At 37.2% G+C, this 72,089-nt stretch overlaps 2 protein-coding genes across 2 annotated transcripts; both read right to left on the bottom strand.

Moving 5' to 3' along the window:
• Positions 1-34,553: 34,553 nt before the first annotated feature.
• Positions 34,554-59,587, bottom strand: LOC132551968 (outer dense fiber protein 3-like). Its single transcript, XM_060216113.1, has 4 exons — positions 59,524-59,587; positions 37,170-37,274; positions 35,187-35,297; positions 34,554-35,038 (listed from the first exon to the last, which is right to left on the bottom strand). Exons 1-4 carry the CDS (start codon positions 59,585-59,587, stop codon positions 34,554-34,556), a joined length of 765 nt encoding a protein of 254 aa, XP_060072096.1.
• A 5,595-nt stretch (positions 59,588-65,182) lies between these two features.
• On the bottom strand, positions 65,183-69,783 carry LOC132551960 (uncharacterized). The gene is made up of 3 exons (XM_060216104.1): positions 69,711-69,783; positions 67,360-67,545; positions 65,183-65,190 (listed from the first exon to the last, which is right to left on the bottom strand). Exons 1-3 carry the CDS (start codon positions 69,781-69,783, stop codon positions 65,183-65,185), a joined length of 267 nt encoding a protein of 88 aa, XP_060072087.1.
• Positions 69,784-72,089: the final 2,306 nt, after the last annotated feature.

Below are 72,089 nucleotides of genomic sequence, written 5' to 3'. Positions count from 1 at the left end.
AGAGGACGAGGATGTGGCGGGGACGAGATATCGACATTCTGGGGATTTAATTCCTTTCGTATCGTCAAATTAGCCAGACTGGATTATACACCTCTATCAAAACAGCGGATTATATATAGCTCGTAATGTAAGTACGTGTAATACAGCCTAGAACGTAACTATGATCACTTCTAAACTACTCAATAGAAAATCTAATTGGACTAGCATATCTCCTTTCAATCCACAAGGCATTAAGGAGATTCAACTGAACAGACAATTTAATTTGATTTTCAATAAATTATCGCCTCCTGATTCCCTGTGAGAGAGCGGATTTGTTACCAGCTGGACACGTGAGGGTTCCTATGAAGACATGGCGATGTCGATGATGGCTAGCAGGTCTGGTCCTGGTCTTAGTAGAATAGACTCTAAGCGGCAGGAAATGTTTGGAAAATCTCAGAAAGGAGGCCAGGAGGATACACAGAAAGACCCGTTACCGATCGTAGAACTCAAGCCTTTTGTTAAGAAGGTATGGCGACGCGAGAATAGCCTTCCGATATTCTACGATCGGTATGAACAGCAAATGGCGCTCCGACAAGGGAAGGTACGTGACCCATCTCCAGTCCCTCCCTCGCCATCTCCCGACAAACTGGAAATGTTCTTAGGGGATCTGAAAGAAAATAAGAGGCGACAGGAAGGTCCACAATCACCAAAATCAAAAACGAAGTTACATCCATGTGCCGAGAGCAATGCGCCGAAAAAAGTAGTGGAACACACACAAAGCTTCGTGCCTGGTTTCATCACCAGAGGAGAGCGTGCTAAATCTACAATGATGGAAATTCAAAGTGATGACGTACCGACAAAAATAAAAACAGGACTTCAGCAATCACAGGAACGCCAGGCTGTTGATTGGCCATCGATGGTCAACCTAAATGGCGATCGTTTATTACAAAACAGTAGCCGAAGGTCACTGCAATACCTCAACCCTTTCAAAAATATGTACCACAAGGGACATGCGTGGAGTCCGTACTCCGACGGGGCGACAAATCAGTATCCACCCGAACATTTCGCATATATGGATAAAGATCCAGACCCTAGACCTTCTACGCCTTTCTATGACACTTTCGACAGGAAGGGTACACTCCCTTCTATACATATAGGCGGTAAGGCGCTTAGGAAGAAGGTTGTGACTAGGTTAGGTTATGATGAAATGAGTTTTACGGACCCTGGAGGATCTGCCATGCATAAAATAGGGGGTATATCAAACTCATTACACCTCCTTAGTAAGGTAGGCAATCCTACTAAAGTCGAGCGACAACTAAAGACTCAACTAGAAATCGATTTGAAAAAGTATAGGAAATCGAGGAATGCATATTTTCCATTCGAAATGTCGCCTTATGAGTTAGCAAAGTACTACCCACCATCCTCAGGGAGTTTAACGCAAGGTGAAATTCAACTTAGAAAAGGTTTAGAATCAAACGCATCTAACCGTAAGAGACGGTTCCGTGAGAAATCTCTGAAATCGGTAAAGTCCGCACCAGACAAGTTAGAACACGTTGGAAATCCTGATAGTCCACGAGATGGTAAAGTTGGTGATGATTTCGACGAGGAGGATGAACTACGGAACATAACCGGCGTTCCGGACGGATCGGAGCAAGATCGTGAGGAGCTGTTGAGGACTTATCAGAACATGGTGGATAATCAACGCGACCCAACACAAAATACGCAAGCTGAAGGAGATCTAGAAGAACGCATTCGATCAGGAGGCCAGCACAATATACGGACGCACATTTCTAGTGCCACTCCGCCGAGCAGGCAAGCGACGGAGATTGTGGCCTCCATCCCCATAGGTATGACAATAGAGGAATCTCCAGGCAGTTCCGAGATCATTCAGGTTGTCCACAACGTTCCAGAAAATTCTATGGAAGATAATGAGGAAAGTAACAGGGACGTCGAGGACAATCATGTTGAGGAGGGAGAGGAGGAGGAGGAGGAGGAGGATGAAGAGGAGGCTGAGGACTTGGATGATCCTTCAAGGACTTTCTTGACCTCGGGTCACGCCAAGGTCCGTCCAACTCAAGTACTCTCTGTAGAAGTGTGACATACCTTATAGAACACACCTAGAACCTCGTGTCTTTCATAACTCAGCTATTCAATACAAGTGCTGATACCAAAAAAGCTAACTTTGCAATACAGTGTTGGAGTATCCCTCCTGGAGGGTTGGCGTCATGTGTCAAGTTTAAGAAAAGGTGCATAGTGTTTCTAATAGTCGGACATGTGTGTTTTAAAACAAGTGTTAGATCCACTGATCAGGACGGATCTATAAGCACAGTCTGTGATGTTATCTCCACATGCCAAATCGGAATAATAGCGGTACAACCCCGAACATGTGTTAACTAACAAAAGGCAATCTGTCTTTGTTGATATTTATGTTGGTTCGCTGGAATACACCATTTTAACCGTGTGAGAAAGAGCTTAGTTTGTACTTTATGTATTAAATTATTAATCTGTTTCAAATGGCAATATTGACATTTGATTCTTTACAACCCTGTTCGTGTGGGATCACATTGTAACAATAAAACAAACAGTGACAAGGCGACAGTTTGATCATACCTCTCTACCTTCAGTATACCCAGCCGTGCCAGTCATTCCACCGTAATCCTCTTTCTTATCAGGCTAAACCTCCACACTCACCTAACATAGCTTTAGATGTACACACTGGGAATATTTTGTACCAAGTGAAAATCAACTGTTTTGTTTAATTTTCGTATTAAAAGTTTTCGAAGTTTACAATATAAGTACGTCTGTGTAAAGTGAAAAGTATTGTATTGGTGTTAGCTGCTAATGTAGGGGGTGTTACTGTTACAACACATATCACTATTGAAATGTACGTTTGACATGTGAATGTGATATTTATCTATATTTAAATTATTACGTTACTACTGAAATGAAATACTTGATTTGATGTTTTTGTATTTGTTCTGTGTATATATTCCGTGCCTCCCTCATACCTCTGACTGTTTATTCTGTATTGAAGATCTTATTTAGTAAGGATAGCAAAAGATAAAGAAAAAATAGGTTATTTCTGAAATACATGTTGATCAAGGCTAAAGTTCATGACAGGACTAAATTAGATAAATTCTACCGATATCAAACTATTCCAACTTATTAACGGGACATCTAAGAGAGAAAATGATTGAGACTCAATATTTTATAAACGTGTCCTGTATTTTCTATTCTTTATTTCTTTGAGTCCTATATTGATATTTGCAATCTGACTTGAGTTATATGAAAGGTGTATGAAACTCGATAATCAGATTGTATCCTGGCCATAATAATATGTATCTAAACCGTCAGCTAGTAACTGTCCAATGTACAGGTAAATTTATGACATAGTGTCATGTACTGATCACTTATTCTTCTCTACTACACTGAAAAAAGTTTAAATACGTATGACAATAATGATTTAAGACCTACATATCATGTATTTCTGTAACCAAGTGACAGAAATATCTGTCTTCTCTTGTATTGATTTATAGATTGTTTATAACAACCATTCCTTAAGGCTATTTTGTGAACGTTTCCACAAAATGGTCTTTCATATGGCCCTATGGACTCTGGGACAGGCAATGTTTTTCTGACTGTTTTATTTAAACCCGGGCTAAGGTTACGAGAAAAAACAACACAAAAAGGAAATAAATTATTTTATTGGAAGATATAATTATATTCTCTAGTGATAATAGTGATGTTTATTATGAGATTTATATAGTAAAACATAATCGACGTAATATATCATTTAAAATATGGAAACATTAGAGCCAGGTTCTACGACAAACAGGTGCCACCATACATCGTTTACTTCCCTCCTCCCCCCTCTCTCTCTCTCTCTCTCTCTCTCTCTCTCTCTCTCTCTCTCTCTCTCTCTCTCTCTCTCTTATTGTCTACATACAGTTAACATCCAATTTACCCGAGGGGTAGAGAGTAGATACAATTCTATCAGTAACCGTTCCGTGTATCTCTCCTGTGTTACTATTACAAAGTTATATGGTGCTAGGCTCATTATGGGCGAACCACTATGAGCAGTAAACTATCTGTAAACACAGACAAGGTAGTTTAACACAGCTCTAATATAACATACCAACCGTTAATCAATCTGGAATTGTTAGGGATGGTTTAAATTGATCCGCTGAGTGGCCTGTCAATAGTAAATGAGAAATGTAGAGAACACACTAGGATAAGACCGATGATTATACAAATATACTGGTATGATAACCCTGACACCATGATTTATTAGTGTTAAGGTCACAAGGTTTACAGCTAATGTTGTTGGTAGTTTTATCCTTGGCTAGCGTAACCACTGTTTATTTGGTGTGTCGAACATAACATCATTTAAACTTCTGGTAATTTATGTCTTGTTCTTCTTAAGTATTTTTGCGTATTCAAGTAGGCATTTTTTATTCAGATTCATGAAATTCCTATTAAAGACGTTGATATTACTTTGAAAATAACGTAATTGATATTCATTATTGATCGATCAGTTAGCAGTAACTGATCAATATCAACAGCATTATCAATCCTTTTGATGAATTCTATGATACTTTGTGTTTATAATTATAATTTTTTACTGAAGGTTCGGAATGTTATTTGCATTAAGGGCAAACACAAGCTTTTGAAATCTAAGATATTGAAACTTTTTAAAGCTACTTTCGGTTTTAAGTATAATGTGGTCATGTATATTAACATGTAGCTATCGATGATTGAAATCCACGATCTTTGTAATCAATAGAAAATGTAGATATCGGGAAAAACAAGTGATCACGTGGTATTTCCCATTATGTAGATTATTCTGAACTAAATACAAATATCTAATAGCATGCATTCGATCCAAGGATAAAAAATCCAGGTTTTGAATAGAAGTCATGAGGTCATTTAACATTGATAACACATTTTCAAACATGCATCATAAATCTCATTAAATTTTCAATATGCATCACACGATTATAAAGCCACATTTTTTCTATTGATTGTGAATAACAAGGTTTGACTATTAGTAACATTATGTTTTTTACTACAGATCACAATATTTTACAATACATTTGTACATCACATGATATCAAATATCATAATGTGCACTACACCACAGTGTTCTGTTCTGAAGCGTTCGACAAACATAGAAGGCGGTAGTTGATTAACTAGTGCTCACGTATCTGACATGTTAGGATCGCTTTAGTTTGTTTTCTTCAGGTAAGGATCTAATGATTTTTCTTCTTCACGGAGTATGTGTAAATATACTTTTTAGTCAGGATATTTTTTAATGAACCAGCTACCTTACATACACACGATAACAGCCCAGAGACACGTGTTCATGAAATACATTTCGTTTTGTTTAGAGTCCCAACATATTCACTTGTAAGTTTTGTTTTGTGTAACCTTTATAACGTTTAATGGGCTGATCTTTATCTTCAGTAAGGAAAATTTCATTTACAGTGGCGATCTTTGTCTTGTGCTTTTACTAAAATTTATAAGAACGTATTTTAATAGTGTTGATCTTTGTCTTGTGTCTTGTATAAGGATTCATTTGGTGGTATTGATGTTGTTTCCAGATCTATTTGTACGTTGGTATTTTCGTTTATCAAGACATATTCATTTCCTGGTCTTTTAGATATCATTCTTCCAGTGATTTGATTCTCCCCTGACCTATGTTAGGACATCAGTAATTGTTGGTTCTATATTGTATGAGATGGTATAACAGACAGTGAAGTAATTCGTCCCTGATCTATGTTAGGACATCAGTAATTGTTGGTTCTATATTATATGAAGGTGGTATAAAAGGCAGTGATGTAATTTGTCCCTGGTAAATGTTAGGTGTTGTTTCTATATTATAAGAAGGTGGTATAAAAGGCAGTGAAGACAGCAGTTATGGAACTTTTCATCTCTGATAACGTTGATGACTGGCAACTTGTGATACGGTCAATGCCTTAAAGTTAGTGTAATCTATGTTCACTCAGCTTAACGCTAAGGTGTAATGGCTATGTTACCTATGTAACCTTCGCTGATGACAGGAATCATTCTTGTAAGGCAAGACAATGTCTAGCGAAAGGAAGAGTCACGGAGATGAAAAAAATTACCAACCAACCAATCAACTTAATTACACTAGTACTACATACTGAGAAATGTGGACTTGCTCACATTTATGAAACGAAAATCATACTTAATATTGCTGGTGATATGTGGGGCACCTTGCTTTAAACTCGCTCATTCTGTGATGAAACAGTTGCGGTACAGTACATTTTGGCTCCTATAGTTAAATGACGATGAATGAGAGATACGTAATTATACCTATACACACGATAACACCTGACATTAGTTACAAATCACTCACTGACTAATTAAATAAACAACAGCAGTATATACAGAACAGATATATAATATGAAAGCACCTGCTTGTCCTCAAAACCTTTTGATTCAATACAATTTAAATATTTTTCTAAAGATATAAATATAAACAATATGATTTAAGATACAAACTAACTTATAGATGGGTTACTATATCTCTGGTCATAGGTTCGAGTTCCCAGTAGGTATTGAGTGATTCCGACATTAGTGACGATCTCTGATTAATACATTCACGATAATAAAACATTTGATATAATAACGATTATATTATTTACTATAGGGTATTTCGAAACAAGGTATATTTACTCAGATTACATAGGTATATGTTTGAGAGACATCACCTTAGACTTGTACCAGACTCGGTCGTCTTGTCATTAGTTAATCTGTCATGTTACCATACATTGCATTTATATTTAACAGTATTTACACTGGGGTATCACAACATTATTGTAATGAGGTGTCCTTAAGTGCTTCCCTCTTTAGGAAAACGTACTCATACATAATGTAACATGTACTTAGTCGTGGAAACATCGAAATGAAAATCGGACTTGATCAAGATTGGGAGCACTTTTAATCAAACAAGGTCCTTCTAACTTAAGTATATGGTATATAATATGAGTGGCTCACAGAAACTACCGATAAGTGCTTCTCTCGGTAGTGAAGTTTGACAATATTCGTCTAAACAGCGTCAGAGGAACGACATAGAGTAGAACTGATCAGGGCAACATATGGAGTAGTAGTACTGTTTCACAACGATATCGTAGTACAGTTATGATATATAGCTGATACAAACTAATGACAGGATAAATGATTGTACACAAAAATGATATATAATGACACAAATTAATGACATGATGAATAATTGTACCACTAATAACGTGTAGTGGTACAAATTAATGACATGATGAATAATTGTACCACTAATAACGTGTAGTGGTACAAATTAATGACATGATGAATAATTGTACCACTAATAACGTGTAGTGGTACAAATTAATGACATGATGGATAGTGTTATCACTAATAACGTATAGTGACACAAATTAATGACATGATGAATAGTGTTACCACTAATAACGTGTAGTGGTATAAATTGATGACATGATGAATAGTGTTACCACTAATAACGTGTAGTGGTACAAATTAAACAAATTAATGACATGATGAAAAGTGTTACCACTAATACCTTGTAGTGGTACAAATTGATGACAAGATGAATACTGTTACCACTTATAACGTGTAGTGGTATAAATTCATGACATGATGGATAGTGTTATCACTAATAACGTATAGTGACACAAATTAATGACATGATGAATAGTGTTACCACTAATAACGTGTAGTGGTATAAATTGATGACACGATGAATAGTGTTACCACTAATAACGTGTAGTGGTACAAATTAAACAAATTAATGACATGATGAAAAGTGTTACCACTAATACCTTGTAGTGGTACAAATTGATGACATGATGAATACTGTTACCACTTATAACGTGTAGTGGTATAAATTCATTACATGATGGATAGTGTTATCACTAATAACGTATAGTGACACAAATTAATGACATGATGAATAGTGTTACCACTAATAACGTGTAGTGGTATAAATTGATGACATGATGAATAGTGTTACCACTAATAACGTGTAGTGGTACAAATTAAACAAATTAATGACATGATGAAAAGTGTTACCACTAATACCTTGTAGTGGTACAAATTGATGACATGATGAATACTGTTACCACTTATAACGTGTAGTGGTATAAATTCATGACATGATGAAAAGTGTTACAACTAATAACCTGTAGTGCGGGTACAAATTAATGACATGATGAAAAGTGTTACCACTAATAACGTGTAGTGGTGAAAACTTATGCCATAATTATTAGATGTAACACGACTTTTTACACAATGTTATGTTCATACAGAATATGGTTAAACTTCACAGTCTGATAACCACAAAAGAGGAAGACTTTATACCTAGAGAGATATAGGTGAACGGAATGTGCTTGATTTGTCCACAACACTTCCTCATTCGTCAGGTACAACACTAATCATTTGTTATATGTCATCAATCTCTGCCAGACACTTTAATTCGTCAGTCGGTCGCAGAAAAAGGGATTGATTAGCTGAATGGAAAATAAAAATACATACAATACCCAAATAACATGTTTTCAATCTATAAATACAAATAGTATATCCCCCAAAAGAATTAAGATTAAACACCTGATTATTAGTGATATTGTCGCTGACTGACAAAGACAGGGTATGTAGACGTTAAATAACGATGCCACGGTTCCATGAAGCAGGCATGCGTGTCTGCTGACGTTCCGTGTATTTTCCTTTCTAGGGTTTAAATGTGATCTTTAATAGGTTATTTCGTTCTTTATCTAAACTATTCACCGATAATTACAACCAATTTAAACTTTACAGTACTTTAAATCGCTTATTGGTTTGGTGTACTGTTGGAGTTGATCTACTCCAGGGGGACGTATCAAATTGCTTTTCAGTCCCGATAGCGATCTGACACGATACACACACAACAGCGAGTGGTCATATATGTTTCCATTTTAAAGTTAATTAAATGGAAGATTCCACTTAATGTTTATACACTTCGATAGATAAAAATCAACAGATACCAGTACATCAGTTAATTGGTATAATCATATAATTTTACTATTATTTCTGTTCGCGTTTAATTTCGTCAAATACATTAAAGATGATACCAAGTAGATAGACGGATACATTAAAACATGTGTTTATTATGATATTATGTTCTACACTGTGATAGCCTTGACACAAGCTATAGGTGAGTGTGATTAAATCCAACAGTTATACGCCTGCATTTCAAAAATCAGGTTCCAAGGACGTGGGTATGTATCGAGCCCACAATGCCTGAACGTTCCTTCAAAGAACAAGTTATATTTAAGATTTTTATACTAAGTTATAATACAGATTGATCCTGGGAATGAGTTTCTTCAATACAGAGTTACAATACAGAATATATACTGACGAGCTCTACCTTGACTTCTTTTTTCAAGTCTGTATTGAAGTTCAATCCTCGTAACTCGTCTATAGTTTGTTGTCTTTAGTTCTCAGCAACGCAGTCCTGTCACTATTGTCCTAATGTTCCCATGTCAGACTTTTTGACAAAGTAGCCATACCGTCAACTGCGAAAGACCTTACACTTAGTACCCACACCGTTAAAGTTTGCATTAGGTAATAATATCACTACCTTTCTCTCTGTTTTGGTTTGTTTGCTTGATTTCATTATTTATTGAATTCGTGCGAAATGAAAATTTATTAGGGACCTTATTTGTGTGAGATAAAGTAAGACCATTCAAGGTACGGTTAACCCTAAACTACAGCAGAGCTACAAGGGTCTTTTGCTATGGACATGTAACAAATGTTTATGACAATGCTACAATTTCAAGTTCTGTTTCGTAAATTCCACTTTCTAAATAGCAACATTCTTGCTTTCCAGTCCTACGGTTGTGAAAACTCCATTTTTTATTTAATATATATTCATTTCACTCGTTGTTATTTTATTTGAGTTATTATTTTATCATTTTTCATCACTGATTTGACTAAAAACAGTTTTCAATAATGTCAAGGAAATCGCACTTTCGATAGTTATGGTTTTCACTGAATTTGTCGTTGTATAAGTCTCGCTAAGGTGTTCAACGCTATCGAAGTAGTTTGTCCAACAATATATTAATTAGCACTGCGTTACCTGTCCACTGCTGTATCTCGGAGTAGAGTTGTCAGTAAGGACCCAACATAGTGTGCAATCAATAGGCTCCAAATTCATTGTATATTATTATAAGTAGTCAAATACTGTATTATTTGCTTACGATAATTTAGTTTGATACCTGAATTAATTGTCAGGGGGGCTATAAAGTATGTGTTTTTGTCTGGCCGAGCCTTATTATACGACCAACTCTTTGGAAGTACCGAATATATATGATATTGTTGATTTAGGATACATAGACGTAATTCTAGGTTCGTTGAAGTATACAAACATATCCAATTAAAGGTTTCAGTAATAAATATTTAATTTTAAACATAACACATTGTTTACAAAGCAGTAACTTTTGTGGTGTCAGCATGTTATTGTGTACAATTGATCGGTATGCGATATCATGACACCAAACTGACAAAGTTTATAAGACGTAGTTAAGGAATTATATCCACCGCGGCGTTCTATATCAGTAATAGTTACTGTTTTATGTCCCTTGTATATGACCAATGCTGTTGCGTAATTACGGTATGATGTTTATAAAGCTCTATGTCTTGTTTATCGTCATGGTGATTAGTCTTGCACAGGAATATGTGGTCTTGCCGTCACTTATTTTATTTAGTGTAAATGTTCGATGTAGGGTTTTAAATGTGAAAACATCCACGATATCTTCATGCCTTGTTTAATCATACAATATACACTAATTACTATGATGAAATAATGATGATATATATCAGACTCATTAACTACAATCAGCGTCACATTATATATAGTCGAATCTGAGACCTCTGTAAATCTGGTGACCCTCTGTAAACGTGAGACCCTCTGTAAATCTGGTGACCCTCTGTAAACGTGAGACCCTCTGTAAATCTGAGACCTCTGTAAATCTGGTGACCCTCTGTAAATCTGGTGACCCTCTGTAAACGTGAGACCCTCTGTAAATCTGGTGACCCTCTGTAAATCTGAGACCTCTGTAAATCTGGTGACTCTCTGTAAATCTGGTGACCCTCTGTGAACGTGAGACCCTCTGTAAATCTGGTGACCCTCTGTAAATCTGAGACCCTCTGTAAACGTGAGACCCTCTGTAAATCTGGTGACTCTCTATAAACGTGAGACCCTCTGTAAATCTGGTGACCCTCTGTAAACGTGAGACCCTCTGTAAATCTGGTGACCCTCTGTAAATCTGGTGACCCTCTGTAAACGTGAGACCCTCTGTAAATCTGGTGACCCTCTGTAAACGTGAGACCATCTGTAAATCTGAGACCCTCTGTAAATCCGAGACCCTCTGTAAATCTGGTCACCCTCTGTAAACGTGAGACCCTCTGTAAATCTGGTGACCCTCTGTAAATCTGAGACCCTCTGTAAACGTGAGACCCTCTGTAAATCTGGTGACTCTCTATAAACGTGAGACCCTCTGTAAATCTGGTGACCCTCTGTAAACGTGAGACCCTCTGTAAATCTGGTGACCTCTGTAAACGTGAGACCCTCTGTAAATCTGAGACCTCTGTAAATCTGGTGACCCTCTGTAAACGTGAGACCCTCTGTAAATCTGGTCACCCTCTGTAAACGTGAGACCCTCTGTAAATCTGGTGACCCTCTGTAAACGTGAGACCCTCTGTAAATCTGAGACCTCTGTAAATCAAGAGGGTTGCCAGATTTACAGAAGGTCACCAGATTTACAGAGGGTTACCAGATTTACAGAAGGTTACCAGATTTATAGAGGGTCACCAGATTTACAGAAGGTCACCAGATTTTCAGAGGGTCACCAGATTTATAGATTGTCTCACATTCTGTAAATCTGGTGACCCTCTGTAAACGTGAGACCCTCTGTAAATCTGGTGACCCTCTGTAAACGTGAGACCCTCTGTAAATCTGTTGACCCTCTGTAAACGTGAGACCCTCTGTAAATCTGGTGACCCTCTGTAAATATGGTGACTCTCTGTAGACGTGAGACCCTCTGTAAATCTGGTGACCCTCTGTAAACGTGAGACCCTCTGTAAACGTGAGACAATCTGTAAATCTGGTGACCCTCTGTAAACGTGAGACAATCTGTAAATCTGGTGACCCTCTGTAAATCTGGTGACCTTCTGTAAATCTGGTGACCCTCTGTAAATCTGGTAACCCTCTGTAAATCTGGTGACCCTCTGTAAATCTGGCAACCCTCTGTAAATCTGGTGACTCTCTGTTAATCTGGTAACCTTCTGTAAATCTGGTGACCCTCTGTAAATCTGGCAACCCTCTGTAAATCTGGTGACCCTCTATAGTTGCTTTATTCTCATCGGTGACTAACCAAGTAATTATTTCATTTAATAGAAGGATTTCCAAACACCATGGAAATATGTAAAATACAACCATTAAACTATTTATGTTGTAACTTATTCTCGATGGAAGTATCATTTTAGATACATCCATAAAAGTAGTAATCCAGTGAATACAGATAAGGTCCTATCGATTGTGGTTTTGTGTTTTTTACGTGAATGACAAAGCCAGAAATGTTCTAAAGTAGAGAAGAATTATGATTTATTTAGTGGTAATAAATTGTCGTTAGTCAACCTGTTATATAGGTAAATCGTTAACTAATGCTGGGTAAGTAGACTTGGAGGTGTCACGTGTGGCTGTGATCAGTACGAGAACCTGGTAGTACCCAATGCTCCATTTATTGTCTTCCTAGTTCACGTATTTAATTTGGCAACCTTTATGATAAAACAACTGAACAGTAATCACGAGGAGAAGGTTTGACAACAAAAAGAATCATACATAAAGAAAGACAGTTTAATCATGATTGTTGTTTCAACAATGTTACATATGTAATGACGACACTCTAGACAAACAAAGAACAAGTAGTATGTATCCGTCGACCCCTTGTGGGGGGTGCGGGGGGGGGGGGGGGGGTTACCATGTCCAACAACCAACGTCTTCGTCCGACAATACCCACTTCAAAGTATCACAGATAATTGTTACTTCCAGTATCGGGGTTACACGGTTTGTCTCCTGGACTGCACTGTCTGGTGTGTTCATGTCACACAAGTATTTAAATATAGGTTTAAATATCAAACTTACATACAGGAGTGACGTTATACTAGTTCGTTCTATCTATATTTTGATTGACTAATATGTAGTATTTCTAACTTTGTTTTCTACTTCAGCTGTAATTCGCCCTAAAGAACATGGAGATTTGTTCATGTGTTGCTTGTAGTTATATTTATCTGTGATTATATCAATATTTTACAAAAATAAACCTTGTCACGTGGGAACGGGCAGTATTGGAGGAGTTCTCTGATATTATTGGTGTTTTACAGAGAAAGTATTTCTCCTAACTCTTGGTACGAAAGTAAATTATTACCCTCTCCTGACGTCGAGACTAGTCGCAATTTTGTCATTCTCGGTTAAAAATAAAGCTCTCTCGGATCCACAAGATAGCAAAAGAATTAGGCTTTGTATATATATATATTTGAAAATCTACCCTGTACATGTATGCACTGGATAACTAGCTGTGATTGTTGGTACGAACAAAACACCAAGGTTTGAGGACGAGCCCAGCAGTGTAATTACCAATAAAAGTAAATATAACCATCCCATCTCTTGTATAAATATCAGTGTAGGTATGTTGTTGCTGACATTTATTCAGGGAAATGATTTACCTCTATAATTGAAATACATCAGAATTTTTATCTTCCGACCATGTACATACATAATAAAATCTAATTAATGATACAACCAGCCCATGTCATGTTATAGAGAGGCTTTGGTTACCTTATGTACTTACTGTCACAAAAACTACACAGGAATTATTCGTCTAACGTCACCACTGTTCTATCTTAATGACTGACTATCTGTCTGACAGGTACCACAAACACAATGTCACCGCTGTTCTATCTTAATGACTGACTATCTGTCTGACAGGTACCACAAACACAATGTCACCGCTGTTCTATCTTAATGACTGACTATCTGTCTGACAGGTCCTACACACACAATGTCACCGCTGTTCTATCTTAATGACTGACTATCTGTCTGACAGGTACCACAAACACAATGTCACCGCTGTTCTATCTTAATGACTGACTATCTGTCTGACAGGTACTACACACACAATGTCACCGCTGTTCTGTCTTAATGGCTATCTGTCTAATAGGTACCACAAAAACAATGTCACCGCTGTTCTATATTAATGACTGTGACACCATTGTTATATCTTTACGACGGACGCTATGTTATCACTGTTCTGTCTTGATGACTGGGCTATTTGTGTGACAGGTACGACGGACGGACACTGTGACACCACTGTTATATCTTTACGACGGACGCTATGTTATCACTGTTCTGTCTTGATGACTGGGCTATTAGTGTGACAGGTACGACGGACGGACACTGTGACACCACTGTTATATCTTTACGACGGACGCTATGCTATCACTGTTCTGTCTTGATGACCGGGCTATTAGTGTGATAGGTACGACGGACGGACACTGTGACACCACTGTTATATCTTTACGACGGACGCTATGTTATCACTGTTCTGTCTTGATGACCGGGCTATTAGTGTGACAGGTACGAAGGGCGGACACTGTGACACCACTGTTATATCTTTACGACGTACGCTATGTTATCACTGTTCTGTCTTGATGACCGGGCTATTAGTGTGACAGGTACGACGGACGGACACTGTGACACCACTGTTATATCTTTACGACGGACGCTATGCTATCATTGTTTTATCATGATGACTGAACTATTCGTCTGACAGGTACGACGGGCGTTAAAATGACTTCTATAAACTTGTTAGATCAGTCTAACAGACACGTGTGTGTTCGTTTTAATCATTCTTTGCATAAACTTGATGGCTAGGAGTCAGCGAGTCAAGCTGTATGTATTGTTGTATACTGTTGTGTCCAATAGAGACACATTTGACTTGGACAAGTCCCAGAGGTGGTAATCATTTAGTTTCTGTTCCCGATGACTCTGCCAGCAAGATTGCCGGGGTGCAATATATACATACATATATATATATATATATATATACAAAGTGAGTGGGAGGGTCTGGAAGAGAAAAATTGCATTGAACTTGGATCTAAAAGTGAATATTTACTTACACACTGGAAATTTCAATTGAATGTTTATCCTATATCGACTGATAATAAAATCAAGGCAAAGTTTAAAACTATGTTTCAAAGTCTCGTTTTTAACGAAACCAGTTTATGGATTCCCCCGTAATTATAAGAGCGAGGCTGGGTGACGACATTCCGGGATGTAGGACTGTTTTTCTATAGCCTCGTAATGAGCGGTATAATTACGCCTCGTAGATTTCCGACCTCTGGAGTCAGATACAGCGGTCGACTACTTTGTACCGGAAACAAGCATCTTGTCGGGCGCTTTTTGTAGGAAATATGTTTATTAATTAACACCTGCAGGAAACAGATACGAAGATTGACGTCATACCTGGAATCACATCAAATTCATTGGAAGAGAACAATGTGTTAGGTGTTTGGCTAAAACTGAGGAAGTCACCGACCCTGATTGTGAGATGTCATCTGACTTTTCTGTTCACCCGACCGCCGACATTAATCAGACACGGCTATTACATGTTCATAAAGGTTTTGTCACATATTCTTTGTTGTCAATAAGAGGTTGAGACAATAGTTGACCCCAGAAAGGTTACCCCTCTGTCATACCTACAAGTCAGGTCATACGCCTGTCCGACATAGCCTCCCACAAATATGATCAGATCGATTATAGATATTAGAGACCCCAGATAAAGAAATTATCAATAATAACAGCTATTCTGTAGGACACAATGGCGATAATTTTTATGTATAACGTAAAACATTTATCAAATGGCGTAAAAGTTTAGGAAGAATTCAAACTTAAGTTACATGCAGAAATACTTTACCACGCGATTGCCTTGTTATTCGGTGAAATATATCCATCATATTTTTGCATATCCCACATATTTATATATTTTCTTGTGATGCCACTTTAGATAATGAAATGACGTCATGCATTAATAGATGGCATTGTGACGTAACAGTGGAGATCATAGAGTTAGTGATGTCATGACGTCAAATATCCGTTTTCTACCATATTTGTTTGAAAAATCGATCGTGTGATAGAAGGATATGGAATTCGTTTTCATTTGATGTGTAACTGTTGAAACTTTCCACGAAGGCTTGCTAAAATGAAAATAAATAAACAAATAAATTCATAAACTCACAAATCTAATGGAAATTAATGTAAGATTCTATTTTTATTTTGTATTTATATTGTCAACAACTATTTAGGGAACAATAAGTTGGTTAGACCAAAAATCCAGTAATGGGAAGAGAGAATCATGGAACGACTGGCAATAGTATTGTGATGTCACAATACAACGGGCCAGTTTCATTATACTGAGCCTTTAGCACTGATGGGACGGCGGCTCAAAAATTGAAAAAAAAAACCCATAAAAATCATTGCTTATATTCAAATTATAACTTACTTTCATTTCACAATTCCCACAATTTTAGTAACAAATGCATTTTCCGACGTTTTTATATTGGAGTACCCTCGGAGAATATCGTGTTTACTGTCCTGGTCGTAACACCTGTATTGTTAACAATGGCAACAAACTGTAGTTCCGTCAACAACAATGAATAGTGTGCTATTTATACTAAATTGTTAAACTTATGTTGTATAGTATAATTCAAACTTTGTCAGTGAAGTGTAACACACGAATGAGAAAGATTTTACGGCAGACGGGACAAGAGCTAATACTCAATAGTAGATAAAAATATATTTCCAGATAAATTTTATGAAAGACCAAACACGTTTTAAATTCATACAACATTCAATTATGTATCACAACATGTATTGATACCATTGACTAAATGTATTACCGATTTTAATGGGATAATTAATTCACAATAAAAATGTCCATCCTGTTCCTCAATGCATTATTGATACCCATTTATTTGAGTATATATTCTCGACACTTCGTTGTTGATGAGAAGAGAATAAATGGTGACTGTCACTATCGAAGATTCACAGTAACGGGAACAGCGACATTTTGTTTGAGCGAAGCGCGTCGGCAGGTTGACATCAGTCCAGCGCAGTTGAAATGACTTTTGTTGAGGACAGACATAAGATATGTTACAATTACTTGTCAGAGATAATTCGCTGTAAGTGTAAAGTGTTTTCATTCATCAAAACTGATTACATTTCAACAATGATTGTTGCTTGCTATTATCGGCCACAACTGATTTAAAGTTTTACATTTTGTTTTTATTTGTCGAGAACTACCTGAAGTAAGTTCGTAATGATGACTTACGTCGATATACAGTGATTCAGTGTATAAGTAGAGCTTTAGAACTGTCTAGATTTATTTCGTCCGTCTTAGCGTTCGTAACTCTGGAGGATTCCGTCAGTTCGTCCGTCTCAACGTCCATTACATTGATGGGTTAAGTCATTTCGTCAGTCTCAGCGTCCGTAACATTGATGAGTTTAGTCATTTTGCCCGTCTCAGGGTTAGTTACATTGATGAGTTAAGTTATTTCGCCCGTTTCAGCGTCCGTTACATTGATAGATTCAGTCATTTCGTCCGTCTCAGTGTCCGTTACTTTGATAAATTCAGTATTTTCGTCCGCCTCAGCGTCCGTTACATCGATGGGTTCAAACAGCTTTCAGTATTGTGGTGGTTTTAAGACAATACGATTTTTACGGCATATTTTTTCTCGGCTATCACCCTCTTATTACCTAGTACAGATAGACTTGAGCAAGGCATAGTGTTTGCTTTTCCACAGTGATAAAGTTGATGTTGTTATGCAATAATGGCTATTTTTTATAGCCGAATGTAATTACTGACGTATTCACTCATATGATAAAGGAGATTTTATCATGACGTCACAATGAAGGGTTACAGAGCCAAGATTATTCTGAAAAAATAACACAGAGAACAGTGTTTTAAAATAATGGTAAAAACGGGTTATCATGTCATATATGCTGATCTTATTGAATTTATTTTTTTTCGGAAGAATGAAAATTATGAAACTTGTTACATTGTGTTTTTTCTTTTTGTTTTAGCTCGCCAGAGGCTGGTTGGGATTGCGGTATCAATTGTGCTTGAAAGGACAACTACTAAAGATTCACAATTGATAGCGGATTGATGTTTTCGGATAATTAGGTACTACACCAAAGTGTTCAAACTACAGGACCCGAATGTAAAATTCTAAACATGTCCCATATGACTTGAGAAATATCTAGACGCCCACATAAGGACGTGCTGTATTGTGACCCATTAAAGCTAGTTGTTATGTTGAACCGGCTTTGCAAAGCAGGTTCTCCACCACAGAGAATGTTTAGAAGAAAACGTTTTTATCATAGACATGACGCACGATAGTACTTAAGTCAAGTTGCTGCCTTTCTTTTCTTATTTACTCACCCAAAACACCGATGTAGTACTGGTGTAACGTTATTTATAAACTAAAGATTATGATAAAAAAAAACAAAAACAAAACAACAAAGATTAAAAAAAATACTGACAACTACATCATACTGTATGGTCTCTACTGACAACTACACAATACTATATGGTCTCTACTGACAACCACATCATACTGTATGGTCTTTACTGACAATTACATCACACTGCATGGTCTCTAATGACAACTACATCGTACTGTATGGTCTCTACTGACAACTACATCATACTGTATGGTCTCTACTGACAACTACATAATACTGTATGGTCTCTACTGACAACTACATCATACTGTATGGTCTCTACTGACAATTACATCATACTGTATGGTCTCTACTGACAATTACATCACACTGCACGGTCTCTACTGATAATTACATCATACTGTATGGTCTCTACTAACAATTACATCATACTGTATGGTCTCTACTGATAATTACATTATACTGTATGGTCTCTACTGACAATTACATAATACTGTATGGTCTCTACTGACAACTACATAATACTGTATGGTCTCTAATGACAACTACATCATACTGTATGGTATCTACTGACAATTACATCATACTGTATGGTATCTACTGACAACTACATCATACTGTATGGTCTCTACTGACAATTACATCACACTGCATGGTCTCTAATGACAACTACATCGTACTGTATGGTCTCTACTGACAACCACATCATACTGTATGGTCTCTACTGACAATTACGTCACACTGCATGGTCTCTACTGATAATTACATCATACTGTATGGTCTCTACTGACAACTACACAATACTGTATGGTCTCTACTGATAATTACATCATACTGTATGGTCTCTACTGACAACTACTACATCATACTGTATGGTCTCTACTGACAACTACTACATCATACTGTATGGTCTCTACTGACAACTACATCACACTGTATGGTCTCCACTGACAATTACATCATACTGTATGGTCTCTACTGACAACTACTACATCATACTGTATGGTCTCTACTGACAACTACATCACACTGCATGATCTCTACTGATAAATACATCGTACTGTATGTTTTTAAAAACATTTGTATCTGTGATGTTGTGACATCAGAGTAGGACTGCAGCTTTCCATGTGACTATATACACCACTACCATGTGTTCCCAGACAGAAACATTCGCATACGATAAATGCTATACTTAAGTGTTTATATTGCGTGAACATGAATATAAAGATATGATAATTTATTCCATTAGGGTAGATTTGTGTTTACCGTCCCTATTTAATTGAAAGTAAGGATGTGTACGATAGGACTATCACGCTGGGGGAGAAAAGTGACACATTAGGGTATGTTTGTGTTTACCGTCCCTATTTAATTGAAAGTAAGGATGTGTACGATAGGACTATCACGCTGGGGGAGAAAAGTGACACATTAGGGTAGATTTGTGTTTACCGTCCCTATTTAATTGAAAGTAAGGATGTGTACGATAGGACTATCACGCTGGGGGAGAAAAGTGACACATTAGGGTATGTTTGCATGGTATTTCTCTCCGTGAATAACCAGGGTCAGCTTGACATCTGGTAGTAGCTGGTGACTGATTCCCTGAACAACATACCGGTGGCCCATCACGTAATAAAATACCTTATGCCTAAGGACGGAAGTATGTTATCACAGACAGGTCGTTTTTCAGTTTCCAGACAAGCGGAATGGGTAGTTCGAACTAAGCTTAATATACAAATCACATGTATATTGAAATCAAATCCTTTTCAACTCGTTATAAAATATAAACATATCGTTTAATACATCAGTGCTAATCTCACGTTTTGTCATCTGACTGTCAAAAAGATGTCTTATATGTTGTATATTTTCATTATTTTCCGATATTTAGTTTGGACTCGTAGTGGAATGCCATTCTGTATAGCAAGATGGCTTACACAGGTGCTATAATGAGTTTAAACTGACTTTTAGCCTGAGATAGGATTTTTTCCACGATCAACATCACTGCCAGCACTCTACCACCAATCTGTAATACACACATTAATACTGTATCGCTCCATACAATACACATTAATTCTACGTAAAGCTGATTTTAAACAATCCAATTCACCGAATGCTTCAATTATAGAGTTATTTTAATGGATTACGCTGCTTTGAATGGCGACGTGAGAAATACAGCCAGTCGTTGGCGCGATAAGACGTTATCAATAGGGGCGGCTAAATCACTATAATTACACAAACCTACATGTGTGTGTGCATATTCAAATCAATTAAATTGTATATTGCTAACCGCATTGCAGCGACTAACTTATCCAACCCTTTGATATCGGATCACGTATGTCATAAGCACAAGCAAGTTATACACTCTGGTACGCCATCATCATCATCATCATCATCATCATCATCATCATCATCATCGTAAACACGTGCTTTTTACATAAGCTTTCAACAAGACTTCTTCTAGATCTAGTGAATTCAGTCAATTCTAAAGTACAGTAACATTTATCTTATGCCTTTACTAAGTTTTACCTTCCACTACGTGTGTGGCGTTGGGAGAGTATTTAGATGTCATTTTCAGAGATTTGAGAAAAAATCACCCACGATCTGTTATGACAGCTGTTCACTATGTTTTATTTCTTGATTAGCTAATCTTTCAGAAAATGCGTTGCGTTCAAGATGTGTTATTTCATTATCCAATTATCATTTCATCCACGTGTAATTATGTACAAAGAAGCATGTTGACCTTTATAAATCTACGCAAAACAGCATGATAAAGTCGTAATGTTGTCAGAGCTACAGCGTCACACCGGTTCAGACTGAGTGATTCTAGTCTGTTGATCCTGTTAAAGTGATCCTAACCCCGTTATATTGACCCAATGATTCTAACCCCATTATCTTGACGCAGTGATTCTAACCCTGTTATCTTGACGCAGTGATCCTAACCCAGTTATCTTGACGCAGTTATTCTAACCCCGTTATCTTGTCCGAGTGATTCTAATCCCGTTATCTTGACAGGGTTATCCTAACCGCGTTATCTTGACCCAGTGATTCTAACCCCGTTATCTTGACGCAGTGATTCTAACCCAGTTATCTTGACGCAGTTATTCTAACCCCGTTATGTTGACGCAGTGATAGTAACCCAGTTATCTTGACGCAGTGATCCTAACCCAGTTATCTTGACGCAGTTATTCTAACCCCGTTATGTTGACGCAGTGATAGTAACCCAGTTATCTTGACGCAGTGATCCTAACCCGTTATCATGACAAGGTGATTCTAACCCTGTTATCTTGTCCGAGTGATTCTAACCCCGTTATCTTGTCCGAGTGATCCTAACCGCGTTATCCTGACGCAGTGATAGTAACCCCGTTATCTTGTCCGAGTGATTCTAATCCCGTTATCTTGACAGGGTTATCCTAACCGCGTTATCTTGACCCAGTGATTCTAACCCCGTTATTTTGACGCAGTGATCCTAACCCCGTTATCTTGACCCAGTGATTCTAACCCGTTATCTCGACGCAGTTATTTTAACCCCGTTATCTTGACGCAGTGATCCCAACCCCGTTATCTTGACTCAGTGATTCTAACCCAGTTATCTTGACGCAGTTATTCTAACCCCGTTATGTTGACGCAGTGATAGTAACCCAGTTATCTTGACGCAGTGATCCTAACCCAGTTATCTTGACGCAGTTATTCTAACCCCGTTATGTTGACGCAGTGATAGTAACCCAGTTATCTTGACGCAGTGATCCTAACCCGTTATCATTGACAAGGTGATTCTAACCCTGTTATCTTGTCCGAGTGATTCTAACCCCGTTATCTTGTCCGAGTGATCCTAACCCCGTTATCCTGACGCAGTGATAGTAACCCCGTTATCTTGTCCGAGTGATTCTAATCCCGTTATCTTGAAGTAATGATCCTAACCCCGTTATCTTGACCCAGTGATTCTAACCCCGTTATTTTGACCCAGTGATCCTAACCCGTTATCTTGACCCAGTGATTCTAACCCGTTATCTTGACGCAGTGATTTTAACCCCGTTATCTTGACGCAGTGATCCTAACCCCGTTATCTTGACCCAGTGATCTCTAACCCCGTTATTTTGACCCAGTGATCCTAACCCCGTTATCTTGACCCAGTGATTCTAACCTCGTTATTTTGACCCAGTGATCCTAATCCCGTTATCTTGACGCAGTGATTCTAACCCCGTTATCTTGACCCAGTGATCCTAACCCCGTTATGTTGACCCAGTGATAGTAACCCCGTTATCTTGACCCAGTGATTCTAACCTCGTTATTTTGACCCAGTGATTCTAACCCAGTTATCTTGACGCAGTTATTCTAACCCCGTTATGTTGACGCAGTGATAGTAACCCAGTTATCTTGACGCAGTGATCCTAACCCCGTTATCTTGACACTATGATTCTAACCCCGTTATCTTGACCCAATGATTCTAACCCCGTTATCTTGACGCAGTTATTCTAACCCCGTTATCTTGACGCAGTGATCCTAACCCCGTTATCTTGACGCAGTGATCCTAACCCCGTTATCTTGACGCAGTGATCCTAACCCCGTTATCTTGACCCAGTGATTCTAACCCGTTATCTCGACGCAGTTATTTTAACCCCGTTATGTTGACGCAGTGATAGTTACCCAGTTATCTTGACGCAGTGATCCTAACCCAGTTATCTTGACGCAGTTATTCTAACCCCGTTATGTTGACGCAGTGATAGTAACCCAGTTATCTTGACGCAGTGATCCTAACCCAGTTATCTTGACGCAGTTATTCTAACCCCGTTATGTTGACGCAGTGATAGTAACCCAGTTATCTTGACGCAGTGATCCTAACCCGTTATCATGACAAGGTGATTCTAACCCTGTTATCTTGTCCGAGTGATTCTAACCCCGTTATCTTGTCCGAGTGATCCTAACCCCGTTATCCTGACGCAGTGATAGTAACCCCGTTATCTTGTCCGAGTGATTCTAATCCCGTTATCTTGAAGTAATGATCCTAACCGCGTTATCTTGACCCAGTGATTCTAACCCCGTTATTTTGACGCAGTGATCCTAAACCCGTTATCTTGACCCAGTGATTCTAACCCGTTATCTCGACGCAGTTATTTTAACCCCGTTATCTTGACGCAGTGATCCCAACCCCGTTATCTTGACCCAGTGATTCTAACCCCGTTATTTTGACCCAGTGATCCTAACCCCGTTATCTTGACCCAGTGATTCTAACCCCGTTATTTTGACCCAGTGATCCTAACCCCGTTATGTTGACCCAGTGATAGTAACCCCGTTATCTTGACCCAGTGATTCTAACCTCGTTATTTTGACCCAGTGATCCTAATCCCGTTATCTTGACGCAGTGATTCTAACCCCGTTATCTTGACCCAGTGATTCCCCGTTATTTTGACCCAGTGATTCTAACCCAGTTATCTTGACCAGTTATTCTAACCCCGTTATCTTGACCCAGTGATTCTAACCCCGTTATCTTGACCAGTGATTCTAACCTCGTACCCAGTGATTCTAACCCAGTTATCTTGACGCAGTTATTCTAACCCCGTTATGTGATCCCAGTAACCCCGATCTTGACACTGACCCCGTTATCAGTGATTCTAACCCCGTTATCTTGACGCAGTTATTCTACCCCGTTATCTTGACGCAGTGATCCTAACCCCGTTATCTTGACGCAGTTATTCTAACCCCGTTATCTTGACGCAGTGATCCTAACCCCGTTATCTTGACGCAGTGATTCTAACCCCGTTATCTTGACGCAGTGATTCTAACCCCGTTATCTTGACTCAGTGATTCTAACCCAGTTATCTTGACGCAGTTATTCTAACCCCGTTATGTTGACGCAGTGATAGTAACCCAGTTATCTTGACGCAGTGATCCTAACCCAGTTATCTTGACGCAGTTATTCTAACCCCGTTATGTTGACGCAGTGATAGTAACCCAGTTATCTTGACGCAGTGATCCTAACCCGTTATCATGACAAGGTGATTCTAACCCTGTTATCTTGTCCGAGTGATTCTAACCCCGTTATCTTGTCCGAGTGATCCTAACCCCGTTATCCTGACGCAGTGATAGTAACCCCGTTATCTTGTCCGAGTGATTCTAATCCCGTTATCTTGAAGTAATGATCCTAACCGCGTTATCTTGACCCAGTGATTCTAACCCCGTTATTTTGACGCAGTGATCCTAAACCCGTTATCTTGACCCAGTGATTCTAACCCGTTATCTCGACGCAGTTATTTTAACCCCGTTATCTTGACGCAGTGATCCCAACCCCGTTGATTCTAACCCCGTTATTTTGACCCAGTGATCCTAACCCCGTTATCTTGACCCAGTGATTCTAACCCCGTTATTTTGACCCAGTGATCCTAACCCCGTTATCTTGACGCAGTGATCCTAACCCCGTTATCTTGACCCAGTGATTCTAACCCCGTTATGTTGACCCAGTGATAGTAACCCCGTTATCTTGACCCAGTGATTCTAACCCCGTTATTTTGACCCAGTGATCCTAACCCCGTTATCTTGACGCAGTGATTCTAACCCAGTTATCTTGACGCAGTGATCCTAACCCCGTTATCTTGACCCAGTGATTCTAACCCCGTTATGTTGACCCAGTGATAGTAACCCCGTTATCTTGACCCAGTGATTCTAACCTCGTTATTTTGACCCAGTGATTCTAACCCAGTTATCTTGACGCAGTTATTCTAACCCCGTTATGTTGACGCAGTGATAGTAACCCAGTTATCTTGACGCAGTGATCCTAACCCCGTTATCTTGACACTATGATTCTAACCCCGTTATCTTGACCCAATGATTCTAACCCCGTTATCTTGACGCAGTTATTCTAACCCCGTTATCTTGACGCAGTGATCCTAACCCCGTTATCTTGACGCAGTGATCCTAACCCCGTTATCTTGACGCAGTTATTCTAACCCCGTTATGTTGACCCAGTGATCCTAACCCCGTTATCTTGACGCAGTGATCCTAACCCCGTTATCTTGACGCAGTGATTCTAACCCCGTTATCTTGACGCAGTGATCCTTACCCCGTTATCTTTGACACAGTGATTCTAAACCCGTTATCTTGACGCAGTGATCCTAACCCCGTTATCTTGACAATATGATTCTAACCCCGTTATCTTTGACACAGTGATCCTAAACCCGTTATCTTGACGCAGTGATTCTAACCCCGTTATCTTGACGCAGTGATCCTAACCCCGTTATCTTGACAATATGATTATAACCCCGTTATCTTGACCCAATGATTTTAACCCCGTTATCTTGACGCAGTTATTCTAACCCCGTCATCTTGACGCAGTGATCCTAACCCCGTTATCTTGACACTATGATTCTAACCCCGTTATCTTGACAATATGATTCTAACCCCGTTATCTTGACGCAGTGATCCCAACCCCATTATCTTGACCCACTGATTTTAACCCCGTTATCTTGACGCAGTGATCCTAACCCCGTTATCTTGACCCAATGATTCTAACCCGTTATCTCGACGCAGTTATTTTAACTCCGTTATCTTGACGCAGTGATCCTAACCCCGTTATCTTGACCCAGTGATTCTAACCCCGTTATGTTGACGCAGTGATAGTAACCCCGTTGTCTTGACCCAATGATTCTAACCCCGTTATCTTGACGCAGTTATTCTAACCCCTTTATCTTGAAGCAATGATTAAAGCGATATTAAGATTAAATTATCTTTGACCCGTTATTCAGTTCATTAAAGCCCAATGATTCTGTCCCAGTGAGCCTGGCCCATTGATATTGGTCCGTGGTTCCAGCCCTATAACCATTTTACAGTGATTTTAACCCAGTGATTCCAGTCCCGTGATCTTAGCCCTGTGATTCCAAACCCCGCGATCCTTTATCCGTTGATTCCAACCCTGAATCGTCACAGGTGAGTACAGCCCACTCCCTCAAACCTCCTCCAATGGTCCTTTCCCCGTGATCCCGAGCTAGCGATGTTTTCCCGAGGTCGATACGGTTTAGTGATTATAATGTACTGTTCCCTCGTTTGTTTGCAAATACCATGCAGCTCTAATGTATCCGTGTCTCTACCCTAAGTGTATTTGTTTTAGAAAGTAAACTCGCCAGTCCATTCCTTTGATTTTTGCCAAGGTACAAAATCTATCGCAAGGAAATAGCCTGTTAATGACGGCGTTTGTGACGAAGCGTCCACTAAAATCCATACCCACTCTCGATATTGGCATAATGGTTAATATCCTATAAAAAGTCATCGGGTTCATGTCAACATCGCCTTTCAATAACATGTACATGGCAATTATTGGTTCCGCACCCATAGTTTATTCGGAAGTTCGCACGGACAACACCGTCCAATACAGGACAAACTGGTCCTGTGGGAAGGTGGCGTGCATTTGTAAGGTATATGTATTATGACAGTGCTTACGTTCTCTCAACGTTTATGCTCATTTAAGGAAGGCCTCCTATGTATGCAAGGTGCACGGGAAGCTTCAATATGTTCGTGCAAGCTAAATTGTGATAGTGGAAAGACTTATGCTGAATTTATAGTGCTGTCACACTGAATTATACTGCCAAACATACCCAGCAGGACACCCTACCCGGTCACAGTATACAGACATTCGTTACATTACCCAATGCTGATTGTTAATCAGAGGGAAGTAACTTCATTTCTATACATTCTGGTATGTCTAAGTCTGGGGAGAGGAACCTAAAGTTTTTCTTACATAACAGAACTCACAACTAAAGGACAAATGTGAGGCAGTGTCAAGTGAGACATTGGGAAATAATATCTGCATGTAAAGAAGAGTAAAAATAAGGTCTCATACTTAGCTGCCTTTTCTAAATCATGTGCAGAACAGATGGACACCTGTGGCGGGATTCCAACAAGCCGATAGAAAGTTTCCCTATTGATGCATGTGACGAGACAGCGTAGGGAATGTTAACCAGCCCCAAGTAACGAGGCAACAATACAACGCATGTTCCTGTTTGTAATAAAAGTCAGCCAAAGTATTTAAAAAAATCGATTTGTTGGATATTATTTTAACAACTGATTGATATGTCTAGGACATTGTGACAAATCCTCTGTTTAATTATGCAATAGCTTAGATAACTAACCATGTATACTGTAGCTCATCTAAACAGTGTAATCGTGATAAATAGTCGGAATATTGACAGAAATAAACGGCCTTTATTTGAATTTATTAATATGATCGATAATACGTGTATATGTTATCCAAAAGGAAAAAACACGTCCATTTATGAACCTATACATGAGGGACAGTACTACTACGAAAAAACGGAACACGTGTAAAATATAAATGTGACGGACGGAACACATTTAAAATTAAAATACGAAGGAAAGGACATGTATAAAATATTAGTGTGACGGACATGACACATGTCAAATACAAATATGAAAGACGGGACACGTGTAAATATGTATAATATGAAGAACAGGACACGTGTGTAAACATAAATGTGACGGACAGGACATATTTAAACATATATAATATGAAGGACAGGACACTGGTGTAAATGTATAACAGTAATGGACATATGTACAATAAAAACATGAAGGACAAGACACCTGTAAAATCATTTTGAAATATGATATGAGAAAGATAATAAATAATAAATACCGGAAGCTGAATTAAGTTTGTGCGTTTGTAAAGTTGGTACCTAAGTGAAGTCTGTACCTAAGTGAAGTCTGTACCTAAGTGTAGTTTGTACCTAAGTGAAGTCTGTACCTAAGTGTAGTCTGTACCTAAGTGTAGTCTGTACCTAAGTGAAATTTGCAGAGAGTGTTTGATTTGCCGTGTGTTCCGTTGTATGTGATAAGGGGAGTAACTAGAACTGACTTTATTAACACTCCCCGGGACCGTGCATAAACAATCTGCTGTCGATTAATTTAGTCAGCGCTGTTTACGTGAATACATGCAAATTGACTTGAGGGGTATATTGTTTGGATTTTATGTGATATTTACATTAAAGAGTGATAAATTTGAAAAAAAATATTATCTGGATTAGAGCTTAGCATCACTGCTACAGGAAATTTAGCGCTTCATTTCGTTGATAGATGCATGATGTTTTTAAAAATTCTCTAGTATCATGCATGTAACATAGACATTTCTTATGTGTGATTTCATTAAGTTTGAAAACTTTCAGTTGGTCATTTCAAGTAATTTATACGGAAAGTCAAAGGCAGCAAGGCTAAAGTTAACCGGCTGGCAGAATATCTACAGAGTAAGCAACTCTTAACATTTGTCTGGGCCTTGCTGTGAGCTCCATTACCAGCTCCGAGTAAAGTCTTTCTACCACCAACACAGCATAACGAAAATTTTGTAACGGTGAAATCCGCAGACGAAGAAATTATTTCCAAAAAGCATTTTAAATGCATTGTGTTTCGAATAGAAGGATTCCCAATAACAAATTATTTGTTTTTTTACCTTAATACCGACAAGATTGAACAAAAGACACTGACGTGTACTTGGTCCGGAGGGGACATACTAAGATGGCGTCGTGGAATTTAAGGTTGGATACTAAGCCCTGTCTATGTTGAAAGTTATAGTATTCAATTGACTATTGATGCCAATTTCTATACAATTATTTGTATTGTGTTGAAATAGTATATGAACGGAGGGGACATTATCTATCTAGATCTCGGAATTCCGTAGAAATGTCCACTCCGTTAAAAGCATTATCAATTCAAAATTAATATGTGCTGATGCAAAATGCGCTGATATTTTAATATGGCTATAGTAAGGTTGTCAATGTGATACATGTAACACAGGAAAACTCCCTATATCTTACCTGCTTCAAATTCAGGCCAAATCAGTTTCAGGTTTACTCATTTATACTTTTCGCATTGATGATGATGTTTAACATTACTGTTTTGATATTTCCACTTTAGAAAAGAACGCAATGAATTAATTAGAATAAATCAAGAACGTGAACAGAATGAGGTTACAGTCGTACATAGTGCTTCGTCGCCGCCATCACGATAATGTCCCCTCCGGATCACGTGAATGGGATGACCAATGTAAGGAATTACAACTCTGGTAGAGATAGTGGAGTTACCTCGATCATGTATATGAAGCAAAGAAAATTTGGGAAAAGTCATACACACACGTGTGCATATACGATACCTGGGTTGGCAGTAGGAGTGTATGGGGAGGGCTACCTGGGTTAGGAGTAGGAAAGGGTCTTTGAGGAGAATCTGGGTAGGCAGAAGGGATGTATTGGTAGGGCTACCTTGGTTAGGAGCAGAAAAAGGCTGGGTGGGAAACCCCAGCATTAAGGATGGGTTGGTTAGGGATACTTGGGTTGAGAGAAGGAAAGGATAGGGTGGGAAAAGTTGGGTTGGTATTATTGAGAGGTAGAAGAGGGCTACATCTAGGTTATATAAGTGGTTTGGGTAGGGTTTATATAAGTTAATAAAGTAAGAATGAGTATCGGCTTTGGTCACAATTTGGGAGGGATGAGTTGGACTACGTGGTTTAGAAGAAGCGATGGACTGGGAAAGGCTATCTATGGGTATCTTGTGTTGAAAGTAGGTAAAGGTCGGGTTGCAGTAAGTGGGTGGAAAGAAACAATGATTTGGGACCAGAATCGGGTGGGATACGAGTACAATGATAAGCGTTATTCGAGACGTTCTTAGACGTTTTTTGAGACATATAAATATCTCTAAAAAGAGATGTGTGTGGTTATTGGCTGGCTTCACCGGCTCGCGTCAGTAATTATTGACGCCGTATGGGGTGATTGGTGGATCAGGATAGCTTCCCATGACAGAGTTTCTTTTCCTGATGGCTCCTTCACTCCTCCTCCTCCTCTCCCTCCCCCTCCTCGTCCTCCTCGGAATAGATATCGTCGATGACGTCACCGTAGATGGCCATACGCAATTTCTTCGCTTCGACTTCCTTTTGACATGCGTACACGTAAAACGTGTTGATCATTCCTTCGCAGGTGATGATGCGGAGCCGGATGTGGTACCGGAAGGAACGGCGGTCGTCCTTGCAAGCCCTGTTGTACCTCTTCCTTAGTCCCTCCAGCTGACTGTACAACAGGTGGATCTGGTCGTATGCCCAGTCTATTCGGGACTCCATCAAGTTTAGCTTGTCCTCCAGTGCTTCCTGAATGGTGGTGCTTTGGTTCGTGCCTTTGTCCCGGGTGGTGGAGGTTTGGTAGGAGTTGTCTCCCATAGCTCGTATAGAAATGTTGTAGTAAATAAGTATATATTACAGAGGTCAGTGACGAACTCGTGAGGCTGGTCTTGGTACAGTTAGTTGATGAGTGGTACACAATCACACGAATGACTTGGTCATGGAGATTGATATGAGCTATACCACATCCTAGCCGCTATTTATACACCCTGGTACATCTTACGACAGACTGGTGTAGATTTACCATGGGTCACACCCACTCCGCTAATCAGTGATCCAGCATACACCCCAGGTCAAACTAATTAATTATCCACGTGATTATCGCCACGATTCCGGTCCGTATCATCTCCCTGTATTATTATCATTACACCATGGCTCATTAGATTAACACTAATTAAAATTCGCGTAGCCACCAGGCGGTGTACTCGTCCTATAGAAAACAATTAGCGGAGTGGTGTCACCGACTGGGTCAGCATATAGCGAGATATGGGAAAGACGTGTTGAAAGGGCAAACAAATTTAACCAATTTGGCATCTATAATTATAAATAATGACGTTAAATATTTTAAAGTGATTAATTTTAACTAATTCTCAACATAAGAATAGGAATTACGTATTGTGTGAGTGCTGGCAATTATAGAAAGGTGTTGTTTATGTTATAAGTACTAGCATTATGTGTTATGTTATTGTTATCATATCCCTTGGCCTTTGCTTGATCAAAATTATTGAGAAATGAAATCGAGTAGATTTTTTAAGAGAGAAATAATTTATTTCAATCGCCAGAAAATATCGATCAATAAATATATTTATCATAAAATATCTTTAACATAGCTATACCACACAACCTATATAGTTGATATGAGGTTCTATCTATAGAGTATCTATAAAGTAAGGGACGTATTCCTTGGGTATCCATAGAAACTTTATAAAATATTGCCTTTGTAAATATTGTTATTTTTGGGGGGTTCCATATTTGGGTATTTGCGGAAAAGAATTAGAATCAATACAAACAACACCTTATTACGTATTATGACCTAATTTACAACACCTTATTACGTATTATGACCTAATTTATCATGTTAGTGTATAGAGGTCACACATCATGTGACTGGAGACGATGTATTGGCTCGTTTGTATGTTCAGCCTATCGGATTATCTAAATCGGGAGAAATAAAGAATTATGATAATATGACGTTGTAGAGAAGAGATAACAAAAGCACCGAGTCGTTAAACACGATAGCGCTACTGGTATCTTAATTTAATTATGTCACTTAGTGTGACGTCATTCAGTGTAAGAGGTATTTACCGAGAAACGAAACTCAACATACATACTGGATCCGCGAACTTTGTCATCCAGGTAGTCCCGACACACACACCACACGATTTTTAGATAATTCGATTTTACATTGTTTGCGTTGGCTTAAAACGCTTAGTACTGTCTTGTCAATATTGAGAACAATTGTCTAACACATTGTAGTTGTTGAATTTCCAATCTCACTGACGTATCTACCATTTTATGAGATTTAACAAAATTAGTAGTTGTTTCAAAATTTTTTTTAGTGTTTCTTCTGAATATTCTAAAATTCTAGTTTCTACTCTGGGTCAATATTGGCGCCCTGGTGAGAATATGATTCCCGATGGACGTGTTAGTATGTAAAGGTATTTGGGTTATGTAGGCATATATATACGGTCTATTCCAAACGTTAACATCACAACTTATGACAAAGTTTAAGTGAGACATTTCATGGGAATTTAAGATATTTCATTATTTGTCAAGGCAATTCTTTGATATTTAAAAACATTTGTTGGCTTAAAACATTGTTCATGGAAAAACGACCTTTCAATGGTTTACGAATCTTGTACGGGTTTGCAAAATAGTTCACGGGTTTACAAGACATTATATTGTTTTGAAGGTGATTTAACAGGTTTGAAGGACATCTAATTATTGATAAAACAATTCATGTATTAAAAGAAGACATTTCATGGTTTCCCAATGTATTATGCATGTATGATAGTTGAATTATACATTGAGAATTTTTCAAGATGTTACATCAGTTTTAGTAGAATTTTCACGGGTAAGGACGGATCCCAACATATTTCAATGGTTAAACAGATATTTCAGGCGAGTTAAATGATTGTAATGTTAAGACACAGATGCTTTAAAACGTTTCAACCAAAACAGAAAATCAATTTACTGAACTCACTCCGTCGTTTTGACTCTTCAGTAGCGCAAGGGGCCTTCAATATTTATCTCGAGGCGGAGTTGGGGAAATCAATATAGAATTATGATAATAAAGATAAGTATATATTTTAACCTAAATTAAGTCAAATTCGGAAAGAATGCCAAGCATAGTCAGACAACAACAACGTTTAGACTTGGTATAGAAGGATTGTTCACTTAATTAAGCGAAAATAACACGAGACCACGATAAGTATACAGCGAAGCGTGTGTGGTCCTTGGCCATCTGGTGTAAGATCGTGAAAGGAGATGATAGATTGTATCGATATTCGTTGTTCCTGAATCTATGTCTATATTGGGAGCTGTTTGTTACCCCTCCGAGATTGCCCTACACGTACAGCGTGTGCTCAATTTCCTGTCACGCCAAGGGGTCCAGGGATGTAACAGAGGTGAACGCGAGGTGACCAACGTTGATGTTGGGTAGCATGGCTTGAATTTCTCAGCGTGTTTATCATGAAGTAATCTTTCCTGGAATGATGATTGTTAAGGGCATTCTGATCCTATATACCAAACAGGGTGACTGAATATGTAATTATACGATATCCCAGACACGGCTGACCAATAGAGGCACTAAGTATGTAATTTCCACATAGATAAAGTCAGCTAAAGTGAAGTGTCAGGCCCTTACATCACCGACGAGGTCTGCAACTATTTAATGTCAAATCGCTTTCCATAATATAGCAAAGATGAGCTAAATTCTTGACGAACGAATGTATGTATGAGAGTGCCAGTATGGGCACAACGAAGTGTGAAATAATAATGCATTGTCGACATGTCTATTAAAATGAGTCATATGATTCAGATAAAAAAAAGTAACCATGATTGTATCGTGTTATCTGTGTTTTTAGGCATGCATTTAAATCACACAAATTCCTTATACTTTGAGCTATGTGAGTTATCTCCCTTCTTTTTCCTCTTCGATGCATAGTAACACACTAACACATACATTTACGGATTGTGTTTGTTTATTATAACGAAATGATTGTTCTGATGTAGAAACACAGCTAAATCCATTGTCCACATGGAACTTTGGTAAACTTTAACTGTGTTTTGTGTGATAAATACATTAATCTGTAAAATCACTACATCTTGATGACAGTTGAGGGGAAAGGTTGCGAAAGAATCGAAGTGATAATCTAATCCATTGTCTCTTACTTAGATATAACGTTAACCTTACAATAATGTCACATACCATCCGAAAAATTAGGTCGATGGTTTCTTAGATATCATTATGACCTAATATCTGTCACAGACATGCGCAGACAAAGCTTACGGGCTGGCTCAAACAGAGTAGATATCGTTGTTGTCACTTCTAAACTTTTGCAGATAGACAGAATGTCGTCCGTTACATCAACAGATGGAGTATCTCAAGACACAACCCCTAATAGACATTCACGGACAAAGGTTATAGACATGTCCAAACAGAGTTGTTATCTGTTTTTAGACACACGAAGAAACAGTATATCACATGTTTTTGTAATGTATGATTGACTATGAGTGTTTGTATCACAGATTGCTTATTTGTAAGATATCGTCTCTGCTAACCAGTGCACTGGAGCTGTTCAGTGGTCAAAGTGAAGGAAAAAATAAATAAGGATAAGAGACACAAGATCACTGAACATCAGCCAGGGGCATAACAGGCATGGCAAACTGGGAATGGCGCACCCCGATAGGGTACCTAGGGCTGTTTTCCATGTGAACTGTCACTTTTTCTGGACTGTATCTCCCGGGTCCTGGGAAATTATCTTTATCAGGTACAGGTTTCGCCTTGGCCCCTAGACTATATGAAGGCCCTCGGTTTTTCGTGAGGCCTGGATCATGTGCCCCGTATGTAGCTGGTCCGGGCGTTTTTGCCCAGTCTGAGGAAAATCCACCGTACGTATTTTTCCCTAGTATACTAGAAGCTGGTCCTCCGTTCCTGTGGGGTACTCTAGGTCCTATTGTAGAGGGTAGGGAATATGCCCCAGGGGAGGGGGTTACGTCGATACGTCTGGGAGATGTTCGGGGACTGAGACTATACTTTGGAGAGTTCTTCTCCCAGAGTGGGGCCATGTCGGTATTGTAAGCTGCAGGACCCGGACTGACATCACGTCGTTCTGCAGGAAAACGCAATATATTAAATTCTGAATAACAACGATAAAGGTAAAATTCAGTTACTATTCATTATCAACTGAAGTTAAAAATTATTTTTACAATTTGTCAAAAATCCCGCTTTAATACCACTGATTTTATTTAGTCACTTACTCGGTGTCTTCGGCCTTGCTCCCAGACTGAAGGATGACCCGGTCACGCGACCTTTGTGTGTCAAGTCACTGTCTAAATTGTAGGCCGGACCCGGACCACTGGGCCGGAATCCTGGAAAAGGCAAGATGTGTTCAAATGTTATCTTATAATACGAACATCAGATGGGGAATAAATTGGATGATTTTTTTTAGTGAACTGTATTACAATTTTCAAATGACCGCACAGGTCTGTTTAGTTTTAAGGTCAATAAGAAAACATATGAGTCACATTGAAAAATATATACTTTATTTCAAATAACAGATACGAATCGAAGTTCAAGAAATTTCTTGATAAAAAAAAATCATCATGATAATGACATAGAAACGTTACACAAAGCATGGTAGGATGAATAGTTCATTAATTCAAATTTATTCTGTAATTATTTGAATTCGATTCAAATGATATTATAAAGATGTATAATAAGACTGTGGAATGAAAGTGATTTTTCAGGCCATGGCAGTGAATGGTGCGGCATCAAAGGTCATATTTCTTTAAACATTAGATGATATTTACTTCTATTGATGGAGGATAGTGAAAACCATAGGTACTTGTAAAATTATGGAAGCGGGCTCAGGAAATAAACTTATACGTAAAGATTGAAATACCCCATTGTCAGCCTAACTTAATGTTTAAAGCTGGAGTCTACTTCTGATAATATTGCGTACACAGTCGTTCTAATGTCGATACCGTCCACACCCAGCTCTTTCAAACCAACATATTTGTTTTAAAATGTCGAAAACATGAACGATGATGCTTCACACTAAGGGTAAAAAAAAGCACTTGAATACGAATTCTAGGTTCCAACTACTGCACAACACAAGTGGTATCCCGTTGGTCGCCTCCTTGAAGGGCTGAGTGTATACTTACACCAGTAGAAAACATGTCTTATTGTAAAAACAAACATTTCACCTTTCTCGTCGAGTTGACTTTCGTATATCCTTTGGGATTTGTGTGTTATTCTTTCTATTTTTATTTCTGGACAAATATTGAAATGGGATATATATCGATTTCCGAATGAGCTGAAAAAACAATCTGTTTAATGATTTAATGCCACAGTGTCGAGATCCTATGTGTTATACAAACTCTATAGTCGGACGTGTAAACTGCGGATGATTATTGTTCTACCCTGAAGTGTTCTATAACCTATTCTTCAAATTGTCAAGATATTTGTTCTGTGTTGAAACAACATCGCAGGTCACGGGGTCCTATTCTGTCGTCGAGTGCTTGTAAACGACAACGTACCCATCTGCTGTGTGGCGAGGGTGCGCTCGGGAGTCTACAGAAATTTCCTATGTAACGTTGAACGTCTACAGGGAATTTCCTATGTAAGGCTGGATATCTGGAGCGAACTCCTACATAAGGATGGACGTCTACAGGGATTCCCTGGGTAAAATTAGGCGTCTACAGGGATTCCCTGGGTAAGATTAGACATCTACAGGGATTCCCTGGGTATGGTTAGACGTCTACAGGGATTCCCTTGGTAAGATTAGACGTCTACAAGAATTACCTAGGTAAGGATGAATGATTAAAGGGATTTCCTATGTAAGGTTAGACGTTTACAGGGAATTCTTATGAACGGTTTGACGTTTGCAGGGAATTCCTATGAACGGTTTGACGTTTGCAGGGAATTCCTATGAACAGTTTGACGTTTGCAGGGAATTCCTATGAACGGTTTGACGTTTGCAGGGATTTCCTATAAACGGTTTGACGTTTGCAGGGATTTCGTATGAACAGTTTGACGTTTGCAGGGAATTCCTATGAACGGTTTGACGTTTGCAGGGAATTCTTATGAACAGTTTGACGTTTGCAGGGATTTCCTATAAACGGTTTAACGTTTGCAGGGGTTTCCTATGTATTCAGAAATCATGAATATAAAATGTCTTCTGCTTTGAGCGGTATTTTGAACCCTGTAACTGAATCACGTAGAAGCAAACGAGCACTTACTGAATTGTCTGGAGCCGAATGAGAATGACGGCGCTCCTCTCTTCGTCTGGTCCGTCTCTTTGGTTCCAACCGTCGTCGGGAGGTTGTATTTGGCCGGACCAGGACCTGCAGAGAGAAGAGATATTACAGACACACTGTAGTAATACTGTACGAGACATATCTATCGCAACCCGTCGTGTAGTTTTATCTTCATTTAAATCGTGGAATCTAATGCTTTGAGGCTGTGAAAATTGGTTAATAAAAGTGAACACAGTTTAGCGTGGCAATATATCTCTACCTTCATATTCTGTCGGTCATCAGAACAAAGGAAGTGGATCTCCAGGGACCTTTCCAATGTGAATAGATTTACTCATTACTCCACAGGAGAATTATATTTTGTAATAGAGAGTTAGAAAATAAACATCGTTATGTACAAAATATAAAATATGAATGTTACATGTGACAATGAGCACGAGGTCAGTCATTTAATTTACTAAATGATATATTTATACATCACAAATTTTCTGTCAAGAATGTAACCATTGTTACGATTCTGACACTGTTCATTAATATAACCTGTTCCTAGACACCATCCTCAATATCAATACATAGTCTATTCCATAGTAATACATTTGTCATGCTTGTTTCATCCAGCTGTGGATGTTATGTGTAGTTAATTGTACCGAGAATACCAATAACATTGTCATATAAAAGATCTGTAGATTAGTAAAGCTTACAACACTGAAAAGTGAACTATTACATTGCTTCCTTGTTAATTAATTTACAAGTGATTGTTTCATTGACATATAAATTACAACTTGATTATTTCTACCAATTTCCAAATGTACTGTGGATTTCGTTTACCAACTAGTCACAGCGGATGCAAAGTAAGAGTTGTTTGGATACCTGAGTAAACACTGAGCACAGATCTCATTCTGATGAAAGTGAATTACATCTGTAACGAATATTTTCCAACTTTCTTTTCTTATCTTGTCCCAATAAAAGAGGCTGCTAGAATTATACGATAACGATATCAGCTTGTCGTCATATTTTCATTAATCATAAAATCGGACATACGAGCACTCAAGAGTAATTTTCTATAAAAAAATTCGGGTCTGCTCTACTTAGCCGTTTCCAAAACAGCAGCTTACATGTGTCAACATAAGACATCTTCATACATGCTTATATGTCTACGACAATTATATTACATACGACTTGGGGTCATTATTTGATATACATGTAATTTACATTTCCCGTGAGTAATTCCAATCATTAACAATTTCTTTTAACTTTTACCGCCAAAATGGTTACGTATTTAACATCAATATTCTTTAGTTTTTTTTTATCATTGTACACGTCAAGCACGTAAGAAGGGACTCGAAGGTAGGGTATCGTGTTATTCATACGTAGCACGTTTTTTATGCCCCCCCCTCCCCCACCTCTCCCCGGATCGAAAGATCAGAGGCATATTGTTACTGTGTTATGAATTTGGTTCTCTGTTGTCAACTTTAATCTTGCCCATAACTATTGCACCGTAAGAGGTATGACATTCATATCTATTATGCGCCTTTCTTGTGACAAGACCTTTCCGGTGGTACCAAAAACTTTGACCATGTGGCCTTGACCGTGATCTTTGACCTACATTAAAAAATAACATTGGCCATTAATATTGCACTAAAACTGTACAATCATTGCCACAATGAAGACATAAGTGTTTCACAAAGTGTGCATGCATCTGTAATGTCCCACTTCAGAATTTTGTTGAAACCGGATGACGGGCCCCCATGCCATGCGCGTAGCTGCCTTTACGCAAATATCGCTACGCTGCGTGAAATAAGGTCGAACTGACCGCATCATAAGAGATTGAGGTCACAACTGGTAAAAGATCACTGTCCAAACGTCCGTACAATAAATCTGATCTGACTTGTGTTTCTTTGTGGTTAATGCTATTACCGAAGTATTATAAATCTAATGCTATATATACATAACAAGTGAAGTTTGGTTAATCTCGCGCGAGTCAACCAGTAATACACATTAATATAGTGCCGTGGTTTTTATAGATTACACAAATCTAGCTTTATTATAATATATCTACAATACATAAGTAGTGATCTTATAAGCCAAATAGGTAAAACTTGACGTGATTATAACAAATATATGTACTCTGTTCAGAAGCCGTGATTTTACAAACCTGTGTCATATATGTAAACCTTGACGTGATTATAACATACACGCATTCACTGTAAGTTAACCATAGTTTTACACACTTGTATATAACATACACATGCTAACTGTAGTTAACATTAGTTTTACACACCTGTTTATAACATACACAGGCTAACTGTAGTTAACATTAGTTTTACACACCTGTTTATAACATACACAGGCTAACTGTAGTTAACATTAGTTTTACACACCTGTTTATAACATGCACGCATTCACTGTAAGTAAAGCATAGTTTATACACCTGTATGAAACATACATTAACTGTAAGTTAACCATAGTTTTATATACTTGTATATAATGATAACTGCGTTAACTTTACTTTACCTATAAACATTTATCTGTTATTCATAAGACACATAATTACACGTACACACACAGTATGGAATATATCTTTCTTGTCTTATATCTTGGGGAATCATACGTGTATGGGATAATGCAACATACCCAGTTCACGCGTACTTTACAGGAATTTGTCTCACCTGTCTGACATGTAATTGTGCCTGTCATTGATGTATACGTACATATAAACACGTAGGTATTCATTTATTAGACACGAGGATCATTAAAGTTGTTAGCATTAACTTTTTATATAAAATATTTTCCATCATCATCTTCATTTTTACCTCAGAGACGACATCATTGAACAGGTCACACATAAAAACGTACATGTCGGTATTTAAGTATATCAATGTATGTATCGATAACAACGCACATAATTCTTGCAAGTATGTTTTATACAAAAGTAAGGTAAGTGTTGGCTGTATTCAAATCTGTAGATTTTTCCAGGTGTTTATTTTTGACTTAACGCTGTTTAAGAAATATGGAGTAAACACTCGATACAAATCCTTACAAATAGTCAAACTGCACGAGAGGAGACCCCTGATAACAGCGACAACAGTCACTCTTTGTGATAACGACCGTCAATCAGAGTTTTAACTTATCTAGCACGTTGTTTGTCTAACATGAAGGTGATACATTATTACAAGTGTTCAAACTTTAACACCGGAATCCATCATGGTACTACCCTATCTTTATCGTTATATAACTTTGCCACGTCAGTGAGAAGCCAGGCTGTAAAGACTGAACTGTTTAGGGAACGACCCACTGTTGGTACATGTTAGGTTGATATCGAACCTTTGTTACAATGCGCTTTATATACATAACAAACACCAGTTGTAAACAACTACCCTGCAAGTTACTTTGATTATACAACAAATCGTATCCTTTCCTTTTTATGGTAGACTATGGTGACTGGACCCAGTATAATGTGATCTGGTGGAGTGTCCGACAGAATACGACTCTGGTAACATTAAAAAGTCGGATTCAGTTCCGCTCTATCCCAGCCTCCCACAAACATCATACAACTGCCTAATAAAGAAACTTCATATTTGATCCAATATTTGTTTCTATACTCTTTAATTCATCTGAAGCAAAGTAGTGATTTGAATCTCGAGGCGAATCTATATATATGTATATGCATGTTGCTACCACCTTACTAAAGTGCTTGTAAAAGGCTTTTGCACAGCGCAATTATTTCCCTAGACTTAGAGACTCTATTATATACAGTAAAGTTCAATTTCTTTATTTCCAACTGCAAATAAAATACAGGATAAATATGCATTCAGGTATAATATTTCATTCGATGACCATAAGATGGTGGAGAACATAACAATATTATCAACATGCTGAATGAAATGTATAATTATTGTCAGTGGAACATGTAATGGAACATATACACAATTGATCAGATATTTAAGATAGAATTTCTGTTAAACGTAGCTTCTATCAAAAGCTTACGAATTTTTTTCTGTATTTGCACGAGAATAATTAAAATCCCCATGAGCGACGGAAATAATAAAATTTGATATATTTTGTTCGGAGCTGTGAGTAGACCGGGCACAACAAAATGAAATGGGTTTCATTCTCCGTGTCATTACTGTTGCAGAGAAGACACTGCCGTTTAGCCCTTGGAATGCTGTTATACTTGCCTGTTTCTATACTTAATAATATGTGATTGTAACCTATACTTAGAGAGGATATTTTCACAGTTATATAAGTTAAAGACTAGGAGAGATGAATGTATAGGACACATGATTATCACGGTTTAAATATTGGTTTAAACAATATTTTATTTTCAGATTTTCATTTACAACATACACATACACAAATTATAAAATTGAAAATGGATCTGGCAACAAGATTATAAATCTTATATTAAGCCATCTCCAAAAAAAAAATATATTATAAATATTGAAGGCATCTAAAACACCTAATAGATCAATATTCAATCAATAAACGTAGTTTACTAGATATTTTCCGCATGGAACATTGGAGAAGCAGTACATTCATATATATATACTACATAGGATACGCCAGAGATATGAACTGGACACTCAGTCACAATCTATGGACCAAACAAGTCATTCAATTATTAACGCCTGAAGAGATCTCGAGTATTGACCGATGACTGATTAACAGTACGGACATGCCCTCGTTCAGTTTACTTTCAGTTATATCTATCAATATATACAATTGCTCCCTATAAAATATGCATGGCCACTGTGAAGCATGTTGAACAGGACTGGGAGGTGGTGATGTACTTGTACTACTGACCAAATAGCCTGGCACTGCCTTCCGGTGGCTTTGGAAAACTCTTTAGCACAAACACACGGTGCACAGAAGTGAGTTCCACACGAGTCATTTTGTATTTACAATTTAAATATAACCTAACTGACATTGTTGGTGCCTTCTGAATGCTTGACCTGTTACAGGTAATTAAAAGTAAAACGTCATGCAATAACGAACACAAATGAAAGGTGATTATATATACATATATATCTGTACGCTGATTTTAATAACTTTAGAATGTCTAGCTGAGGCTCTGATGGGCGTGCCAATGGTAATGATATACGGGTTGTGAACATTGGGTAGAGGGTGCATTTTATACCATGTCTGGTATAGACAGGTACACAGGTGTTGATACATAAATGTACAAGCGGGATGTACCGTATCTGAAAATATGGTGTGTACAGGATTTGTGGAATCAGGGAGTTACTTCCGCGCTTTCCACAAAAGAGACTGAAACACGCGGTATTCTGATCTTTTCCTTTCCTCCCCGTATGCTGTTTCTTTCGGTGTTACTCTTGGTTTCCTCTCTAACACCTGTCCCCAAATGACCCTGGCTGTTACGAAGACGTTTAACCCCATGAAATGAAACAAACAGGGTAGTTATTATGTTTATTGGTAGAAAGCTCTTAGTTCTTCATTGGAGAGTAGACGAACCTACTGGGATTATAATGATATTCACCTCTCTCAACTTAGTAACTAGCAGAAAATTAACATTCAAGTTAAAACCAAAATGGTTTGTCTACTTGTTTTGCGATATGCGTACAACGAAATAGAAGGGACTTAAAAAGTACGACAACCGACTAATGAGTTGTGAACCTCATATTTAAGGATTTGACTTTTGGCGGACATGTTGCATATTTTTTCAACATACTTCAGTATCTATACATTTTTTCCAACGATGTTTAAGGGCCTCAGTGCCACTTTTAAAGAAATCCATTTTTGACCGTTCTGAAAGTCCTCCATTGCATGTATGACGTCATCATCTGACGAAAGTGGGTGCCGAAAATGACCTTTGTCAATTTTAGAAATAACAGTGGAACAGTACAATTTTTAGAGATTTTCGAACCACTGGAGTTTAATATTCTCTCTTAATTGCTCTAAGAAGTGATGCAAAATATTTGCCATTATTAATTTGTCCCTTTTGCAGATATTCAACCATTAGAATATTATCAGCATCTCAGAAAACCGAGGCCATAACCTTTCCAGCTGATGAAATAGTTTTTGTTTGTTTAGTGGGAGTGAACCTTGGTGCTTCCATTGTTTAGACTGTTGCTTGACCTCTGGGGTGAAATGCTGGACCCATGTTTTATCCATAATCACAAAGCTCTACAGAAAGTTAGAAGGATCTGCCTCTGCAAGAATCAGATTAGCATGCGAGAAAGTCTGCCAGGTGTGCTTCTGATCAGCTATCAGAAGTCTTGGTAACCAATGGGCTAATAGCTTTCTCATTGCGAGGTCTTCTGTAAGAATACAATATACTCTCTCTATGAAATGCTAGCTGTACTAGCTGTAAATCTCTCTGTAACTTGCCTGTCAATCAGAACAATATCATGGACATCATTGGCCATTTTTGGGGTTGCAACAGTGATAGGAACTCCAGGACGGTCGTAATCCCCAAGGCTCTGCCTGTCACGCTTAAATTTCGACATCAACCTTTTCAAAAAGTTTTTTAGTTAGCATGGTGGTAATTACGAAGTTAACTAGTTATTTGAGTGGAAACTGCAAAGTTGTTAAGTATTCAGTTAGGTGGTACCGACGAAGTTCAGTAATTAGTTGGGTCATAATTACGAATTTACCGGTTGGTTATAGGTGACAACGGCAAAGATTAGGAGTTAATGATATGGTATTGGCGAAGTAGGTTAAGCTAGTTATCGAGGTAGTTACGACAAAGTTAACACGTAAGTAAGGTGGTAACAGCGGAGTTTACTAGTTATCTAAGTGGTAACGACAAAGTTAACTAATTAGTGAGATGGTAACGATGAAAGTAGTTATAGGGATGAAAACGCCGAAGTCAACTGGTTAATGATGTAGTAACGATAAAATTTACAGGTAACTGAAGAAGGAACGACGAAGTTAAGTAGATATCAATGTGCAACTACAAAGTTAACTAGTTAGTGATTAAGTAACGATGAAATTTACAGGTAACTGAAGAAGGAACGACGAAGTTAAGTAGATATCAATGTGCAACTACAAAGTTAACTAGTTAGTGATTAAGTAACGATGAAATTTACAGGTAACTGAAGAAGGAACGACGAAGTTAAGTAGATATCAATGTGCAACTACAAAGTTAACTAGTTAGTGATTAAGTAACGATGAAATTTACAGGTAACTGAAGAAGGAACGACGAAGTTAAGTAGATATCAATGTGCAACTACAAAGTTAACTAGTTAGTGATTAAGCAACGATGAAATTTACAGATAACTGAAGAAGGTCATCAAGGTGTAACAGCGAAGGAAACTAGTTAGTGAGTTGTAACGGCGAAGGTCACTAGTTAGTGATTAAGTAACGATGAAACTTTCAGGTAACTGAAGAAGGAGCTACGAAGTTAACTAGTCATCAAGGTGTAACAGCGAAGGTAATTACTTAGTGAGTTGTAACGACGAAGTCAACTGGTTAGTGATGTGGTCACAATGAAATTAACTAGTTTTCAATGTTTGGTTACAAAATCGTAAAATTATATTTAAAATGATCCAAGGTTGTTGATATAATAGAAACTAATCAATTTGTTACAAGGAAATGATCGAATAATGAATTCCGTGGCAGGCAAGACCGGGACAGGCCACAGGGACAACGGTAGCAGATTGTGTTACAGGTACAACACCCTCTCAAGGTTCATAGCGTTTGTCCAATCCGTGATTGGATTTAAAGACCATAAACACTTCTTTACAAATTAAGACATTACCACAATATTGGCGTAACCATTCCAATCGGTTGTCAGAATAAAATATGATCGATTATCTGATGAAAAAACAAGTGTCACATTTCCGTTCCTTACCAACAGCCAAGCTGTAATTACCAGGGAGATTATATACAATATAATGATTTAAAACTGTTTAACTGGCTCTATAATAAACATATTTAACTGAATATAATTATTTTGTTCTAAATAGAAAATAAGAAAAGTATAAGGGTGTATAAGTGTGTTGGTCGTGTTTTCTTTTTAAATGAAGACAAGCTTCGATGTATACTTCAGAAAACTAAATGTGTTTTTTTATAATTATTTCTTCTTGAGATAGAAAATTTAAATTCTTTAAGTTTTATCAATGTTTTCAGCTTAAACAATACATGCTATAGACTTCTGAAAAACTTAAGAACAAAACACATAATGCTGTAATTTAACTTTGCTAAATATGGCGACTTACCTTTGAAAGGGATTTTAAGAGGCGTTTGTTGAGAATACCGCGGCATAGTTGTTTGTATGGCGTGCCCTGATTCAGTGGTTGGAATAATCCGGACGATCACAAACACCTTGGCCAAAGTTTGGAGGAGCAGAACACTTCCATGTTAGGTGTGTTACATTGCGGTGACCAGAGCCTCAATGTCGATTTCACTACCTCAGTGTATATATATATATTGTAACACTATAATACAATTACCATATAAGTAATCCAAAGGCCGCTTGGCCAAGTATGGTCAGTTTTATACCACCAAAGGCTTCTTACGGGTACATTCTAAAAGAAGGACATACGTGATTTTGGAGTGCTTGTCATTTATCGAATTCCTTAGTAACACCAAGTATTTGAACTGGCCGGTATTTAGTAGAAGATATAGTTAAAGGGCGACGTTGAACCTAACCGATCTTTGTAGCAAAGACGTGTGTCGTTCTATAGAAGGCAGGACGGACAAGGTTAGGTGTTATTGACAGAGTCTATAGTCAAATAGACTCACAAACACTCGTAATCATCGCCACTTTACGTCAATAAATTAAATCGACATTTAAGTAAGATACAGTTCAATATTGTCGAAAGCACCCAGTTGATATTGTTCGTGTATAATTTAAATAAAAGTTGAAGTAGATAGACCGATTTGTAGGCACGTGCGTCGTTTTTCATGACAGGGTGTGATAAGTTGCCTCAGTTCGGTATCCTTATCGTAAGGCTAGTTCCGGAAGGCATAAAGCCAGGATCCTATTGATGGACGGGTTTGGTATGGTACTGTAGGAAGGGTCTTTCGTCTTGATGACAGGTGAAATTTGAGTTTTTTTGATCGATAGGAAAAAGAATGGTTAGTGTTTGTTTTTACAGCTTTAATATCTATGCAATAACCAGAGTCATATAAGGACGGGTCTCAAGAGGGACACAAAGGGTAAAACAAAAAAGTTAAGGCCGAAACGAAAGTACCGAAAGTGTTGCAATGGGGACAGTAAATCCTATCTCTTTAGTGTATATAACACGAGGGGGTACCTTTAGCTTATAGTCGCCTCATACTAACATGCAGTGGAATACAATTACCTTATTTTGGCTCTCCTAAACAGAACGCACTGGAGAAACTTTTCCCGGTTTGCAAGGGGTTGTCTCAATAATGTCTGATGAAATTGATACTTTGTTGGTCACATTCCAAAAGAAAAAAAAACTTTCTAGAAAAGTGCAGTACATATCAACTGCTTTCTTCAGTTTACCCTTGTAAAGTCGATCTACTTAACACTTAATCAGAACTGTTTCTGATACAAGTCTTCCAACTGACTACTGCAACGTTATAAATATAGAAGTTTGGCCGCCCAGTGTTAATAATCGCACTAAACAGCCGAATTAAATCCTACATGATTGTAACAGAGATTATCAGTCGTAACCTGTTGATCTATAATCAATGATTGATCTGGATTAGATCCGGGCTGACCGCCGGATATACACTTGTGGGAATGGTATTAAGCTCGTTAGATACAAGCTGTATTACGGTTCCCCACTGTAACTTAAATTAAGATTCTAAACAGAAAGTACATACGATGGTAGAGCAGTCGATATTGCCTGTTTGATGTACCGTTACAGAAAAACACAATGATATAACCCACGACGTCACTAGAGGTGTTTGTATTATTGATGATAGTTTTAACCTAACACCGGAAACAACTACTCGCGAGATTACATATGTACACAATCTACTGAAAAAATACAAGGTTGATCTTGGTCTACGATTCTGAAAGATTCACGAAACTAACTCTTAAAAAACCCACAATGATTTAATAACATATAGCAAAAGTAAATCTAGATATCAATACTTGAGACAGCATTGGAAATGAAAGTCGCTATCAATCGATTACATCAAGATTTAGGTAGACAAACATATGCCCAAAATATCTGCAGGTCAAGCAGTGGTTCCCATTGGCCTGTTCCCGACGAGGTTTCGATCTCTCGCAGCACCTTGACATAAACCTTATCATACGGACGATAGAGTATATAGCTATCACGCCTTGACATAACTCTTATCATACGGACGTAAATGTATATAGCTATCACACTTTGACATAACCCTTATCAAACGGACGTAAGGACATAGCTATCACACCTTAACATAACCCTTACCATACGGACGTAAAGGTATATAGCTATCACACCTTGACATAACTCTTATCATACGGACGTAAGGACATAGCTATCACACCTTGATATGATCCTTATCATACGGACGTAAAGGTATATAGCTATCACACCTTGACATAACCCTTATCATACGGACGTTAGAGTATATAGCTATCACACCTTGACATAACCCTTATCATACGGACGTAAGGACATAGCTATCACACCTTGACATAACCCTTATCATACGGACGTACATTGTAAATGTATTGTTATCACACCTATCATACGGACGTTAGAGCATATAGCTATCAAACCTTGACATAACCCTTATCATACGGACGTAAGGACATAGCTATCACACCTTGATATGATCCTTATCATACGGACGTACATTGTAAATGTATTGTTATCACACCTATCATACGGACGTAAAAGTATATAGCTATCACACCTTGACATAACCCTTATCATACGGACGTAAGGACATAGCTATCACACCTTGACATAACCCTTATCATACGGACGTACATTGTAAATGTATTGTTATCACACCTATCATACGGACGTAAAGGTATATAGCTATCACACCTTGACATAACCCTTATCATACGGACGTAAAAGTATATAGCTATCACACCTTGACATAACCCTTATCATACGGACGTAAAAGTATATAGCTATCACACCTTGACATAACCCTTATCATACGGACGTAAGGACATAGCTATCAAACCTTGACACAACCCTTATCATACGGACGTAAAAGTATATAGCTATCACACCTTGACATAACCCTTATCATACGGACGTAAGGACATAGCTATCAAACCTTGACACAACCCTTATCATACGGACGTAAGGACATAGCTATCAAACCTTGACACAACCCTTATCATACGGACGTAAAGGTATATAGCTATCACACCTTGACATAACCCTTATCATACGGACGTAAAAGTATATAGCTATCACACCTTGACATAACCCTTATCATACGGACGTAAAAGTATATAGCTATCACACCTTGACATAACCCTTATCATACGGACGTAAGGACATATCTATCAAACCTTGACACAACCCTTATCATACGGACGTAAGGACATAGCTATCAAACCTTGACACAACCCTTATCATACGGACGTAAAGGTATATAGCTATCACACTTTGACACAACCCTTATCATACGGACGTAAAGGTATATAGCTATCACACTTTGACACAACCCTTATCATACGGACGTAAAGGTATATAGTTATCACACCTTGATATGATCCTTATCATACGGACGTAAAGGTATATAGCTATCACACCTTAACATAACCCTTATCATACGGACGTTAGAGTATATAGCTATCACACCTTGACATAACCCTTATCATACGGACGTAAAAGTATATAGCTATCACACCTTGACATAACCCTTATCATACGGACGTAAAGGTATATAGCTATCACACCTTGACATAACTCTTATCATACGGACGTAAGGACATAGCTATCACACCTTGACATAACCCTTATCATACGGACGTACATTGTAAATGTATTGTTATCACACCTATCATACGGGCGTTAGAGTATGTAGCTATCACACTTTGACATAACACTTATCATACGAGCGTTAGAGTATGTAGCTATCACATCTTGGCGCATACGTTATCGTGGGAACGCAAATGTATTGCTGTCACACCTAGACATAACCCTTGTCACACAGACGTTAGATAATTACAACAATATCTTATTAGTGTGATTGTGGTTTCCCGGGGCTGTCGTGTTTGTATTGAGTAATTCAGGTAAAAAATCTCCTGGAATATTTGAACCAATATAGCACTGACATAACCTTGATAGATTCCCAGATATCGGTCAGTCGTATTAGTGTGATACCGCTAAGTGAAAATCTACATTAAAATGTAACGGCGACATTTAAGAACATTTAGACTGAGGTGTTTAAACTTTAATGGATTCCAGAGAGAGATACTTGGTCAGAACTAGTAATTATAACACCCTATGTAAGTATCGTGTTGTCATACCTAGATAACCTCAATTAGTCATTTTCGAAGTGCTCGAGAAAATATTTTAATATGTAAGAAATAACAGGCCTTCATTAAAAAGTATATTTTACCAATTAAACGAAACTACAATTTAAATTAATTGGTATATTTGATAAATACAGGGTAATGTGTATTTTTTTTCTAAATTCATAAAACAAAATCAACAGTATCCCTTTGTAAACAACAGTTTAGACCTATATTTCTTGAAACGATTCCATCATTTAAAATACTATAGTTAAAAGTGAGAACGGGAAGTTAAAATGTCATGTAATAAGAATCCTTTTAGGTTGATCACGTCACAGACATAACTATGTGAGACAACTATACATATTATGTTTAGTTACACAGTGGTTGTTCACGTCACAGACATAACTATGTGAGACGGCTATTACATCATATATTTAGTTACACCTTGGTTGTTTACGTCACAGACATAACTATGTGAGACGGCTATACATCATATGTTTAGTTACACCGTGGTTGTTTACGTCACAGACATAACTATGTGAGATGGCTATACATCATATGTTTAGTTACACAGTGGTTGTTTACGTCACAGACATAACTATGTAAAATAGCTATACATCATATGTTTAGTTACACCGTGGTTGTTTACGTCACAGACATAACTATGTGAGATGGCTATACATCATATGTTTAGTTACACCGTAGTTGTTTACGTCACAGACATAACTATGTGAGACAGCTATACATATTATGTTTAGTTACACCGTGGTTGTTTACGTCACAGACATAACTATGTGAGACAGCTATACATATTATGTTTAGTTACACCGTAGTTGTTTACGTCACAGACATAACTATGTGAGACAGCTATACATATTATGTTTAGTTACACCGTGGTTGTTTACGTCACAGACATAACTATGTGAGACAGCTATACATATTATGTTTAGTTACACCGTGGTTGTTTACGTCACAGACATAACTATGTGAGACAGCTATACATATTATGTTTAGTTACACCGTGGTTGTTTACGTCACAGACATAACTATGTGAGATAACTATACATCATATGTTTAGTTACACCGTGGTTGTTTACGTCACAGACATAACTATGTGAGATAGCTGTACATCATATGTTTAGTTAAACAGTGGTTGTTAACGTCACAGACATAACTATGTGAGACGGCTGTACATATTATGTTTAGTTACACCGTGGTTGTTTACGTCACAGACATAACTATGTAAGATAGCTATACATATTATGTTTAGTTACACAGTTGAAAATACATGAAAATGTACGATCTAAATTACGACTGGTGAAGATTATCGGGAAGTTTTGTGGTCTGCACAATGATATCGATAACACTTCATTAAACTGACCAAGTTAGCACCTAGTACCTTTTCATAGCTGTCCGAGTAAGTTTGTTCCTATTTTTCCTGGTATCATATTGTGAACGAATATTCTGATATGACAGTATTTACATGATTGTTTGTGTGTGATAAACACCTTCCGTTATGCAGTGCATTTTATAATATTTTCAGTAAAATAAGTTTTTGATTAAAGCCACAATATACGTAAAAATCACTATAAAAAACAAACTTTATCTTATTTTCCCCGTAATATATGTAACAAAACAAATACTTTCCTTTAATTAAAGAAAATAAAACTGACTGTTTTCAATTTAAATAAAAATTGAAAAAAATCGGAAAATAAACAATGTGGGACCCACAATAATTCATACATTACCGCTCGTAGCGATGACATTGCGCATGCGCATATTCCGCGTGTGTAAACATGTCAGACACAGTGCAGACGTCCACCAGTCGCTTCCTTTTTTTCCAATCATACATCAGGCCAGTTCTGAATTTTTACGTTATAATTGTGCGTCGTATCGTTTCTAAACTAATTATTCCTTCTAATAATTTCCTAAGGACTGAATGTTTATCACAGGAATACCTCAAGTCTACGACAAGACTTCGCAAACAATGTTTGTAAACAAAATCTTACCGTAGACATATCTGCATGTGCTTCCTCTTTAAGTAGAAACCTCAACTCTCGCGAGATCGGGTCATGAACTTTCCGACGTGGTTCGGCAACAATCGTAATTTCGATGGCGGCGTGTTTAAAATGGGTGTGTGTTTACAAACAGCGAGTTTCAACTGCTCATATATCAATACTTTATGCACAAAGTCATGGTAACTATTGTTTGAATAACTTAATTCTAACTACATCTTAGAGAATATATCAATAATTATGTGTGATTTTACACTAAACTTTTGGTGCATGTTACGTATATTGGGGCTTTAAGGGCAGGGTTTAGGTTCTACTAATAAGGTTTAGGGTTCTAATAACCAAAAATCTGATGAAGTGTTATGAGGGACGTGCTACACCAAAACCTGAGCAAGGGTTTCGACGGACTTCATACACCAAAACCCGAAGAAGGTTTATGAGGGACGTCCTACACCAACATCTAAGGAAGGGTTTTGAGGGACTTCCTACACCAAAAATCTGAGGAAAGGCTATGAGGGACGTGCTACACCAAAACCTGAGGAAGGGTTATGAGGGACATTCTACACCAAAACCTGAGGAAGGGTTATGAGGGACGCGCTACACCAAAACCTGACGCAGGGTTATGAGGGACGCTCTACACCAAAACCTGAGGAGGGGTTATGAGGGACATTCTACACCAAAACCTGAGGAAAGGTTATGAGGGACGTCCTACACCAAAACCTGAGGAAGGGTTATGAGGGACGTCCTACACCAAAACTTGAGGAAGGGTTATGAGGGACGTGCTACACCAAAACCTGAGGAGGGTTTATGAGGGACATTCTACACCAAAACCTGAGGAAGGGTTATGAGGGACGTGCTACACCAAAACTTGAGGAGGGATTATGAGGGACATTCTACACCAAAACCTGAGGAAGGGTTAAGAGAGACATTCTACACCAAAACCTGAGGAAGTGTTATGACTGGGCTCCCTATACCAACATCTAAGGAAAGGTAATGATGGACTTCTAAATAATATTTTATTGTGGAAAGTTTTGAATAACACTATGATATCCGACTCTGTTAATCGTTAAGAGAGTCACGTCGATATAAATAATGCTAATATAACTAAATACCTCTGTACACACATGGTGACGTCACTACCAGAACAACACAAGTAATGTGCCTACCGATCAATCAGGGTATTGGACTTGTATGTACTCACAATGTCAGTCATCTTTATTCTTGTGTTTGTTTTTGCTCTGTCGTTCTTCCTAACGACTCATCAGTTGGGATATTCCGGAAGTGTTATATTTAACATATATTTAGTGGTAATTGCGAGTTGTAATTTAATTGATTCAGGGCAAACTGTACACTTTACACATGTTTAATTAACTGGAAAGTTCAATAACTAACAGATTGAAAAATATTGACTATTTAGAGTATACATAATGACACAAATTAGACCCCGTGATTTGGTGTAGTCAATCGGTGGAGGTTTTCTCAATTGTATCCTGCATAAATTTTAAAAGAAGCCAATCGAATTCTCCTAATACGTTGTGTATTTAATACACTGAGAACTTTGTTACTGACCGAGATCGTGTTCACCATCAACTGAAAACTAAAATCATACATTTCCATGCAACCTCAATTTTAACTCTCGAAAAAATAGCCTGCTGTCCAAGCCAGTTAAAATATTTATCGATAAAATTTGTTAAAATGAAAATACTTATTCATGGGCATTACTTCTACGTTTTAGTATGTATGTGGCCAGGTAAGTTATAAGGAAGTCTTTACTGTAATGTGATCATAAGAAACAAGGTTTGAATCGGAACAAGAAGCCCCAGGGCTTTAATGGACAACTTACTATAAAGCCCTGCAGACTTGAAATCCTTTTCCTCAAGCATGCTACTAAACAAATAATGACCCAAATCATTTTACTTATTGAAAGAAAGCAATTTTAAGTTTCTAACACATTTGACCCAAGTGGTCTTGAAAGTTGGTCAAGGCTAACATTTAAAAAAATTGTAGGAACCATACAGGTATTTTCTCTTGTCGGGGACGGGATTCATCATATAAAAATGGGTGGATGTAATGTCATAGAACCGAGAGAGTGACAATGTTACCAACGACAGAAACTCAAACAAAATCCACTGTTAAATCTTAAATAGCAGGAAATTCGTCAAAGAAAAAAAAATTTTAAAAATAATAAAAAAACACGTTTGGAATAAAAACGAAACGGATAGGATTTGTCCATAAAGTAACTTTCAACGTTAGTATTCGCAACGTTTTAATTTGTTTCTGTAAATGTTAATGTCATATTGTTTTGTTTCCATACTTGGTCGTTATAGCATTTAAACGTTGGTATATAACGAGTTAAATTTATATACATGGTTGAACGAAGTATGCCTGGGTGGACAGCCTCGCGTGATTTAGCTATGATAAAAACTTTACAACTGTATGAGCTCTCACTATTTACCGTGAAACTGAATGCCGTTTAAATCTTTGTTCGTGCCTTTTAAAGTCACAGCGAGATAGCATGACTGTCCTGATTTGTAATTCATGGTGATCAATCTTACAGTTATTGCCTGTATGTTGTGAGTAGGACCGACACCACGTTTCCTTCTGGCGATTTTCGAGGTCCTCTTGTTGGCGAGGAAGAAAAGTAAGCAAGTAAACATATACATTAAACACATTTACACAAATAGTATAATTTAAAATGGCCGAAAGATTAAAGTAACGAAGACATGTTCAATAACCAAATTAAGAATTTATTTTTCAATTTTCTTCTATATATACTGCATTCTTCTTAAGCTTTCCTCTAATCACTGTCCTCGTTGTTATACTTCTTAGTGACTTTTTATAGCCCGGATCGAAAGATCGGGGGCATATTGTTTTTGTGCTGTCTGTTTGTCTGTGTGTTTGTCTGTCTTTCAACTTTAACCTTGCCCATAACTATTGCATCATAAGAGATAGGGCTTTTCATATTTGGTATGTGTGTTTCTGACAAGACTTTTCCATTGGTACTGAATTTATTCACCATGTGACCTTGACCGTGACCTTAGACCTACATTTGAATTTTAACATTGACCTAAACTATTTCATCTTAAGAGGTATGGCTATAATATTTGTCCCACTTCAGAATGTTGTTGCAATCGGAACCATCCTGTTTCATAAACCTATCTTGTTCCATCATATAACGGACACCTCAATGCTCTATTGAATTCATCTCTCGAAAAAAGGTTCTTTTTGAAATTTCGGGATGTGACATGGAAGTCATGAGGGTTCGGGAGTTATCATCAGTACACCCCATCTGATGTTACGAGGTGAGGTTTTAGGAGTTACTACATTACACTCGTTAAGTTTTGAGGTTCCAGGAATTGTTGGTGGAGTTTTGAGTTGCTACTTTAGTTTTGAAGTTCTTGGAGTTCGGGTTTAAGTTTGAGGCCCCCGTCCGAGAGTTGTTGGTAAAGTTTTGAGGTTTTGGGAGTTCGGGTTTACATTTGAGGCTCTCGTCCGAGAGTTGTTGGTAAAGTTTTGAGGTTCCGGGAGTTGTAAATGCTATATACAAATGTATATAATCTTGGATTGTGTTCAGTACCTAAGTTCACAATGTATTTGTAGCAGTGATATACTATGGAGTTTGATTATATATTAATAAGATTTGTTATTTACGGAACAGTCTCCATATTTGTTATTGCATTTTGTATGGTGTTACACGATTTTTATACAAACGGCATACATCACGTTAATCTCTGCTCCACTAAGGTTTAATCTGAATTAACATTCCACATCTACATACCTCGGACTTGACATACGTGAGATCTAAATCGTGGGTTAGTTCACGTGCCGATATATCAATCTTTAATTTATGTAAATGTATTTCAGAATTATAATTGATTTTGCCGACACACTTTCCGTTTGCTTGATATGTTGTTAAAGATTCTGTAAGAATAAACATCATGCTATATTTATTTGGACAGTTGTATACCACCATACACAATCACGAGGAGCAAAAGGAACACAGATCTGGTTATCACATACACCGCCGAGTGACAGATCAGACGGAGTCTGTGGAAACATCGATATTTGTTTATTGTATCCGTACTGACTATATTGTTTAGGATACAAAAGGTACACGGGAAAAATCATTTATAGTCACGATAATATATTCCTCTTTCAGAAATTGCGTATACTAAGATTCTTGTTCCTAAGACTTGTGTAGTACAGACACTGTAACAGTGATACAGAGGATAGCTTATCCTCAAAGACAGGACGGTGCCAGTATGTAACTAAGTAGAGTAGAATACTCAATAACGGTTATAAATGAGAAGAAATATGTCAATGAGCCAATACATAAAGGGCAATGAACAAAAAATAACAATGAACAAAAACCTATATTTAGCTGTGGTAATAACCGGTACATAAAAGTGAGAATTATTCACATTGACAAGATAAAAGAGCAAGTTAACTTAGATCTGGTAACAAACTTGTCAACGTACAACGTACAATAGAACAGTGTTAAGACACATGAAATATTCTACAGTACCACCGCCAACACACAACAATCAAATCTCGAAGTGGAAAAACAAAACGAAACGAGAAGAACTACTGAATATAACATAACTCAGCATTGGAAGAAAGGAATGTATTCTTCTTATTAACATCATGCCAAGTTGCACGTGCGTGAGGGAAGAACTAAGTATAGGGTAACACACATGAGTTGAATCACCGCTGTCTCATATATTGTTTTCGCCAGAAAAATATAGACATGTTAACAGAATCTTATTTCAAACTCAAGTAAATTTAAGATTAAGAAAAAAAGGGGAGAATAAGACCAAGTTTTATGGTGCGTTCTGCTTTGACGATACCTTCTATGTAAATCCAGGTCGATCCAATTAAGTAATGTCATTCAACATAAACGGGACCACCAGGCATACTAACATTAGACACGCCCAACTTTATATCGCATAGTAGAATGCATGGCTTTCCTAATAGAATTATTGTGACGCCATTAAACTTTTCCAAATCCTGCATTGCACTGCATTCCTCAAAACCATCTCTTGTGCGTTTATCTATCAGCTATCGACGGAAATCTTGATGTTAGGAACAGGTCATAGAATCAACTGTGACATTTTTATACCAGAAGTTTAGAAAGCTGACCTGTTGCTAGGAGGCAGGAATGCTGCTATCTAGAAATGGGCAATTTACAACAAGAAAATCGAAATTATCAGGCTTATAAGACATCAGCGCTCAACCAAGACGAATTTAGCCTCGATACTCAACCAAGACGAGTTTTGACTCGATACTCATCCTAGACGAGGCATATATGTTTGATACTCAACCAAGACCAGTTTAGCCTCGATCTCTCAATCCAGACGGACATATGTTCAATATTCCACCAATATGAATAATGAAACTGAAATACTCGTCAAGGATGGGTAACAAATATGAAAGGTATTATTTAACCAATACGACTATTCGATATGGACCTTACAGAGTGAATGACGCATACCAAACCTCCTATTTCTCTTGTCTCTGTGGGTAGTAGATCACTGATCATTCCTTTCTTCTAATAGAAAACGAGTTTAAACTCTTTTCATACCAAGGTCTGAATACATACACCTATTTTGGCAAGTTGTAGGGAACTTGTTTGCTTCTTTTGTTTAGTTCAACAGTAAAGTTCAATACTAAATGACGAGAAAAAAAGTACGACAACTGAAACTACACTTACCCTGTGTTTGGTAATGTAGCAAAGTAATCAAAGAATGTTCGCAGTCTAGATTTAAACCATTTGCACATTTATACAGTATTTACCTTGCAAGCGTGTTACTTTGAAAGTTTATTAACGAGATCAACATTCAATAACTTAGACGTTCGAGTGTTAAAATGTTCTTTTTGATACAGAGAAAGATTATTTTTTCTTAACAGAATGTTCGTCATATATGTACAAACGGCACAATAAAAAAGGGATATGTGTGTTCATTATTAATCAGAATTCGGACAAATGTGCCCTGGTCAATTGAGCCAGTATTAAGATCGAGTCAGAGCATTAACATAAAACTGCTCCCTTTGTGGATTGCTCTAACATAAATATTTGCTTAAAGGACATATTGTATTTATACCTGAATTAACTAAGAAAGGTATGCCAACCCTGTACGCCTCGAGAGTACCAACACATACCTGCTAATCCCTACAGGTAGGAATTATCAGACTAGTACAGGTAGCTCTAGCCCTCTCATCAATACACATAAACTATTACCAGCCCATTTAGACTTTTAAGAAAACAAACATGTCGTTTTAACTTCCTTTGAAAACATCTGATAGTTGGGTTTAATGAGTAGGCCAAACCAAATGATAATGACCCGCAGTTGTGACGAAGAATCAAATGAAAATAGTCCAGACTATAGAGGAGAGCCAAATGAGATTAGCCACTGCTGACAACGAACAATATTATCATAGACACTGGTGACGAGAAACCAGAGGATTATAGCCAGGACTGCTATGATCGGCCACACACAAAAACACATGATTGAGCCCTGACTTAAACAATAAGACAGTATCCATTCAGGAAGAAGCTAATTACCCCAACATAATTAGGTCTCTGCTAACAGAATTTTAGAATTGCAACTCAAACAGACGACCCAAAAATAATTGTTTCCAAGTAGATCTATATTCTTATACGAAAGGTATTTCGAAATCTTAATTTGGTAGTTAAAGAAGTATTTCATATGTACATATATCTCTTCCCATCCTTAAATGACTTCAGATGTTGATATAACGTTAAACCATACAGGACCATACCAGTCTTTATATTTGTACACAAAAAGCAGACCAACGAAGTGATTTACACAAAGACCCCAACATCTTTAGATTCTTCGTAGTCTTAAATTTTCACTTGATGCTTTCTTGATCGTTTCCATTCGATATACTTACAATAATTGGAAATTAAGGGAATTGACAAGCTGCTCTGTTGTAGCTGCTTACCTCGATTGTTTACAACGTAACAAACAGGGACGTCTTTCCACCAAGCTGTATGACAAGTGTGATGAGTTCGATTTATTTTTTGTGATTTTACCATATCTAGATAGCAAAATACCTGCTTACCCAACCTAGTGATTACATGATAAGTTTAAGGAGAGCGTTACGGTCTTCGTAATGATCTCATTGAGAAATGTTCTGTTTCCTTACATGACATGAAACTAGACGTTATTTATGTTTTTTAATATCGGTGGTACAACGGTTTACTTTGTTCTCGCCTGAGAACGTCACATCACTTACTTGGAATAACCAAGATTTATATGGCGAGTGTCGTTGATGAGGTAGGAGACGCTTACCCTTCCAAAACACATGGTCTTATTGTTATTCTTTATGTATTTTTGTTTGAAGTGTCTCTGGTATAAACATTTTCTATGTTCATATTTGTCAAAAGTGCATACGTTTAGATTCTGTTGACATGTCGATATTTCATATGTTTTTCTCTGATAAGTAAACATCAGAGGTAAGTTTAATGTAAATTATCTGACAAGTATACATCAGAAGTAAGTTGTATGTACATTATCTGACAAGTATACATCAGAAGTAAGTTGTATGTACATTATCTGATAAGTATACATCAGAAGTAAGTTTAATGCACATTATCTGATAAGTATAAAGTGATAAGTCAGAAGTTTCATGTAAATTATTGAGAATGTATCAGAAGTTTGTTTTTAATAGATGTTTATTTCATGTCAAGTAAAAATTTTCGATGCAATAAGATAAATGTAAAGTTAATACATACTCTAGCGATAATAAACAACATCATATATATCTGACAATCATATGCGCTCCTATGTTTGGAACATTCCGGTAAGAAAAACACAACAGAGTCTGTGTAGTTTATGGGGAAATTGATACTGTACCTGGTATAACCTGTTGTCAGATGACAATGTAGTCCTAAACAATAGGTTACATATGTACACGTTTTAAATCGGTTTTAAGATAAAGTACTAACCTGTGTATTCGGCCATAACCATAATCCTCTTCTTCTCTCCCTTCACTTGAATATCTGGCGCCATTTTAACGGTTTTTTGTCCTTATTTAAATAATTTGTTTTTATTATAATTTAGCAGGAGAAATCCAGATCTGCTTTAATAGGTAAAACTTTTCCTTGTAAACGCGTTTTCCATGTACTGTAATTGTTTGCTATGGACTTCTTCTCTAGGAACGCGAGTTCACACACTATGCGTCCCCTTTACTCACACACGCGGGATGCTGCCCCGATATGTCCTGGTAACTAAGGACGCCTCAACATGCTGCGCGTGAGCTTGGTACCGGGTGGATGTCACTTGCAGAGAACTGTGATCCACTGAAGCAGGCCCTACCCTTGACGGCGTGATGTCCGAGAGAGCTAGTCACACCACTTACTTGTAGTGTATAGTCTGTTCAGGATTAACACGCCGTCTGTATGTACGTATATACATTTAAATAGTCACACTCAGTCAATCACCGCTTTCTATTATAACCTTATTAATTCCTGGCAATAGCGGCACAGGACACCACCTGGGTTGTAAGTAGCTGACAGGAAAATAATTTTGTTATTAAAAAAGTGTAATTATATCACAGAAACTCTATAAGTTATATCGAGCTGATCATTACGGCGAAACTAGATAGCTAGTATTATAGAAATAGATATATACAGTCAGTGTCTATATTTAGTATGAAATGTACTGTTAGATCGAAGCCCTATGTGTATTTGACAGGATTTGATACCTTTGTTAGCGGTACCAATCGAGACACAGTGGTATAAACATTGTCCATAACGTCATACACACCGGTGTCACCAAAAGTATCAAACGAATCCGAGAGCGTTACCTGTGAATCTGACCTAAATATTTTAATTGCAAATTTTGTCGCAGCGCAATAAAAGAGAGCAAACTTTAAATGTGCACAAACAATAGCCGTGGATCTTGTAATATCTGTCGCGGGTCTTTGATTGATTATTTGGTGTTCAAACAGGTAACTTTTACTCGGTAAATACGTTATGGGAGACTCGGCAATCAGAGATCGGTGATACTACCGATCCAAAATAATGTTTAAATAACAGTACAGTGGGGTGTAGACAGTTTGTTCAGGACAGGAGGTCTGTCTTGGAATGTGTTAGGTTTCCCAAAGGTTCTGTATGCCGCACCCCGATTTCTCACCATAAAGAAATACGATACATAGAACAGCGTGGTAGGTTTAATACCGATGCTTTGTATTATATAACATTAGTAAAGACGGTAAAGTAAATATTGTAATGTTTTAAACTACACACACAGAAACGGTAAGTGATGTCTCACAAATACTAGTGCTTCTGTATACCTCCTGTGATGAACAAGTAAATTTACTTTAAAAGACAGATACAAAAATACTTTGATTTGAATTAACAGGGAAGCAGGTCGAAGACTCGATTTTAAGTTGTAGTCCACTTAATTAATGGCGATATGTTTTAAAGACGTCATCAGTATCGTTTCGGAAAATGTTCTATTTGTACGATAAGAATTTCGACCGGTTTCATGTCGTTATTATGTCAGTTGGTTTCGTTGTTCTTTCCGTGACTTTGAGAACGTGATATTAACGCTTTTCTTTCCCGAACACATGGTCTTATTCTTTCTCGCACGCATTTTACATTTGTTTTATCTGTTTTGAAGTCAGAAGTACAATCTTGTCAGCATTGTTTTATTTGTTTTTTTATAGAAGTGTTGTAACCCGAAATAACAGGCACAAATGAGTCACACACGGACATGTGAACAGGGACTGTTTCAACAGGGTCAAAGGTTAAAATATACGTAATACTGTATAACCGTGTGGCAAAAAGACAGATTTTTTTTAATTAAATAAAACAAATCAACACTGATATTTAGCTGTGTTAGTGAATGATAAACATCGCGTGCTAATGACCAACTCATAGACCACTCAGGACTGTGGAAGCACGCGACTCCCTCGGGACGTTTGATCTCCGGGGATTATTCGTGATAAAACATCGATATGGCCTTTTATCGGTATCCGTCGGTTATACTACACTGGATTAGACTAAAACTAGTTATTTCCTTATCATAGATTCATGTCCTTATACATTTATTAATAAGTCAATGTTGTCAAAGAGTTTAAAATTCTGATCTATTCTCGATGGAACGACATGAAAAGGGCTATTAAGTACGTTGTAGAACTCATTACTTTTGTACTAGAACGTGAAACATAGAAAGCTGGCAATGGGTGATTGTTGTTGGTACAATGATGTCAAATTGGTTCGTCTCGCCATGGTTAAGCAGAGAGATTTAAAACTTCAGTCCATTAACTATGTTAGTAACATAAAGAGTATAACATGGTTGGCAGCCCTGGGATATATTACAGAACATAATGAGTACTTTTGTTTGGCTGCTGAAAGGAACATGTTTTATCCTTTCAGAATTTGCTTGTTTTCTGAACATCAATAAATATTAGCTCTCTTTCGTGCTCAGAGCAGGTTGCTGTGAATACAACGTACTTTTACGGTATGAGGAAAATCCGATATAATATAAAATTCCTTATAAAAATTTGAAACTTTGTCGTGTAAGTGTATTTCAGTTAACTCTAATTGATAATTCATAACTATAAATGATTGTAATATTTAAATCATTAAACCTTGTCTACAAATTCTCTTTGTGGACGTACATATCACCCCTAACCTCTAATTTATTGTCGTCAACACTCACGATGTGTATATACTTATAATAGAATTATCAGGTTTGTTATGACTTGTTGTGGTGCTACACACTGGACCTACTGGTAGGACGGTAATAAACCCATTATCTTTACAGGAGGTCTGACGGATAGTGTCACTCTCTCATGGAACATTAACTTCAGAAACATGGGTGTCAACGTCAACTAAAAGCTATACTAACGTCTTATATAGACAATGTCAACCAACGTAATGTCCTGTACACATATAGTGAACAGTTAGTTAAACAAGTGTTCGAGATTCCATTCTATATCTGTCGATGTGTAAGGGAATTTCATCATGTCCTCCCTTATAGTTTTCTACAGTATTGTTTTTGCACTTGAATGGGTGTTGAAATCTACTCTTGTCAGAGCTGTATTGACCATGTTACCCAAAACCACCCTAGGTATGGCACAAGAAGCGTTCAAAGAAGGGTATCCAGTTCTGACCAGTTAAACTATCTAAATCTTTCTTTGGTGACGCTAGGTATTCTCTCTCTTTTACTTAAATCTGGCGGAGAACCTCAACCAAAGATGATGATGTAAAACAAATACTTAGCGATATAAACCGTTACTCGGGTTAAACTGATAATTCTTCTCGAAGTTTAAAGGTGAATCTGTGCTTTTGTATAACGAGCAAAAATGTACACACACAAAATTATGGAAATTCACATACTTTCTAGAATTTACCGGCGTCCACTCTGAAAATAGTTTGAAACTGTTATCACTCCAGTCTAAAGCAAAAGGCAGGCTAATCCAAACTCGATAGAGATACACAACGTGTCAGTCTGTTCTGTTGTCTTGGTAGATTGTTTGTTTAGCTTTCCCGCTAGACATAACACTGTTCAACTATTTTCCTCGATATTTAGTTGCAATTGTTTAATGGAAACAAACGATATATTTGTTGTTTTGTAAACTTTTTCAAACGGTGTTTGTCTATGAAGAATATTTGATATATTTGTATATGACTACGGCATCAACTGGAGCTTGGAGTTAGCTGTCAGTATCTACATTATTGAACTGGTTTTATTATATACATCCAAGTATAGCTAATTTAAATTCGAATTGAGAACTGAACACCATATAAACTAAATTATGAATGGAACGTCACTGCACAATTACTTTGTCCTCAAAGGTATCGTCAGTAATACTTAAAAAAACAAATATATTGAGATTTAGAAAGGTAAGTATGAAAATCAACCTGAACAAACGTGAGGAAAAGGTTTTGAAATAAGCGTATACATTTATTTTAATGAACGGGAATCACTCTTCTAAAGATTTTAATATGGTATAAGGGTAGCGGTAAATCACAGAAAAAATCCGTCAACAAAGATTACTGCCCAACTTTATGTAGACAGCACACCAACGGCACATGGATTCACTAATGGGTTAAGTTTGTGTCAAAGTGTAAATGGCCTAAGTATAGAAATCCAGATGGAGATTTATCTAAATAGCTACAAAACAATGTAAAACAATAAACCACTTTTTGAAAATTACCATGTTTATCAGCTGATCAACAACAGACAGATGGAAATCGTTTTATTTCCAGTATAGTTCTCCTTGTTTTACTTTTCATATTATATTCTTGTGTTGTAATATAATGTAATTAATTTTTGTTTTGATATACTGGTTCTTATTTCACCTGCATGATCCTCGTAGAAGAGAGTTTATTTGTTTGTTGAATGCCTTGTTAAACTCGGGCAGCAAGTACCGAGCATTGAATTTTCGTTGTCGTTTGTTTTGTTTAACCTTGTATATCAAAACCACTCCGGCTTACAACGATATCACCTCTATGCTACAAAAAGGATTTTTAGACAATTTGTCCAGTCAGTGATATGAAAGATTGTAGAAACGACACATTAGTGAACATAACATTTTGTTTCGTCCATCTAGGGCATGTCAGTGATGTTAAAAGCCTCACTTTTGAAACCTTGGAAGCAGCTAAAAAAAAGCATAATTATTCGAAAGAAATGTTTATATCTAAACGTGGAGGTGTATAAGCTCTAAAAATGGATACAAAAGACGCAAGTGCATATCTGTATCATGTCTGATGTTAATAACATAGGTTTATCAAAGAATAGCGTGTCTATAAGTAGACTTTTAGCTCGAGATTACAAAGATCATGGAAACTTTCATATATAATGTACTATTAATATAATGTTCAAACTATCAAACATTAAAATGAAGTGAATATCTTCCTTATAATTTAAGTAAACTAGATCTACACCTATATACAAAATAGTATGCGTTCACTGAAAATTTATCATAAAAGTTACAAAGAGTAGACCTACTATTGTATAACTCGCTCATCAAGTTGCTTCCAAGTGGCTTTTCTCGACGTGATATTATTATGTTTTCAATACCGATTGACTTTATTGCCTTAGTCAGTAAATGAAGGGAAAGTATTTAGATTTTTTTAAAGTTGTACTTAATCATTCTGTGGTTCACGGTTTACTTGATATAATGTTTCAAACTCAAATACTTAAAGATAATACGAGAGTGGCATGATAGAAATTTCTGTTTTATTATTAAAATATATTCTACTGACGATGAGGCTACATCTTATACGTGAAACGATGATATAGGAATCACATAAGTTATGTACACAATTACCTTGTTGATCAGTATATGGCACCGTGGTGACCAGTATATATATGGTACCATGGTGACCAGTATATCTATGGTACCATGGTGACCAGTATATATATGGTACCATATTGACCAGTATATGGCACGTAGAAAACGATAAGACTTCTAATACAATGCTAGAGTCTGTTAGTAAGTTATGAAATGGGTTATATATAGTGTTTTGTTAACGGAGGAGAGACAGAAGAGTAGCTTCCCTTGTGAATGGTCCGCACACTCCAAAGACGTTCGCCATGTACGTGGACCGGCGAAGGACAGAATGAGAAGATTGAGGAAAATTATATTACTCATCCACCTGAAACAAAAAACAGGTTCAGATATAACATAAAATTGGCATTCCACTTATTAAAAACATAATACATATTAGTGTCGTTATATATACAGTCATATTATTCTTAACGAAGAGGATATCACCATAACACAAACTCAAGTGTGTAAAAGAGGCAACATGATTTAAACCTGAAAATAAACTTGTATTGGCATTCATAGAACGGTAACATATCTATATCACCTTTTATAACTGTTAACTGCTGTCTATATATCTAGGGGTGTGTCCCCATCCAAGTAAAGAGAGAAAAAATAATAGAAAATAAGCAAATGACGAACAGCAGTTTTACTGTTTGTAACCATAATGTGAAAGTTGTTGTAGCGGTCGCAGTTGTTATGTACAGAGATTTAGCAGTTGTAACGTAGAGAGACTTAGCAATTGATAGACAGGTGCCATGGCCTCTGATAAGTAGGGAAATAACTCTAGTTTATTTTTTAGTCTATCGTAACATACCTGGCATTTATTTTTTCTTCATAAAAGGGCTCCAGTAACCCCCTATTATATCACCGACCTCCTGAATGGGACCGAAGGGAAGCGGCAGGAATGATCCTGTGACATACAATGGACACGTTAAAATGTGTCTTAGACACAGGGTCAGGAAATGATCACTATATTTCTTGATGGCATTTGAATTATTTTTTCATGATATGTGTTTTCATTTCATCGAATGACCACGCGGAAGGTCTTGAAATATTGCTAGAATGTGATAACGGAAAACGAATGTTGGTTCTGTTGGAAACAGAAATCAGGTAAATTCCACTTTTGATTAGTTTTGGAAATGATGAAAATAAAAATTTGCCAATTTGAAATATTTCCATATGCTTTTGTCGGTATGTCTAACGAGTGAAAAATTCCATAATTACATTGACTAATAACAATTTAATTGCGAATTGGCGAAATGCAAATTGAATCACTGTAAACTGTGTTTCTTGTTTCGAGCGGAGGAGAGAGAAGGTGTTGTGACCGTGTGGCTAGGTCGTCATTGTATCGTGATTACAATGTGTATAAGAGATGTTTTATATGATCTCACAGTATATTCTATAGGTTTTGATTTGGTAAAGGATCAGTCAGCGAATGTAAGGATGGAGTGGAGTAATTACCACTACATAATCAATTCTCAAGTAATCATAACACCATTTTAAAAAATTCTATCAATCTATCAATTCCATCTTGCCCCCTGAGAACTACGGCTGGCGTGAATATTTTTTCATAAGGTGCCTGGTGATCTCTAAGAGAGGCTTTCCATTAGTATGTATTGCTTAGACGTGTACAATTCCTCGCTAACCTTTATTTTATTAATATTTTATTATGTTAATCTAATTAAAGTTTATGAGATATCTCAATTAACAGCTTCTGAATTATGCACACAAGGGATTTAATTAATTATTACAAAAAGGAAATCCTTATCTGTTTATCAACATTCTGGTTATGTAAATTTCATATATGATGCGCACAAAACACTGTCTCATGTAAACAAAAGAACGGCTTCCCGCCTGAATCATTTGGCAATTAATGTTACTTGCTTCGTAATTCTGAATTGACTGAGAGTTATCAAAAACAGCTGCTTCATCCCCAACAAAATCTGGTGCTGAAAAACGGGATTTTAATTACTGTGTCACTAATGTCGCTGTCATTTCTGCCCGCCATCATCGTTTTCAAACTATAGCGTGACGTTATCAGCGCTAAATTTAAGATGGGTTTCTCGAACAAAAGATGTGGTCAAGTTGGACATTTGAAATGGACTGTGAATATCGGGATAGCATAGAAATGTAAAAAGAAATGTATAATACATTGAATAACAAAATTAATGTTTTTACTGTGGTGCCCCTTTAAGAAGTATGCCAACATTTTACATTCACCAGTGAAATGAACAGTTAAAAAAGTAAATATCTGACTGAAGACTAGAAATTGGCAAATGTCACGTGAATCCCGTCATGTATCATAAATTAGAAAGTGTAGAATTTATATCATTGCGTTCTTTTGACAAGAACGATTGAATAAAAATTGATGTTTTGAGTTTTAACATTGGAGTGTCACACCTGGATAACTTTATCACATTTGCTTGATGAAGATGACAGCGTGTAGTCACACTGTAGTTGTGATATACAAAATCTACATACGAGAGGCTTTACTTACGATACATTGGAGTGTTTACTGGGTAACAGTACACGGTCTGGCCTGGCTGTGGTTGGTAGGCGGCATTATAGAATGGCCTGTTCCACATTTGCATGTTTCCGCCCCAGGTCGGATTTGTGTTCCATGTTGTACTTCCGGTCCATGTTGGGTTTATTGGAGTGGTGAGGCTCGTTGATGTCGTAAGAGCTAAAACGAACAGTTAAAACGTTCTGAAATCACTGAAAATACCAGGTTCCTATGATATCACTTGTTGGCTCATTATCGTTCCTGCTATCTAAACCTTTGTTTCCAGTCGAGGTTGAACCAATGTTCGTGCTTTTGTTTCGAATATCCCGATGCCTTTGATAAATACCGAAAGATGGAGAAAACTTTCTAAAACGTACTTCTGCATTCATCTAGTGAAAATTAATCGTCAAAGTCTACCGCTGTATGTAATATCTAAGTTCTCGCAAATAAGGACACGATTGAGAATATATAGCTGTATTTGGCGTTCGTTATCAACTATCAAATACATAAAGAGAGAAACGAACGAAATCTATTGATTGAGGTGGTTAGACCAACTTCTTAGCTATGATTCTACAATACGCGCGTTCATATAATAAGCCTAACATCACATTCCTGTGTTATACAGTTCAATTCATGATTCAGCGCATGTGTCTTTTCCTAATTTTGCATTGAAGGGTGATTTCAAATTGTGCGAATTCTTCCAATGCTGTATGTAGGTCTGTAAGACTGTAGGAAAATTGCATTGCTATCAGCATGATCTCATGTTAAAATATTGTATTTCCTTTTGCTATATTGGTACGTACGTGTTGGCACCTGTTATTAAGTGTATTGATTGTGTTCTTGTAATCTCTGTTCTCACACAGAAATTGAAATAAAACAGCAGACCATTATCGTACACCTTGTTTCACACTCTTTCATTCACAGACAGTATACCACTGATAGTTCAATGTGCATAGCAGTGCTCGTCATCTCAGTATCTGATATTTACAAAGATTTGAACACTGTTTATCACATTGTCATCAAACATCATACTGATATACTAGTCACGTCTAATCATACTATAGATTACAACCATACTAATAATGGGATTCTTCCACATTGCTTCTTGTGCTGAGTGTAAACTTTCCTTTCCTGACTAGCAGTACGCCTGCCTCCCCAAGTGTGGTGTATAACACTCTTCGCTGTGAACTGTTGTTTACACAAGCGGCTTTAGCCCATCATACATATCCTTGTTTCCGTTTTTTTTTCATTGTTCAAGAATAATTAAATACCTAACATTCACCAATTTGTTTGAAATATGGAATTATTTATCTGGAATCTTTGGTTCCTAGTACCCTAACAATATGTAGAGTTTTATAATGCATCATGCAGTTTTATGTAATGTACTATACCCATTACTAAATTCATATGTAAACGTGCTATTTAATTTTATAAAATCCAATTAGGACAAAAACTGATTTTGGATTTGAACTATTTGATATGCATATGTAGAAATCATTGTAATTGACGATCATGAAAAATAGCGACTTGTGCCACAAAACACAAAGCTGAATCGATTAAAGAGGGCAAAATTGAAAAAGAAATATCTGCTCAATTATATACATAATAAAACCATATGTTTCCTAAGGGTAAGCGTCTTAGGAATCGTCGATTTAATCATGTACAATTTTGTAACATCAGATTCTAACCATGCATACCAATGGGCATCAAATACATCTAACTGTAGTAGTAGAAAGGAATGAACATTTTCCTAAGGGGACTCTTAAACCCTTCAAAATCGATATATCGGGGACCAAATTTTAATACCGAATCAATACAACACCGAATAGGTTGTGGAAGAAGGTAGAGAAATAAAATTATATAGAAAGAAGATAAATGATAGAAAGCGTCAAATCTTACAATACTTGGATAAAAAGTACTGTTGTACAATGTGACTATGAGTTCTATAAAATAAGTAGCATTACGTAATTGTATTACGTAATTAAGAATCAACAACAGTGGAAACGTAATACAAAATATAACGTTTTATATACTTGTTAGCAGAAAATATAAGGATGAATGTTATTTAATATATTTATTTTATTGGTGACTGTGATACTTCATTACATCTATTGTTTCAAAGAGATGAGTAAAATATTACAGTTAAAGCTATCAACATGTAATAAATATGAAAAAATGAGTTAGTCGAACTATAATGCTATAATGCTTTCCGCAGTTACGAAATTTCCTAATACCATAATCCGTAAGCACAAACATATATCAAAACTTAGTCACAGCGTTAACATATAAATAAACGTGATAACATCAGTTGCATGTATAAAAAAGCAAATCCATCTCATACTTACGTTGGGTTTGTCCATTGGCAGATAATCCTAGCACCAAGACAAGGCCAGTTATACAAAGGAGAGTCTGCTTCATCCTGTGGATGTTCAATACGTTAGCTATGTAATTTGTTTATCGAGAAATTTTAAAGTGATATTTTACAATGCAAGATATTTGAAAGCTTTGATGCATAATTGTTATCTGTGAACTGAGGATAAATTTCATCATTTACAATTTTTGTTTCTCTCTAACATACCTGGTGAACGAACGATGAGGAAACTATGCAGTATGAAAGTGTGCAAGTGATGACTGGAAGGAAAACACTGGTACTCGGTTTATAAACAACCATTTTATACCTTACACAGGAATGTGGTAAATACCTATAAACATGATATTTACATAATTACGGTAAGGGTTGTAAACAGTGTCATTAATCAACAAGACTCAGACCTTCTCTACCCGGCCATCACTCTTACCCGGGGCTCTTGTTGGTTTCCAGCCTCATTACCATTTGCGGTCTGCCAAACTTCCGTATATGACTGGACGGGGAGGGGCATTGAATGGTCAATGATCTTATCAACAGTGTATTAGTGTATTTTTATTAGGACGGAAGTGATTTAGTTAAAAGCAGGTACAGTTTTGTTTTATTTTTTACTGGAGCAGTTCATTGTGGGCATTATTTTTATCGATATATTTATTTCACGAAAAACAAAAAGTTAAAAAAAAAAAAAAATGAAACGGAGATCAATATACAATAAATCTCAAGAAATAAAGTTGTCATCAGTTAATTGCACAACAACAGGAAACCAGTTTGGAGGATGTCATTTCACCAGTGACCCTTATCATAAACTCATTGTTCATCAGTGACTGTAAGCAGCTCTTGAACATCGTTCTCATGATTGCTGAAATGTATTGGTGTTATTATAGTAACAGATCGATCTTTTAACGGTGTTTACAGGTCGCATTTGATCTGAAAGTCAAAGGCCTTTTCCCTATATCAATTTTAAGGTCGTCGGCATGACCTTGTTGGGAAATATTCCATTTCCATGAGTGGCTTTTCAGTATTCCATACCTGGTGAGTATATCCGGTGGTTTGTTTATTGCTATGCGTGTAATATATTGTACAGTCTGAATTTAACTCTCTCTAGACACCCAATACCATACTGAGCAAATTACGTACATTACAATTTCAATAGTATTTTTGTCGGAGTCGACTACTCGTTATACTTTCTAAACAATCAACGTTTGTGTATCTGTTGGCGCAAATAACATGGCCTTTACTACATTTAACTGACAATGTCCGGCTCAATGTTTACTGGAATCAGTAACCTCTTTCTGGAAGCGATGAATAACTACGCCGATAAGTGATTCAACATCACAAACGACGTTAAACATATTTTATGGATAATTTTCATTGTGAAGTAATGTGTTAAGATCTACTTGTTTCTGTTTTGCTCTACACAAACGGTATTGCATTCCTGAAACATGATCAAAATTTGGTTTCATTCATGTTGGACTGTTTGCACAACTGGTTTGAAATGGCTTTTACAGATGTACGTGTCTAACTTCCGGTCATAGACAAACGCTAGTAGAGTTTCGTTGTGGTAATGCGAAGCTAAACGTCATAACCGTTCAATATTCTTGTCCAGTTATCCCTTCACAAGATCGTCTATGTGTGCATCTAATAGTGTTGACAAAGAAACTTATTTTATACATAATTGGGATTCTCAGACGTCAGAAGTGATTTTATACGGTGCTGGTTATATTCTTAACCCGCTTTTATGGAGCTGGAGGACAAATGCAAATTACTAGTATAAGGACAAATCCGTACATAAAAATATTTTATCAGTTTCTTCATATCATCTGTACTCCACTGCATATGTTTTTACTTTATATAAATATGTACAATACATTGTTTTTATGTGTGCTCATATTTACTGGTGTTTCATTAGCCAAATTTGGCTGGATATCAGTATCTGAATGCTTTAAAATTGAAGCATAAATTTCAATTTCGTGTATGATTTTACAGGAATCGCGTTTTAAGACAAATAATTTATATCTTGTGACATCTGGGTTGTTGCCAGATATCACTAAGCATGTTTTCGGATACTCAACAAAACACGATGCATTCTGTAGCGGACTAGCTCATTTTTTCTTTGTTTCACACATTATATACATGTACGACGTCACACCACATATCAATATGTGACGATTTAGCGTAAACACATTAGAAGTTTTATTACAACAAAGAATATGTTATTTGTTTCATTTGAAATAAACCGTTCATGTTTTCATTAAACTGGACGACGATGTTCATTATACTACGTCACAGCGATGTCTTAAAGTCACGATACTGGTCACAATTCCTCTGCTTTGTCGGTTGATGACATAAAGATGATAGC

The sequence above is a fragment of the Ylistrum balloti genome, unplaced genomic scaffold, assembly GCF_031769215.1.
Source record: "Ylistrum balloti isolate Yb309-2 unplaced genomic scaffold, AGI_CSIRO_Ybal_v1 Utg370228, whole genome shotgun sequence".
Taxonomy (NCBI): domain Eukaryota; kingdom Metazoa; phylum Mollusca; class Bivalvia; order Pectinida; family Pectinidae; genus Ylistrum; species Ylistrum balloti.
This window is presented reverse-complemented; position numbering and strand designations above follow the sequence as displayed.

What these genes read in the sequence shown, in the direction of transcription:
- LOC132551968 (XM_060216113.1), bottom strand. Translation starts at nt 59,587, where the DNA reads ATGGCGCCAGATATTCAAGTGAAGGGAGAGAAGAAGAGGATTATGGTT. An exon ending in ATTCGGCTCCAGACAATTCA is followed by an intron (nt 35,298 to 37,169) that starts GTAAGTGCTCGT and finishes TGCCTTTTCCAG; the next exon opens with GATTCCGGCCCAGTGGTCCG. An exon ending in AGCAAGGCCGAAGACACCGA is followed by an intron (nt 35,039 to 35,186) that starts GTAAGTGACTAA and finishes GTTTTCCTGCAG; the next exon opens with AACGACGTGATGTCAGTCCG.
- LOC132551960 (XM_060216104.1), bottom strand. Translation starts at nt 69,783, where the DNA reads ATGAAGCAGACTCTCCTTTGTATAACTGGCCTTGTCTTGGTGCTAGGA. An exon ending in TGCCAATGGACAAACCCAAC is followed by an intron (nt 67,546 to 69,710) that starts GTAAGTATGAGA and finishes TGTTCGTTTTAG; the next exon opens with CTCTTACGACATCAACGAGC.